Source organism: Lepisma saccharinum, chromosome 26 (assembly GCF_977018435.1).
Source record: "Lepisma saccharinum chromosome 26, izLepSacc3.1, whole genome shotgun sequence".
NCBI lineage: Eukaryota > Metazoa > Arthropoda > Insecta > Zygentoma > Lepismatidae > Lepisma > Lepisma saccharinum.
In genome coordinates, this window is record NC_139254.1 from 44,954,591 (window position 1) to 45,026,679 (window position 72,089).

A 72,089-nucleotide genomic window follows, 5' to 3' on the forward strand; every position below is an offset into this window, starting at 1 on the left:
TGTATTGAAAAACCCTGTCACTGGCAAGCACCCACTGCATCTCAGTCTTATTCTGCACTGCAAACAGGTCATACTCGGACAGGCCAAAAAAACCTAAGCTTGAAATTATTCACAAGTAACTCGGATTTTATGTATCTTGAAATGGATCTTCTCTCAAAAAAAATCCATACAGGCAGATATTTAACAACTTATCTGTAAAAACATATTACACAGTCAATAATTGCTTCCCACAACTGCACATAATATTAGCCTCATGCAGTGATTCAATAATACACCTATAATTGCAATCCCTGAATTTTTGTCTCAAAAAATACAAAACAATCTCACTAATATGTATGTGCTCGTGGCATTCAACAAGATCCATATTGAAATCCTCACCACTGTACAAATTCCCATCATCTGTTGTGACAAATTTAACACTGTCACCTAGAAATATTTTATTCATCCTATTGAAATATTTGTAATGTGTCCAGTTCAAACTCTGATCTAAAATCATATACATACTGTACTCTCTGTTAAATTTATTGCAGCTGCTAAAACAATAATTTGCATATAATCTCAACATGCTAAGATTGTGATAAGACTTGTTTTTGTAAAAACTAACAAACATCCCTTCAATCCTCATGTACCTGTTGTAGACAATTCTTTCAAACTTGCTGATCATCTTCAGGAACAAATATTGGAAAATTCTATCACTGGCAAGTACCCACTGCATCTCAGTTTCATTTTGTACTGCAAACAGGTCATACTCAGACAGGCCAAAAAACCTGAGCTTGAATTCCTCAACAAGTGACTCGGATTTTATGTATCTTGAAATGCATCTCCTCTCAAAAAATCCTGAATCCATATAAAATTGTATCTAGTAAATATTTTGAAATCTCAATTATCTTGATTGATGTCTCCTGTACTGCTTATATTGAGATCTGCTGCAGGCTGTTGCTCATTGCTTATTTCCAGATTCTTGTATCTGAAATACATATTGTATGTATTTTCATACAGGCAGACTGTATAATTGTTTCCCACAATTGCATATACAATTATTATTATCTAATAATTCAACAATACACTTGTAATTACAATCCCTGAATCTCTGTCTCAGAAAATACAGAACAATCTCACTTATATGTATATGCTCTGGGCACCCGACAAGATCCGGATTAAAATCCTCACCACTGTACAAGTTCCCATCATCTGTTGTTACAAATTCTATATTCTTGTCTATCAATTTTCTGTTAATCTTATTTAAATATTTGTAGTGCTTCCAATTTGAACTCTGATCTGCAATCATGTACAGTGGGATCCATGAGTATTATCGTGCAAATTGTCCATGACTATTTTCATTAATTTTTCTCTTACATCCTATGTTGTTTTAAGCTATGGATTTTTATGTATGCTGGTGCAGAAGTTGTCAACAGCTTGTTTTGAGTTTTCTTTTAATTCTTAAAGCTCTTATTGGGTCAAATAAAGTGCACGAACATGGTGGTGGACAATTTGCACGGTAATACTCATGGATCCCACTGTACATCCTATACTCTGCAGGCAATTCCTAGCAATTGTTGAACCAATAATTATCTTACAATCTCAACATGCAATAATATTGATAATACTTGTTTTTGTAAAAATTAACAAAAAATCCAACAATCCTCCTGTATCTGTTGTATATAATTTTTTCAAACTTGCTAAGCATCTTAAGGCACAAATATTTAAAAATCCTATCACTTACAAGCACCCACTGCATTTCAGTTTCATTCTGTACAGCAAACAGGTCATACTCAGACAGGTTAGAGAATTTGAACTTGAAATCATCAACAAGGGACTTGGATTTTATGTATTTTGAAATATATCTTCTCTGAAAAAATCTTATATCATGTAATTCCATACAACATAAACACCCCTGCTTGTGTTTCTTAGGGCTGTTACAGCACTAAATTAATATTCACTGTCTACTGCCAGATTCTTGTATTTGAAATATATGTTATGTTAAAAATCAATGTATGTATTATCACACAGGCAGAGTGGATAATTGTTTCCCACAGTTGCATGTATAGTTGTTATCCTCTAGGGATTCAACAAGACACTTATGATTACAATCCCTAAATTTTTGTCTCAGAAAATACATAACAATCTCACTTATGTGTGGATGTTTGTAGTACCTAACAAGATCCCCCAGGGTTGCTCTCAGGTACCCATTGATATGAGCTTGGGTGCAGAGACAAGGCTAGATAATTCCAACCAATTCCAGGAATCGAACCTGGATCTTCCACGAGGTTGTCAGACAAGAATGAGTTTCATATTTTGATTATTTCAATAAAATTAATATATTTGCTTGTTTTTATGGATTTTCTTCACACTTAAAATGTCTCACCTATTATATACAAATAACGTTGAACAAAGAAACAAAAGAAATGTAATTTTGTTCTATTGCTTTCATAAATATATTTATGTAGATCTCTACTACTTAATAATAATAGTGATGTAAGTAGTAACAGCAGCTGCATTCGTAGTAGTATTATTAGTAATTAAAGTAATTTATTAGTTTATTATTAATTAATTAATTATGATTATTAATTCATTAAAGTATAATAAAACAATGGTAATGTGAATTTGTTGAAAGTTTTCGAAATATCCACCCCCTTGACGATATCCTGCGTACGCTACTGTAAGGAATGCAGTGTTGCCCAGGAGACGAGATGAGACAACAATTTGTGGTCTGTCTCGTCTCGTTGAAATACTGTCTAGTCTAGGAAAAAATAGTTTGTCCCTTCTCGTGTCTCGTCCCAACTCGTCTCGTCCCGTGGAAGTAATGCAGGATGTGGGAGACATCACAAACTATTACTCCCTAAAATGGGTTAAACCTTCCAACACTTTGCTCACTGTGTAGCGAGAATAAATAACATTCGTTATTCATAATGACATTAAAGTTAAAAATGCAGTTTGTTGATTGCCGATGGCTAGGTAGTTTCATGGAATCTGCCTGTGGTTTTCATCCACTCTTTATCAATCGTACAGTAAGGGCTTTCAGACCGAAGCGACAAGCGATACACGACAGGCAGGCGATAAGCGACACGTGTCTCTTGCGAACCGCCCCTCAGTTTTCAATGAAGCCTTTCGAACCGAAGTCACACGCCAAGTTGCACGTGTCGCTCAGACTGAGCCGTTTTCCCAGTCTGTCTGTTGTTCGCCTATTTGTTGTGAATGCTTGCTTGTAGATTGAAGGGACCTGTGTCGCTTGTGGCTTCCGTCTGAAATCTGATTTGAGGGATCATTCATACCGAAGCGGCACGCGACAAGCAGTAAGCCACATACATTGCTTCGGGTGCGTGGAATTCCCGTCTGGTCGAAAGCAGAGTGGGCTGGTGATTCCAATAGAGCTGCTGGGCAGTATGAGGGCGGAAACTTACGCGACAATGTAAATGTAAACTAAAGAATGTTAACTAACATTAAATACTTTAAAATATATGAAAAGTGTAAGCAGTGCTTGCATTTGTCTTGCAAAGGTCATCCCGAAATTAATGCCTCCACCTTAATAATTTCTGACATTGTTATCGGATTGCAATGAAACTTCACGCGCATATAAAGCGATATGTTAATAATGCACACATTTTTTTTCATTTGCATGTAATTCAATAAACAACATGAATAGCAGAGAAAAACAATGAGCTGCGATCGAGTTCTTGCAAGGAGAGGGTTGTCGGGCACCGGAGATTCATAGCAGGCTGCAGGCGGCATATGGAGAGGACGCAATTGACATTAGGAACGTTAGAAGAAGGATGAAGACGTTCCAAGAGGGGAAATCTCCTTGGCGGATAAAATCGAAGTGGCAGACCTGCAACCGCAGTGACGGATGAAAAACTAGAAAGAGTGACGATGTTCTGGGATACAGAGTGTGTCATCTGTACAGACTTCTTGCAAAGTGGTGCAACAATGAACAGTGCTCGGTTTGTGCAGGTCTTTAAAAAGTTGAGGGACGCTATCTGACGAAAACGAAAGCACATTCCAATGGACAGTGTTGTTTTGCACCAGGATAATGCCCGACCCCACGTTTCAATGGAAACGTCACAGGTCATTGCCAAAATGGAGTGGTCAGTATTGCTCCAACTCCCTTACAGTCCTGATATAGCCCCATCGGACTTCGATTTGTTTGCCCCTCTCAAAAACAACCTTTGCGTGGACAGCATTGCCAGGACATGAAATACATTAAAATCGCTGTGAATGTATGGGTCATAAAACAACCTCAGACTCTTTTCCATAGCGGATTTCGGCATTGGGTTGAACGGATCCATGGCAGATGTGTATCGAAAGCAAAGGACAGTATTTTGAATAGCCTTAATAGATCCCCACCTTTGTGTATCTATTTTCACACAAACTTTCCAATTGCTCCTCCTTCACAGAAAATTTTTACAGCAGAGGAGGCCCCGATGGCGCAGTGGTAGCGTCGTTACCTTGTAATCAAGGGGTCTCGGGTGGGAGCCACATGGTGGTTCGGATCCCACTTAAAACTGTAGGTCCAGTCCCGATTAGCCTTACTGTGCACAAAGTGGACTTCAAGCACCTAATCAACCAACCATCAGAGGAGGCATTCATTACAGGATGACCTTTATATTATATATTTACCTTTACCCTAGTGCTTTGCAAAGTCTTAAAATGTGTGATAACATTTTCTCCATCACCCTCCTAAAATGTCCTCAACACTGCCCTAAATTTTTTTACAATGGCCCGATTTGTGGTCATTTGGTTCTAAGCAGAGCCTTAAGTGGAAATTATATTGAAGATGATTGATCGAATCTTGGGGTCTTGGCGAAAATTTCGCTAGCTGCCCTCACTTCGAGCACTGACTCTACCAAGGATCATGGACGTCGGCAGGGTATATGTCCAGGGAGAGGCAAGGGAGGTATTTTTTACAGGGGGTGAAAGCTTTTTTTCCCCAATAATAGTGTTGTTCCCTCAAAAAACACTGCTTCAATTTGAATCTTTCATATTCATTAACTAACGCATATTATTGTGGCTGAAATGAACTTGCCCCCCCTCCGACTCATAGTCGGTATTGCGTGTGACTGCCACGAGGGAGATCCGTTCGATTCCCGGGGTGTGTAATCCAAGGTCGGCCTGGGGCCTGGGGCTCATTCAGCCTCAAATCAATGAGTATTTTGGTGCAACCATTGGGGGTAAAGACGGCCGGAGCGTGGTGCTGATTAAATCACCTCCAAAATGGCCGAGATCGGGAATGTGCGAGATCCTACCCCCACATCCCCTAAACGTGCCTTTATGGCACGGGGAACTTTTACCTTACCTTAAAACTTTATAACAATTCAAATCAACCAGTGATTAGATCAATATTTTCAGTGATATTATGTAAAAATGGCAATATAAACGACAAGGGAAGTTTTTATACCTTATCTTTGGTGCTATTTTCAGAGGTGCTTTGAACCTCCAAACCCACCCTCAGGGGTGCAAAAGGAAATTTAGAGCCAAAATGATCCCAAATTGGGCCGTTGTGAAAAATTTAAAAGGTGTAGATTAAATTTTGGAGGGGTGTTAGGGAGGTGTGGATCGTGCGCTGTGGCTGTGGCGCTGATGCTACTTACTGACATTATTCTTTGCTTTTCAATATTCTGAATAAAATTCAAATAATCTTAGTATAGTCGGTACATAATAGCAGTAGCGGATCCAGAAATTACTGTTGGGAGGGGCGCTCTGGCATCCCAAACAATCTTCCTCCACCTCGTTCTGTCTTGATCTACCGGGTGTCCCAGTAGTCTTTCCCTGATTACAAACTTTATTCATATCCGCTATATGCAAGGTAGAGATGTGAAAGTTGTGCCAAAATGTTCGAAAACTAACAAAGTCTTTTTCATTGGAGGTTTGAGTAACGTGGCTGTAGCGTAGCAGTGTCAGTGCCCAGAAAACCGGAAATGTTCACAAATCAGGAAAAAGCCCAGCATGTCCTCTGGTATCACGAGACCCGGTCACCAATAACAGTGCAGAGGAACTTTCAAATGTACAGAATTCTTTTTTCTAGAATAGTCTTCCATCAATAAGTTGGTATTTAAAAAAATGGAATTTATCTTCATTCCCAAATCCTGTCAAGTTCAAGAAACATTGTATGGAAAGATGTCACCCGATGTCAAGAGCATTTAATTCCGGATTCCTTAGCACTGACACTGCTACACTACGGCCACATTAATCAAACCTGCAACAAATAAACTTGGTTAGTTTTCCAACATTTTGGCACCACTTCCACCTATCTACATTGCATATAGCGGATATGAATAATGTTTGTAATCAGGGAAAGAATTCTGGGACACTCGGTACATTCTTCCAGTTACGTACAATCATCCTTTTCAAATCATTTTCAACCGCATCGATCCATCTTCCTCTCGGTCTTCCTTTCAGCCTTCCTTTCTTCTATTTGAACGGAATCCATATCTTCTGCTATTTTAGATGCTCTCATGTACAGAATATTGGAGAATATTTTGTGTCCAATATTTAGCAGGGTTACCACAATTCATTTTATCTCCTTTTTTATGGAGGGAAATATAAGTCCATATCCAGCTACTGGGCATTTTCTCTATGGTCCCATATCATGCAGACTAACCTGTGGACTTTCCTCCAGAGTGCTTCTCCACCGTTCTTAAACACCTCTGCGGGGAGCAAGTCTTCTCCAGGTGCTTTATCATTATTTATTGCACATTTCACTTCGTCGAACGATGGTCTTTCTAACTCACAATTCTGTGACTTGGAGCTAGTCTTCATCCACAATATCTGTGAAGTTACATTTATAGAGCTCCTGAAAATATTCCAGACATTTACTTTGGTCCGTAAGTAGCTTCCCATCTTTATCTTTACAAGTCGGGTATCTCACCGAACCTACAATTGCTTGATTGATTGATTGATTTGGTGTTTTAAGTCCGCAGTAAGGCTAATCGGGACTGGACCTACAGTTTAAAGTGGGATCCAAACCACTATGTGCCTCTACCGGGTATCGAACCCGGGACCCCTTGATTACAAGGCGATGACGCTACCACTGCGCCATCGGGGAGGCCCAGAACCTACAATTGCATTGTCTTATATGAACAATATATGGTACTTTTAGCCCATTGGAGTAGCAACATACGCGGGGCCCTTGGGGAGATCAGAATGCAAAGTCCGAATCCGATCTTTAAATTTTACATCTCAAAGTGAATAGATACAAAATCTTCAGGCATATATCAGCAACCATATTTCTTCGAATTCCAGGTGCACGTTTTGCTTGGCTCTTTGATCTTGAAAATTTAGGTGAACCGTGGATTCGATTGCGTATTGATCAGAGTATGTGTGCATAAACAGGGGTAGAAAAATACAGAGCGCCGGCCCCCTTGGCGGAGTGCATAGCACATCGCGCTACAACGCCAGGGGTCCCTGGTTCGAATCCCGGCCTGGTCTTGGTTTTGTAAATGTCATCAATTTCATCACATCATCACTCATCCCCATCTTCGCATTTAGCCAAAAGTGGCACAAAAGCGAAGTAAAATAAACTAAATCAATCAAATCAGTCAATCAAAAATACTGATATTTTTCACCTGCTGCCTGAATTTTCAAATTCAGTGCTATTTTTTTTAAATATTTCTAGTTCGCTTATGGAAATTTTCATTGACTTTTTTTTTAATGTTTGTGTGTTTTATGTATCACGTTTTATGTATTACATCATAATAATAAACATGCCATTATATTTTTTCACTGTTACTAGCCGAATTTTAAAATCTGTGGTGATATGGAGTCGGCTATATATTAGAATTATTGCATAGTTTTCATGTTGTTACCAGTTGAGCCATCTTGAGGAAGGCCATTAATAATAAATGTCTTAAGATCATATTTCAAAATGTGTAACTTCGTCTTAGTTGAATTCATGACTTTGTTAGACCATATTTGGAAAAATAAAAAAAAGACAACCTCGTTCCTGATAAAAAAGGAGCTGGTGTCTGAATTCGTTTGTTTTTTCCAACCCTGTGCATAAATATACCATGGTAGAGTAATATGGAATGAAGTATTTTCAAATTTCAATAATCAATTTTTCTCCTCGATGTTTTACCGAAGTACAAGCAAGCATTGGTAAAAAAAAATCACCCTTAACAAAATTTTGTTTCGTTTAAACTTATTGTGTTAGAGCAAGCAACATTTCACAACAAAGAGTCAGTTTATTTTTATTGGTGAACATTGTGGTTTGTTCTTATGCTCTTTGCAGTAACGTGGTTGTCAGTGAGTCAACTTTTGCAAAGTGCACACCAAAAGGACATTAAAAATGGAGAGACAGAAGCGTCACTCATATGATGCAGTATTTAAACATAAAGTTCTTTTGCGTGCTGAGGAATTTGGAGACTGTGAATCAATCATTGCAAGAGACTCAGGAAACAAAATTAGTAAAATTTTGTCTTGAAAAATCAGTCCAGTATATTCTTTATTCTCAAGAGTTCAGTATTCTTACGGTCGACAATTTACCGTAAGTGAAACGTCCGTTCGCCGTTGGAGAGGTGAACGACAGCAATCTGTCATCAGCGTCACTCCCTTATACATGGAAGAAGTGGTACAGTCAACTGCCGTGGAGGCTGTTAGTCCATTCTTCCTCCCACTTCTGGATGATCTGGGAGTTAATTCGGCAATGGTAGGGGCATATCTGCCAATTACTTTGTAAACTCTCTCTTCTTGGCCTTTCTTGCACCACCACATGGCAGCTTTGTGTTTATTTTGTCGATACGCCATAGCCCCATTATCAGTAATGTTGTTCGAAATGCACCTGTCATTCTAATGATCGCCTTCATTTGTGATGATGTTATTTTTGTTACATATGTTTTACGTTCGTTTTGGCTCTGTGAGCAACTTTGAACAACTCTTATAGCACAGGTTTGTACTCGTTATGCAATATAAATATAATTGTCTACATGCTAAAGATATGTGCGTAAGTGGGCGAGACGTTACGAGACAAAAAATTCGGTATCTGCACCATGTCATGCTCTATCTCGACCCAGGGCCAAAACGAAGGCACTGTATATTTTAGGTAGTCTACTCAGATTGGCCCGTCAAAAGAAACAATCGCGTTGTACGTTGTAGATTATGGATATGTGTGGGTTTATAAGGGACATAGAGAGTCTGAATGTATTAGAACCTATTGCTACCAATTTATTACAGACTCAGCTTTTGAAGTTACGTAATCCATGTCATCTTTGCATTTCTTGTAATTTCACACCTAGATATTCAGCTTTCTTCACGCTTCTAAATTTTTCTCTGAGTTTTATCTGTTGGTGTTTATTAGCATTCAGCGTACCCTTTAGGATTATAAAGTGGGTCTCCTGGGATCATCAATTCCTGATTCTACAAGTCCTCGAAAGAGTTTATTGCAATACTGGATATTGTATCAACTCCGTTCTTGAATTATCTTATTTTACAATTATGTCATCTGCATAGTCTATTTTTGCTTTTGATCCCGAAATAGTTCCTATTTTTTCTAAAGATGGTTCCAAGTTTAGAGTCCACAATTCTAAACCTAGAATTCATCTCTGTGAACATCCTTGTGTTGTTGATTTTGAGGCCGTAATTTTAGGACATCTAATATGCTTTCCTGTCGATGCAATAGCTTCCACAATTCTGTCGATGATTCCTGGGCAATCTGAGTCTCCTGAAAAGATGCGGATTGGTTGGTACAGGTAGATGTCAGTTCAAAGCCTCACAACGCCGTCAATGTCTCTACCATCTGTGAGGGCCTCTTTTTTTTCAGTTGGAAGAGGGACGCAAGACCATTTATACCTTACAGCCTTGCGCCGGAGAACCAACTGCAATCGACTTGTTATATCGCTTGCAAATACACTCGATATGAATGTCAATTGCATCTGTGTATAACAAGATCTCGCTTTCATGTTCATAGCGATCTCTTGTAATACACCATTCTTCCTTTTGAGTCTGCAATACTGACATGTTTAAACCTAAGGTAATAAAAATTGCACAAAGCACTTGGAATTCCTATCACTCAAGCTAACCTACAAGCTTAAGGAATTACTTTGCAGACCCACAAGGAAAACCCGTTAGTGATCTTACATTACATACCTACACACACACACACTGGCTATCAAGACTTACTTCATTACATAGCTACATTTTCCTGAAGTGACATGGAAAGATCTCAGGAATTACTGTTATTACTGTAATTGTACCATGGTAAGCTGGCCAATTTCACCCCAGCATAACAACAGTGGATGTTCAACCAGGGTAGGATCTTCCCGACCCAGCAATATTCCAGAGCTGACGAACTCGTACATCTTGGAAAACGTCGTGTACTATCACACCTCCAACAACGTAGAGGCAGGCCCATTGTCCTAGGTGGAACTTCCACGACGTCTCCTACCAAACGGTCGGGGATAAACTTTATCGGGAGAGGTCCTACAATTTTTCTTGCAATCCGAATAACAGGAATCTATGAGATATGGGGTGGAAACTTAAAGTGTAAAGTGCTTATAATTAAAAAGAAAAACTGCCTTGGTCAGCAGCTATAGTGTGTTTAATATGGAAACAAGGCATTACAAATCTATTTGATTTAATAGACAGAATTTTTGACAACCTGTCATAGGTTTATTAAGTATAGAGTTTTGATTTGAACCCCAAGAAATTTTATATAAATACCAAAGCCAAAAATATTAACACACATACACACATACACACACACACAAAATATACAAAGCACACTGCTGAACCCAACTGATATTTTTTATTAAGTATAGAATTTTGATTTGAATCCCAAGAAATATATATAATAAACCAACAACAAAAATGCCAAATCAAAAATATTGTAATCAATGCAATAAGAATATATCCAGCCCCAATTGGGCTAAGCATCAAAAGAATTGTAATCCAGATAAAAGCAGAATACTCACAAAAATATGCCCAAAATGCCATAGAGAATATAGCATGCAATACTTCACATATAAACATATAGATACTTCTTCTGCACAGTCATCAACATTGCCAAACAAAATTGATTGGAAATATTTGTGTGATTGCCCTGTATAGTTTGGATTGCAAGGCTAAGTTTTGCAATTTTCTAGACCAGGAACTAGATATTGCACACCAGAAACAAGCCATAAAATGCCTCTCCACAAATTATGTGAACATCATGGAACACACAACAAGATTTTAATCCCTATCTTGTACAAGTGACCATGATTTGTGGTTACAAATTCAATATAACTATTTATTATTTTCCCAAAAACTTTCTTCAAAAATCTGTAATGTACCCAATTTGCACTCTGATCTGCAATAATATATATCCTGTACTCTGGAGAAAATTCATAGCAATTGCAGAACCAATAATAAGAGCTGTTTTTTTGAAAGCTAACAAACATTCCCACAATTCTCCTAGATCTGTTGTATACATTTTTTTCAAACTTGCTGAGTATTTTCAGGGATATGTATTGAAAAACCCTGTCACTGGCAAGCACCCACTGCATCTCAGTCTTATTCTGCACTGCAAACAGGTCATACTCGGACAGGCCAAAAAAACCTAAGCTTGAAATTATTCACAAGTAACTCGGATTTTATGTATCTTGAAATGGATCTTCTCTCAAAAAAAATCCATACAGGCAGATATTTAACAACTTATCTGTAAAAACATATTACACAGTCAATAATTGCTTCCCACAACTGCACATAATATTAGCCTCATGCAGTGATTCAATAATACACCTATAATTGCAATCCCTGAATTTTTGTCTCAAAAAATACAAAACAATCTCACTAATATGTATGTGCTCGTGGCATTCAACAAGATCCATATTGAAATCCTCACCACTGTACAAATTCCCATCATCTGTTGTGACAAATTTAACACTGTCACCTAGAAATATTTTATTCATCCTATTGAAATATTTGTAATGTGTCCAGTTCAAACTCTGATCTAAAATCATATACATACTGTACTCTCTGTTAAATTTATTGCAGCTGCTAAAACAATAATTTGCATATAATCTCAACATGCTAAGATTGTGATAAGACTTGTTTTTGTAAAAACTAACAAACATCCCTTCAATCCTCATGTACCTGTTGTAGACAATTCTTTCAAACTTGCTGATCATCTTCAGGAACAAATATTGGAAAATTCTATCACTGGCAAGTACCCACTGCATCTCAGTTTCATTTTGTACTGCAAACAGGTCATACTCAGACAGGCCAAAAAACCTGAGCTTGAATTCCTCAACAAGTGACTCGGATTTTATGTATCTTGAAATGCATCTCCTCTCAAAAAATCCTGAATCCATATAAAATTGTATCTAGTAAATATTTTGAAATCTCAATTATCTTGATTGATGTCTCCTGTACTGCTTATATTGAGATCTGCTGCAGGCTGTTGCTCATTGCTTATTTCCAGATTCTTGTATCTGAAATACATATTGTATGTATTTTCATACAGGCAGACTGTATAATTGTTTCCCACAATTGCATATACAATTATTATTATCTAATAATTCAACAATACACTTGTAATTACAATCCCTGAATCTCTGTCTCAGAAAATACAGAACAATCTCACTTATATGTATATGCTCTGGGCACCCGACAAGATCCGGATTAAAATCCTCACCACTGTACAAGTTCCCATCATCTGTTGTTACAAATTCTATATTCTTGTCTATCAATTTTCTGTTAATCTTATTTAAATATTTGTAGTGCTTCCAATTTGAACTCTGATCTGCAATCATGTACATCCTATACTCTGCAGGCAATTCATAGCAATTGTTGAACCAATAATTATCTTACAATCTCAACATGCAATAATATTGATAATACTTGTTTTTGTAAAAATTAACAAAAAATCCAACAATCCTCCTGTATCTGTTGTATATAATTTTTCAAACTTGCTAAGCATCTTAAGGCACAAATATTTAAAAATCCTATCACTTACAAGCACCCACTGCATTTCAGTTTCATTCTGTACAGCAAACAGGTCATACTCAGACAGGTTAGAGAATTTGAACTTGAAATCATCAACAACGGACTTGGATTTTATGTATTTTGAAATATATAGGCAGATTCCATGAAACTACCTAGCCATCGGCAATCAACAAACTGCATTTTTAACTTTAATGTCATTATGAATAACGAATGTTATTTATTCTCGCTACACAGTGAGCAAAGTGTTGGAAGGTTTAACCCATTTTAGGGAGTAATAGTTTGTGATGTCTCCCACATCCTGCATTACTTCCACGGGACGAGACGAGTTGGGACGAGACACGAGAAGGGACAAACTATTTTTTCCTAGACTAGACAGTATTTCAACGAGACGAGACAGACCACAAATTGTTGTCTCATCTCGTCTCCTGGGCAACACTGCATTCCTTACAGTAGCGTACGCAGGATATCGTCAAGGGGGTGGATATTTCGAAAACTTTCAACAAATTCACATTACCATTGTTTTATTATACTTTAATGAATTAATAATCATAATTAATTAATTAATAATAAACTAATAAATTACTTTAATTACTAATAATACTACTACGAATGCAGCTGCTGTTACTACTTACATCACTATTATTATTAAGTAGTAGAGATCTACATAAATATATTTATGAAAGCAATAGAACAAAATTACATTTCTTTTGTTTCTTTGTTCAACGTTATTTGTATATAATAGGTGAGACATTTTAAGTGTGAAGAAAATCCATAAAAACAAGCAAATATATTAATTTTATTGAAATAATCAAAATATGAAACTCATTCTTGTCTGACAACCTCGTGGAAGATCCAGGTTCGATTCCTGGAATTGGTTGGAATTTATCTAGCCTTGTCTCTGCACCCAAGCTCATATCAATGGGTACCTGAGAGCAACCCTGGGGGATAAAGGCTGCCGGAGCATGGTGCTGATCACATCACCTGCAAAATTGCCGAGATCGAGAATGTGTAGGGCCCACCACAGCACTACGTGTGCCTCATGGCACGGTGCTATATGCACGGGGATATTTACATTACCTTTACCTATGGAACTCACCCACGATGATGATGAGGTGCAATGTAGAATACATGTTGCTAAATTCCACTGAGTATGTTTTCGTTCAAAAGTAAGTTTATAGACATTCCAACACATTTATCACTTCTAGGTGATTCACAAAGCATTTCTTCAACATTATTTAATGATGTGGATGTAGACTCAGCATCACTTGATAGTTCACAAGGGGATGTGAAATCAGTACCGGGAAGAACGTTTGCAATAAGGTCGGCATACTGCGACGAAGCAAGGAATTTTCATATTTTCTCGCGAGATTCACTGCGCGACTTTTTGCAAAAAAAATTGCAAAATTGAACTTTGCGGCCGCTTAGATTGTGTTTGGAATGTTGTGTTTTTCTCCATGCTGCATGGGAATAATAATTCAAATTATTATTATTAGTATTATTATTATTATTACTGTCGCAGATCTTTGACTGTGATACATTAGTCATTTTTAATTCTTACTACAGCATTTTCCATAAAAAACTCAAGGAGGGGTTTGAACCCGGTAACCCCCCCCCCCTTGCGTACGCCACTGATTCCTTAACGCATCTCGAAATGCTGAGTCTTCTGGAGCTTTCCAGCTTTTTAAAAAAATAACCGAGGTCGGCCAAAGCAGAGGGAGACACTGCCAAGTGAAACCAATATTTGGCTTTATCAAGGACAGAGAAAAGGGGTGGGCGCAGGTGGGCAACAGCCTTCCGAAACAATGTAAGAAATGCATATTTATGAAAGTGCGAATGCTTCAAGAAAATGTATATTCTGGTCTTGACTCTATCCACACTTTTAACTAACTAAACGCAAGGCCATGAAAATAGGTGGCTGGGCAGAATTGCCCTGGTTCCACATATGGAAGAAAGCAAAGCAAGAACATGACAAAAGTCGCTGGTTCCCGCGCACTGTGTGGCAACGTCAACCGGGCTGCGTTGCCTACTTCGAGCGTGACACAGACCTTTCGCCGGGGCACTTTTGTGTCATCCCTGACCTTTCGAACAAATACTGTCAGTGTGTATCACATGGATTACAAAGACCAACTCTACAACGAGATCTTTCATTCTCTTCAACCTCCGAACACACGGGGTTGTGCTCAGACGTGGCAACAGCGCGAACTTCTGCCACCCGTTTAATTTCATTGCCGTGGGTTTAACTCTCTAGCCTTCTTAAACCCGAAGGTTTATGGCTGCAGCAACACAAGCCTTCCATCTGTCCCTATCGTGATCAAGATCAATCCTTTCTTTTCCATCCTTGCCGATTTCTTTTAGGTCCATCTCAACATTACCCCTTCATCTTCGTCTTGGCCTTCCTACAAGTCTTCATACTTTTACTTATAAATATTGTCGATGCTGAATGGATCACAAATTACCGTAAAATGAGAAGCTTCAAGTATTTTAAAATTAAAATTTACATTTCAAAAATTTATCATCCTTATAATATTCATGATATCTACGGCTTTTAGGCGCCAAGGGTACGTGCCACTTCTGTCCGTTCATAGCCACGGTGCTGCAGGGAAGATTAAAAAAAAGTGCAGAATCAGTTAATGCAAGTGGTTATAATGCATATGATTGTGCAGCGAGCCCTCGATTTTGATTCTTCAACTTCATTTCAACTTTACGTTGCATAATACGCTGTATATTTGTAAATTCTAACAATTATGGAAATTTTTATAAAATATTTTCCTCAAGTAATATAGATCCTGGGAAAATTGAAATATATTATCATATTCACAGTCCACAGTACCTTCATGGAAAAGTTTGTGACTGGCAGGGGACGCCTTTCTACACTGACCTAGGCAGGAGGGACCCCCCATATAGAAATCGTTCATTTTAAATTAGGTAAAATTCAAAATGCTTACAATTTTGATAATCGAAGACAGAACTATTTTATGAATTAGTATTCCAGATAAGTAACCAAAGAAATCATGAGTTATCTCGAACAATTGAGTGCAAAATACAGAAGCAGGTCAGACCTTCATATTTTCAATTTTCACATTATATAATTCATACAAAGACTATACACTTCCACTGGTTTTCAAAAGCGATTTTTATGAACAAGGTCACACAACGGAATCTTCATGACTCCAGTTCCATCCTACCTCCCCCCCCCCGTTCTCTCTCTCTCCATTTGAAAGGTTTTTCTTGAACGAGGTGTGTAAGAGTTACTAGAAACATAGAATAACGTACATATCAATTCATTAATGACATGAAATTTGAAGAAAATAAGGAAAAACAGCTGTTCCGGTAAAGACACTGATAGCAACTACAAGTAACCCACTTCCAATCCTAACTCTCTTTCTGTTAAGAAAACCAAAGTCTACTTAAAATATCTGTTTTGAAAAAGATTTGCAAAGCTCATAAGAGGTTAATTGTGTGCATATGGTTGGGTAATTTTGCACTATGTCAAGACTGGGTTGGTTATCAAAAGCCCGAATGAAAGATTTATTTCTGCAACACGTCACAAACAAAATCAATAAAAAGCGGGAAAAAACAGAACTCATCTGGTGTTTGGAGAAAAGTGTTTTCAAAGATATAATAATAATCATCATCAGTACCTTTTTTTCTGGCGGTACGCAAAGGTACGTCACACCGGCACTATTTATAGGTGATTATTTATGAACATTCCACAATGTTTTGAGTAGTTCTTGTGATGAAAACCAGAATAAGCCAACCTGAAGTGTGCAGGAATCAGTGTGCGAACGGGGATTGGGAGATTCCGGGAATTTCCCTGGCAAAAGATAGGATGTTTTTAATCCCTCCAAGAAATATGGTATTGAAAGCATACAGCAGGGGTTCCCAAACATTTTCGTTTCGCGGCTCTCTCAGTGTTTCAAGTTTTTTTCCCGCGGCGCGCAAGTTAGAATGTAGACCTATCTAACAGTTGCAACCAGTGGGTTCCAAAACTGGGGGAGGGGCAAGGTGCCATAACAGGAGGGGGAAAGGACAGTTTATTTTCCCTTGGTAGATAAGGTTTAGCATTGTGCATGAGCAAAAGTAGCAAAATGTTGGGGGCAACGGTCCCCTAATAGTCGCAACTGCTTGCAACGCTCAATTTGTGTGGTTAAGTTGCTCGCCTTAAGTTAAAAAAAATACAAACCCATATTTTATGTGTAAAAAGTACTAAATAAGCACAAATTTGGAACAATTTTATCATTTCAGTGAAAATATTAGAACACGCGGCGCACATTTTGGGAACCACTGACATACAGTATTATAACATTTCCCAACAATGTAACGAACACAATTTAATAATCATTCGTGCCCATTAATGATCCAGTTTTCGAAGATTTCTCAGCGGAGAAGTGTGTCCAAAAAGACATCATTCTGCAGCCGACCAACCTCATCGAGCCGAGACAACATCAGACTCTGTTTCCCACTTTAGTTTCATTGCATAGCGCTGATATTTTACAGGTATTAAAGTAAGTAGGCTACAAGGCAGGGTACGAAATCCTGAGGGGACGGGAGATTTCACCCCACCAATAATCTTGGCCTCAAAAATCCCGCCACCAAAAATTTCCGGAGGGGGAGATTTTGTTTCAACAAACAAAAGATAAGCAATTACTTTTAATTTCAAATATACTGTACTAAGAATAATACCGGAAACATACACAAATTAGTGTAGTTCCGAGTGTTCAATGCTTTTTCTCTCTCAAGAGATCATGAACAAATCTACATCAATATGAAAATAAAACAATAATGCAAAACAATAATAACTATGAAATCTGATTGATTGATATTAACATAAAGCAAAAACTAAATAAAAACTTGCACATAATAAAACATTCAACTACTTCATAATTTATTAACGTCTTTAACCAGTTAGTAAGGAAGTAGATTTCTACTTTATAATATCGGCTATATAAAAGTGACAATTTTTTTGTGTAATTAATAATAATAATAGTAATATATTTTTAATTGAGTAATTTAATTTAGTAATGTATTTGTACTTTTAATAACATTATAAATATGTATATCGTATATGTGGGTAAGGGGAGGGGGTTTGTAGATTAGTATATTTCTCCCCTCCCCCGGTTTAAAATGATTTCGCACCCTGCTACAAGGGCATTAAGTTTGAACTTGGCAATAGAAATTTCGTCAAGTTTTCGGCGTAACTAGTTCAATAGCTCATTTTGAGTATCAGTTTTTTTTTGTTTTTTTTTTAAAGAAGTGAATAGCTATAATGTTTCTAAATTACGCGTAACTGTTCTATAAGATTTAATGACTTAGGTTAGAACCAATGTTCTAAGGCACTTAAAACCTCAAGGCCAGTGACGTACGCGCAGTTTCCTGGCCCCCTTCAACTAAAACATTGTGGGCCTCTTAGCAAAAAAAGAAAAAAGAATATATAGAAAATACTACACGTACATATCATCGATGACGTCTGAGGGTAATGGACGTACAGCAGTTAGCTGACCCCCTATAATGGGCTCAATCTCTGATAAACAACTAGGAGGAGGAATTGGAATTATTTTATTTTTCTTCAACGGATTGGCACAACCAGAATCCTTTCTTAAAGAGGGGGGTTTTATTTATTTATTTATTTATTTATTTACGACTTTGTTTACATGGCGAAGTTAAGGTATTAATGCCTTCTCTTCCACTTAACCATTAATTACAGGGATCATTCTTTTGCAGTAAATTGTATACAATTAAAAAATTAAAAAAGATAAATGAAAAATAAAATAATAAAAGAAAAATAAAGTAATGAAAGTTTTGATTTGATTTGATTTGATTTAGTTTATTTTACTTCGCGTTTTGTGCCTCTTGGCTAATTTGCGAAGATGGGGATGAGTGATGAAATGATGAAATTGATGAATGGACATTCACAAACAACCAAGCCCGACCGGGATTCGAACCCGGGACCCTTGGCGTCGCAGTGCGATGTGCTAACTACAGTAATGAAAGTAAAATGAAAATAAAAATGAAAGCAATACAGTTTGAATACGAGCAGTCAAGCCCTGGATTAACCATTAATTACGTACATTGATCATTATTTTTACTAACACAATGAAAAAAATGTAGTTTAGAAGAAATTAAAAATAAAAGCAATACAGTTTCTACATGCACACACACACACACACACACATTCGCACACAAGTACCTACATAGAAAGCATATTTCGTGGGCTAAATGTATAACGTATTTCTTTCTGGGAATTTAGTCCAATTGTTTAGCATGTATAATTTTAATTGTCTTTTGAATGTTACAACTGAGGAGGAGGCTTGGATTTCGGGGGGCAGTCTGTTCCAGTGTCCTGCAGAGGTAACGGTAAACGAATTGGCGTAGAAGTTAGATCTGTGGATAGGGATGGATAACAGAGATTTTTCACGTGATCTGGTGTTGCGGGAGTGAAAGTCCGAAAGATATTGAAACCGCCCGGAAAGGTATTTTGGATCTTTTATTTCTAGGGCTTTGTACAGTAGGACAAGGTTGTGGTAAATCCGTTTATCACTTAATTTCAGCCACTCGACCTTCGCATAATACGGTGTCAAATGTTCGGAATATTTTATGTCGAAAACGAAGCGGACACATGCGTTCTGGATTCGCTGAAGGCGTTTAGCTTGCTCGCAATTTACGTCCGAGTAAACAGTGAACATAGGAAAAACAAGAGATTGGACAAGTTTGGTTTTTATACGTTCGGGGAGGAAGTTTTTAAGCCGGTAAAGAGAGTGAAGTGCACCGAAAGCTCTTTTACACACGGAGTTTACGTGTTCTCTCCAGGTAAGATTATTGTTTAGCGTAATTCCCAGATTTTTAACCGTGGTAGAGAGAGGCAAGTGTTTATCGTTGACCGTAAGATTAGGGAGATTTAATTCGTCAATTTTGTTCAGAATCTTTGGGGAGCCTACGAGCATACATTGGGTTTTGGTCGGGTTGACGTGCAAGCCGTGGTCTACAGACCACTTGTTGATTTTTTTCAGGTCGTTTTTTCAACACGTTCGGTTGCATTCAATATTTCTTGAGGAAAAGAAAAGTATAATTGAAAGTCGTCGGCATAGATGTGATACCTACAATGATTAAGCACCGACGGGAGGTCGTTAATATACAGTGTAAACAGGAGGGGGCCCAGTACGGTGCATTGTTTCATGCAGTCAAATATGTGGTGCATATATTTTGTATTTCTTGCTTGATATACATATACCTATAGGCCTACATACACAGATATTCAAAGAAATACTATTTTGGTGAATTGTTTAAAGGATAGTAAATACTCGTATTTTGTACTTTGAGGTGGATGGGGCTTCAGTCCTAATAACAAGTGTTTAACAATTATAAAATAAAACTGAACTAACTTGTCAATCTATAGCTAGAAATCGAAAATAATCTGTAACACATAACAAGTGTGGACTATGTGCGGGAAGTTTGTCACAGCTCTTATTTAAATATGAAAAAGCTTGGGCCCCCTTTTGAAAATATTTGGTGGGAAGTTACATTTTAAATACCACACATAATACTAATATTAGTGGTAAAAGTTCATGAATTATCAAGCTTTATTGTTTATCGCGTGGAAATAGAAATCAGACTGGCCGAGCAACTGAATCTTCCTACTGGATTCATAACTGTAGGCAATTTATACTCTACAAGATTCCGACAAACTGCATATCTTTAAAGGTGTGAGCATAGGCCTATGTAGAACTTTATATTTGGGTGTGCACAAAGAAAAAAAATGAGGTCTTGTACCTTTTTAATAGCATATTTTGCAACACAATCACTTGGCTCTTTAACTGCACTGATATTTGTAAAGGAATATAAATTCACTAAATGACAGTGTTGAAAATTTCTGAATGTATGTAGTAGAAAAAAATCAAATTGCATAGAAATTACACACACAAAAAATGTTCATAAATGTTACAAACAAATACATCAAAATACACGTCATCTATAACAAGAGACGTCTGTCAAAAGGTACAATGTTCTTAAACTCATTAATAACTTCATTTACATCAATAGACTAAGCTTTTTTATGTTCCACAAATAGCAAGAGCAGGGCTTCCAATCTATCCTGCTTTTGAGTTGCTCTTAATTTAGTTTTAACTGGGGTAAGCTTGGAGAAAGCTCTCACACGTGCAGCTTGTGACAGGTATAGAAGGGCGCTGCAGTACAGAGTAGAATTCAGGAAATATCTTCTTTCGCCAATGACATAAAAAAAATCGAAAAACTACAGACACTCTTTTCATCAGTGATAATGCACACTTTTGTATCAAGTAATGACATTTTCAACTTCTTACAAACTGCCGCTTATTTTCTCTCTCATTGAAATATCTGTCTTTAATTCTCTTTGTTAAAGTAGCCCATTAGGGTGTGCCTAGGCACACCCGGCACACCCCGTAGCTACGCCTATGGGTCTGAGAGGAGGCATTTTTTCCTATTTGAGGAAGTAAATTAATACGGCATTTCTGAGGGCACACGGGTTAAGTTGCCATGCGCCCCTTTGATTGAGCCAGCACGCCTCGTCTTATATGTTACTGGGAACCCACTCGACTACCTCTCACATACAAAAGTAATAAAACAGTCGTGAAGAGCCGGCCTCCGTGGCAGAGTGGTTAGCACATCGCGCTACGAGGCCAGGGATCCTGCGTTCGAATCCCGGCCTGGACATCGGTGTTTGCGAGTGTCCATTCATCAATTTCATAATATCATCCCTCATCCCCATCTTCGCGATTAGTCAAAAGAGGCAGAAAAGCGAAGAAAAATAAATCAAATCAATCAGTATTCGTGAAGAAGTTATTTGTGGCGCCCGTTGACTCGTACAGTGGGATCCATGAGTATTATAGCCCTTTCTTTCTTGCTCTAGTTCGGATTTAATATATAACAATTTGTTTTAATTGGGATTAAAGATACCCTTCCGTTTAATCGATGAAAGATAGATATGGACCTGCATACTGGCCCCGGAACGTGGTACACCTTAAATCAAGTATTTTAATTACTAGAATATAAAATTCATTGAATAGGAATGGATAACAGTTTATTTAACAAAATTTAAATTTGGTATTTGAACAATAATATATATATATATATATATATATATATATATATATATATATATATACACACACACACACACACACACATAAACTGTCGTTAACAATTATGACCTCAACAATTACATTAATATATATATAAGAAGATAATTTTCAATAGTTATCCTTAACTAATAATTGTTTCTCTCCTTTTGCTGACTATTTAATTGGTATCATTATTCATCCATGTTGTATCCGATTTCCTAAAATAATATTTCTATGTTAAATTTTCCCCTTTTTCTATTTGTCTGTAATGACGATCACTCGGTAAAGATCAACAAGCAAATTAATAGCTATAATACTACGAACAACTCTACAAAATTAAATAAAAGAATATTAAACTAATTCTCTACGAAAGAAAATAAATTAAACCATCACGAGTACGTGCATCTAAGTCCCCTGTTGACCTCCCCCGTCACGTCAAGTTCCATGTTGGATTATGATTTTGAACGTGTGCCAGCTAGAAGTGGAGTGAGTGAGTGTCTCTGTTCAGGATTCTTACATCCAAACGGCACACTGAATGACGTAACCTCTGATCAGTGCCATCTATTGGATTTTACCTTAACTACAGCGCCTAGAATAACGTAGTGTGGAAAACGGCATGCTTCTGCGCTCTCAGGCTGGTTCCACTCGAAAATGATCCGCTAGAGGCGCTGGTGTTGACCCCGGTGCTTCGTGTTCGACTGCTTATAATGGAAGTACAACCTTAGTGACAATGAAGTTCGACCAGTCACAAATATAGGAGTGCGTTGTGAAGGAAGGAGAACACATGCATATGCTGAACATATTTTATTCAGCAGCCTACATGGAACAAAGAAAAACATAAATTTCCGCTGCAACGCAGCAATGTATGGTGTCCACACAAAATAAAACATTTTCGTCCATCTACACGTGACATTGAAGTTCGACCACTGTTAGAGAGGATCCTGTTTACCATGGTGTGACGCCGCCCCGTCGACGAATAACTGTGGCAATGCGTCGGGGCATGCTGCGGATGAGTTGTTCAAGGTATTCCACAGCGATGCGGTGCCATTCCTCCTGCAGGCAGGCGATAAGAGCAGCCACTGTCGTGGGTCCCCTCTGTTGCACACGTCGCTTAAGAACACGCCACACATTCTCAATGGGCAAGAGGTCGGGACTCGATGGTGACCATGGCAGAGTTCGCACGTGATGGCGAGTCAACCATTCTCTTGTCAGCCGCGCTGTATGAGGCCTGGCATTGTCGTGTTGAAAGATGAGACGCCGCCTGTGGAACAGGTGCCTTCGCACTGTGGGAAGATGCCGCCCCAGTATGCGTGTATAGGCGTGTGCATTCACAATGCCCTCACAGATGTGTAGTGGGCCAACCCCAGATGCCGTCATGCATCCCCATACCATCACTGACGCAGGTTTCTGTACCCGACGTGCATAACATTTTGCTTCATTCTGTTCCTCCTTCCGACAAATGACTGTTTTCCGTATTTTCCCGTACACAACATTGAAAATGGATTCGTCCGTCCACAAAACCCTGTTCCACTGCCGAAATGTCCATCCCCGGTACATTCGTGCCCACCGTAGTCGATTGCCTTTGTTCAACATGGAAAGGAAGGGTTTACGTTTCGCCTTGTACACTCGGTAACCGCATCGCTGTAGGTAACGGCGAATGGTTCTGGTTGACACTTCAATGTGAAAGCGTTCTCGAGTCCACAGTCGTAATTCGGCCACAGAAACATGATTGTTGGTCTGGATATAGCGCCTAAATATCCGTAGGTCACGCACGCTCAGCAGGCGTTTTCGACCGGGGGCCTTACCTGGCTCTGTAGTACCCGTATTTTGGTGGTGTTTGATGATGCAGTGGACGGTTGACTTGGGTAAGTTCAGTTGGCGCTCTATTTCCCGTTCACTGAGTCCATCCCGTTGCAACTCCACCACTCTTCTCCTCACGGTGTTGTCAATAGGTTTGCCCCTGGCCATGGTGATGATGCACTGCGGTTCCTCGGTGCACAGCACGCGCTTATATACGGCGGACTCCCTTATCGTGTCCGTGACGTCATGCTTCCGTCGAATGCGCCACTATGTGGAATTTACCGTATGGGTCTGGTGCCTGGTCGAAGTTCAATGTCACGCGTATAGTTCCCCGTTTTCGTTCTTTAAGTGCCCTTGGGTGCAACATGCTGGGATCACGATTCTTGTCTGCTCACACGCCTCCTCTTACACACATGCGTCACTTCTGTGGGTCACCCATTCCACCGCCTATGCCTCTGTGCATTTAATCACGTATTCCTTTCTGGTCGAACTTCATTGTCACCAAGGTTGTAAATTGAGTTTTCGCTGCAACGTCTGATTCTTTTACATGAAGCATTTCTATGAATGTGATAATTGCTATGATATTTGCTACAGTGGGCGCGAAGATATTAACGAACATTCTAAACAGTCGACCACGTCCTGTTATCGTCATACTTTCGTTAATAATACGGGAGAAAAAATACGCGTGGAATGTTCTTGGCAACTAAATTTTTGTGTATGAATTAGGTTCATTATTATTATCATCATCATCATCATCATTTCTTTTAAAGATATACACACTGAAGCATTTGTATTTTTGATATTTACTGTCTCTTTTCTTCCGCTTTAAACTAATCGCGGCGATGATGATAATGATGATTGCATGAAACAACAAAGGGAACCCCACAAAACTTTCTTAGTGCCATCGTCATGACATGAGTGTAAGCAAACTTTCAAACCAATGGGACAAGCCACACGGGATGTTCACACTGTCACACTAGTGACACACATTTCCAGACTGTAAAATAGCATTCATTGCACATGAGGGTCCAAACAGCAAACGACACGTTCATATGGCGTATTCGCGTGCTACTTGTTACTTCGGTCGGAAAGCTCCTTAAAGGAAGGGTGCTGAGACCGAAGCGACGCGCTACAGGGGGAGTTCCCAACTAAGTGACAAGCGACATGGTGCCTTCAGTCTATTAGCAAGCGTTGCTTGCGAACAACAGATAGGCGACACGATAAACCGCACGTGTCGCTTTGTCGCTTCTCCATCTCTCAAACTGGGCCATTTCCTCAATAGCTTGCAACATGTTGCCGTGGTTTGTTGTTCGCGCATACGCGATGCAATGAGTGTCTTGCTTTAGTGAGATTGCGCACCAAAGCGACAAGCGGCACGCGACACTTATCGCTTGAGGATTTCACCAACCGAACGCTGGCCTGTGCTTCCCGTCATGCCGTCATGAAATGTTGCTCTTGATTGGCTCCTTTCCAAGCGACATGTGTCACTTCGGTATGAAAGTTGCCTTGGACCGAATGACCGGTGTCGCTTTGGTGTGAAATCCTCGTATCGTTTGTCGCGTGTCGCTTTGGTGTAAAATCTCCTTGAGGAAACGGTGCAGTCAGAGCTTTTGTCCCTACGGTTCCAAAGGCTGCATTGATTTCCGACTGCTCGCTTTCAAGCGACATTTGTGGTTTGTCGCCTCGGTATGAAATATCTCTCAGGATACTATTTATATTCTAATAACATTGAAAAATAAACTCTAATACACAGTCCAAGACCTGACGTCCAGAATAACATTGCGATGTTTCTTGTGTTACGCATGCTATTTATTTATTAATTTTATTTTACCTTTCTTTCCAAATTAATGCCATTTCCTGACTGCAAATCACTCCACAAATATAACTGTTTCCATCAATTCACTTACCGCCTTTCTAGAGAAACAAATCTACACAATATATTCCAAAAACTAATTAAGCCCCATTACTTTCATAACAAAATTAGCACCTGGGTCGATCGCACTGCCATCTACTTGTCATCGTCTCGGGAACCAGTTTTTTGGGTCGTTTTCCACACTACGTTATTCAAGGCGCTGTACCTTAACCATACCTTTCTTTCATTCGGAGGGAGAGAAACCAAAATCTTACACAGGCCATAGTATTATCGTGCAAATTGTCCATGACTATTTTCATTATTTTTTTTCTTGCATCTTATGTGTTTTTAAATTTTGGATTTTTATGTATGCTGGCGCAGATGTTGTCAACAGCTTGTTTTTAGTTTTCTTTTAATTCTTGAAGATCTTATTAGGTCAAATAAAGTTTACGAACATGATGATGGACAATTTGCACAGTAATACAGTGTACAGTACAGTGGAATCCATGAGTATTACCGTGCAAATTACCCATGACCACTTTCATTAATTTTTCTCTTACATCCTATGTGTTTTTAAGATTTTTTTTATGTATGCTGGTGCAGAAGTTGTCAACAGCTTGTTTTGAATTTTCTTTTAATTCTTGAAGCTCTTATTGGGTCAAATAAAGTGCACGAACATGGTGATGGACAATTTGCACGGTAATACTCATGGAGCCCACTGTACAATACAGTAACTCTGTTGATACGTATTCTATGTTCACCGACAAGAAAAATAAAAGTTCGGGTGTTTGAATTTAGTGCTCACCTCAGTGAATTTCGAGTTCAATTTTTGTCTTTTTTGACGCACATTTTGTCTATTTCGCAATTCTTTTCCCTTAAACAACGACAGTATCTGTTGAATTTCTGAAATTGTATAAAACTTTAGAGGCGCAGAGAGAACATTGCGCGGGGGCGGCAGCTACGCCACTAACAATAATAAGCAATTTATCATTGTGAATTCATATTTCTGCTAATTTCTTATATTAAATTTGACCCCCCCGCCCACACACACATATTTTTGGTTTTGCCCATGGGCCTAGGAGCAGCAATACTTTACCTCCGGCCCTGCTTAAACTCCGTTGCAAAGAATTGTGGCCGTGAAGAAAGCTGTTGAGATAAGAAAGAAGGAAATGCCCCTCCTTCTTCGATTAGAGGAAAATCCCGCCCAGGCATCTAAAAATAGAAGAGTGCGTTCCCCGTAATGATCAACAGGGAAGCAAATGCAACGCAGGTAAGCTTTCTGTTTATTTTACTTTGTATTTCTGGTTCGGTTGTCTGCTTCGATCGGAGTTCGTCACCCGGAAGCAGGAAAAGTGTTGCAGGAAGAAAACCAGCCAGTGGGGTTCCTGGCTAGTCTATGCGAGTTATATCCTCGTGCATATTAATAAAATAGGATAAGGAAAGTAGCATAGTGAAAAGCAGGAACACACTATGCACACAAAATATTAATATTCGAAGTTAAATTATTATGAATATGGCTGCAGACGTGAATTTTTGTAAGAGGGTTATAAAATTGAATAATATAAATAATAATATAATAATAATAACTTATTATTCTGAAATGACAAAATAATAATAAACTAGGTACTATGTTATTAAGAATTATTATTATTATTATTGTATTCTTGGGAAAACTACCATTATTTTTATTCATTTTATATTTCAAGCCATTAATAAATTGAAGCGGTAGCCCTCCCCGTTGGCGTAGTGGTCGTGTCGTTGCCTTGTAATCCCTGGTTCGTTACCCGGTTAAGGCACATAGTGGTTCGGATCCCACTTTAAACTGTAGGTTTAAAGAACAATCTTTGAAAACTAAGGGCAATTTTTTGATCGTGACGTTTACGTACCTTGAATGGCGCACGGAATCACGCTAATACGAGAACAGACAGGAAGGAACATTGAGAAAGTTGCAGCCGTGTTAGAGAAGAATAAACTGAAATTCGGTGCATACTCTGCTTATTATAGATATTCGCGTGAATATAAAACATTTTTCGGGTGTGCAGGTGTGTGTGTGTGTGTTTGTTTGTGTCTGATGTGTGAGAGAGGAGTACATGTTATAAACACATGTGTGGAACATGTACACGAGATCTTTGATATGCGAGATCTAGTCCAGAAATGTTCTTTTCCTATCAAAAATATGCGTGAAAATATTAGGATAATATTCAGGTTATGTTAAATTCTAGTCCAGAAACTATTATCTTCAACAATCAAACAGAAACATACAGATAAGGTAGCGTTCATGTGAACCAAGTCACACTGATGCCCATAACGTTCAAAAATGATCCATAGAATGTTCAAAACATATCCTTTCTGGATACCCTATGGATGTCCCCTGGAAGGACATATGGATATCCATAGATTGCCAATGGATATCTACTGAGTATTCCTGGATATCCTAAACACGACCTCCGTGACAGAGTGGTTAGCACAGGAGTCCCGGTTCGAATCCCAGCTTGGGCATGAATGTTCTTTGTGAGTCTCCCATCATCATTTTTCATCATATCATCACTCATCCTCATCTTCGCGAAAAATCTTAGCCAAAAGTGGCAGAAAAGCGAGGTAAAATATAAATCAAATCAATCAAAGACTTGTTGCTGAGGGCTTCGAACACACTGCTGCATCTATGATGAAATGAAATACCATCCAGATGAGATCCTAGATACCAATACAGCCGCCATTTCCTCGTAACATGAAGCAAGACGTCGCTTAGATCCTGCTTAAAAGACCAATTAATATAACATACTTTATTTGGTACACAACAATATTAATTTTCGTTGCCTAAATAAGTAAGGTTTAGTGAAGAATAGCAAAGCAAGTGGCACTATTAGCAGTAACTCGTATGTTCTCTGTTCTGTCAGGTGAACCGACCTTGTGAGCGCTTGGCAGCAGCTGAGAGGAAACAGACGGAAGTTCAGATGACCTGGATCAGAATGTCACTGTCGGAATTTCCTATAGACTCTTCCTTGATCGGCAAGTACGTTACTGTAACACACTCGTTGAGGAATTCCACATTCAAGTACCTATGCGCACAACACGTAACTGAAGCTTATTTTACACAAAAAATATACAGACTTCGTACACAATATAATGACCCCCTATCAAGTATTAATATATTTTCCTCGGAGTAGGGAGACAAATTTATGGTAAGTAAAAACTGAGGAGAGCGGTAAATAAAATGTTAGATCGGCGGTATATACCAGCGGTGGAAAAAAAAAACATACAAAAGAGGTATAAATTGATAAACTACTTCATTTTTATATACTGTACACATGCACAAGTACTTAGCTGTTCAACCAAAAAGAAAACATCAACACAAAATCACTTCATTTCTAAATTGCATATCTCAAGTGATTTATTCATTGTATGTATTTAAAGGATATCCTTTCTGTCCAACAAATAAAATAATCACTACTGCACATACACAAACACATGTTGAAAATCACATGGTGATAAACAAAATTCATTCATGACTGAACACAAATGACACCATTGTTTCCCTTGATGTGCGGCAACAGACTAATCTTATCGCTGCTACAGCTAGCAAGTTCAATGAAACTGGAAGTTGAGTAGACATTCGGGGGGAATAAAGGAATGCAGCTTGACAGGGAGCGAAGTTTTCGAACTGAGACTATGTGCATGGAAAATCCCTATTTGCAGCGTCTTGCTGTGTGATCGAAGATAAAACGTTCTACAGCTACAAGCCGTAGGAAACTTTAGGCAAACGTTTCGTTACAAATCGACAGTTTGCGCGCGAAACCTCGATTGCCAGTTTTTGCGTGTTTTCTACTTAATTTGATGATATTTCACGGTTATTCCGCGAAAAAGCGTTCATTTCGTGAAAAAACACAGATTTCGCATTACTTCGCGAATAAAACTCATGCATATTTCATCATTGGGGTGTAGTTACGTGCAGAATGTTCAAAATTGCATCTTTTTTTTTTTTTTTCACATTTCACGATTTCGCGCATCGCGAAAATTCAATGTCCCTACCTCGGAGTTTGCGTTTCGATCTCCCATAAGAACACTTGCGAATAAATATCTTTTACTTATTTTCTGTTAATTTGTTATCCATTTTTGTGTTATTTTGTTATTTTTATTATTTTATTTTTTATTTTTTCACTGTTGACAATTTCAATGTAAAATGACTATCTGTACTGCATCTGGAATTTTCTCAATAAATACATTTTTGGGATGAAAACTTTAGCCTTTTTCTTTCGAAGTGTTTCCAGCAGGACTAGAATGTCTTAAGGGAGAAAGATGTGTCTTCTCCATATGAGTTTCAGTATTCAGTTCACACTTCACGAAAAATTATAAATCATAGTTGCAGAATATATTTGTTTTATATTCAAATATGATAGCGTTGAAAGCAATATGATATATTTATGGTTGATATACATATATATCGACTGATTGTTTTGGTGGACCTAGAAGAGTTGATCCAACATGAACACTTTCTAAGATACATCAAATCACAACGGTTAAGGTGGACAGGACAACTGATGAGAATGGAGGACAGGTTACCATGCTTGGTACTAAACCAGAAACTATGGGGAACAAGGCCGAAAGGAAGACTAAGGGAAAAATGGATAGATGCGTTGAGGATGATTTGAAAAGGATGAATGTACGTAATTGGAAGAATGTAGCTGAAGACAGAACGAGGTGGAGAAAGATTGTTTTGGATGGGTACATATAGTGCAAGAGTAGAAGAAGAAAAAGAATATTTTGGTTATTTTCCGTCGCCCTTTTACACTTTTTGGCTAATCGCGACGATCAGAATGTATGGTGGTAAGGTGAAATTGATCAAAAGGCAATCACAAACACACATGAACAGGATATAACACAAGCTTTCAATGTAGATCAGTGTTCCTCAACCGGTGGTCCGCGGCCCAATACCGGTCCCTCACATCAATTACACCTGGTCGGAAGTGGTTCTCCTGAATTCTGTCATTATTTATGCAGCAACTTTCATTAAGAAATGTGCCACTTTTGGCTAATTGCGAAGATGGGGTTGAGTGATGAAATTGATGAATGGACACTCACAAACACCAATGCCCAGGCCGAAATTCGAACACGGGACCCCTGGCGTCATAGCACAATGTGCTAACCACTCCAGCACGGGGGCGGCCTACTCTTTATGATTATGCCATATTTTGTTAATATTTGATTTAATGGGTACATATTAATTATTGTGTAAAGTTGTAAAAAATAGAAACATAGTTAGTAGTAATATTGTTGGAATCGGGGCAAGGACTTTTAACAAAGATCTTACTGGACCGCCGTCTCATGAAAAGTACAGAACCATTGTCCTATACCTAGAGGATTATATTGGCTATGAGTCCTTGCTCTAGAGCCTCGAACTAGTATATAGGTTTAGACAGTTGGTATTTATGCGCGATATAAAAGAAGGGATGGCGGAAACTAGGAGAAAGCATGTACAGTGCGATCCATGAATATTATCGTGTAAATTATCCAACAACATGTTCGTACACTTTATTTGACTCAATAAGAGCTTCAAGAATTAAAAGAAAACTCAAAACAAGCTGTTGACAACTTCTGACCAGCATACATAAAAATCCATCGCTTAAAAACACGTAGGATGTGAGAGAAAAGTTAATGAAAGTAGTCATGGACAATTTGCACGTTAATACTCATGGATCTTACTGTATCAAAGAAAAACGCAGAATTCTATTCTCGCCTCGGCAACAGAAATTTCTATGCTCTGTACTGGTTATCTCGGGAGCGAGCGAAGGAAAACAGGTCTCTGCACAAGTAGTGAAGCGAGACGGTTTCACCAATGAACACGTGAGAGGGAACGGGATTGCGTGGAGGGGGAAGCGACTGCAGTTGCCAGCCATCGCAGAAGCGTGTGCTGTTTCGCTCTGCCCACTCGATTTCCTCCCCTCTCTGCCGCTATGCGCGGCCTTGCTCAAGAGATAGCCGGGGCAGAATAGATAGAGCTCTGGGAAAGGTGTACGATATTGGATGCTGTTTTAAGATTTAGCTGCGTGTAAAATTAAAGCTCAGATGTGTTTATTTGCTGAAACGTTTCTACATGTTTATGGCAATGTGAACTAATGTGGTAACGCATATTAATTTAACCTTTATTGCTATCATTTCATCTGGAGACATGTTTAGTAATAAAAAAATTCCCACGTCATATTTAATGGCATCAGTGTCTAAACCATTGTTTCCAAAATAATATATAGAGGCCTTAGGTTAATATTTGAGGCAAGTTCAATTTTCGTACTAATATTTCGAATATTTCACCACCAATATCCCCGTAGACACATCTTATACTTGAAAATATATATACTAGGAAATATATGGTACCAGTTCGTTATATCCGACACACATTAAAAGTGGATATTTTGTGTTTTGCATGGTTCGTACTTACCAATTGTGTATTGCGGAACATAGTTCAAGGTGGCATTATGCTTTTTACACGAAAACCAACACAATTTTTCACATAGGGAGTAGGTTTTGTTATTCCTTTTTTCGATTCCGTAACATACAATATGGCGGGCAGAGGTTGACTAGGGTTGTAGGTATGCATTGTTTCCAACCTTCTTCACCGAAAAATATCTACTATTGTGTTCGTCACGTGTGCAAATTGTACATTATGCACGGGTTGCTGACGGATAGCCCCACGAACCATTCACGGATAGCCCCACGAGCCATTTCCGATAAGGTTTGGTTAGGTTAGGCAAGCATAGTTAAAAAAAAGGGGTTGGAAACACTGACAGGGGCTTACGTCATCAAATGTATACAGCATCTGGTTTACGTAGCGAAAGCAATGGCACTTGTGCGTCGGTGAGATATTTCTCTTGAAAAATACATGATTTTCCGGTCAAATACTATATTCCACGATTAAAGAAAATACCTCGACGAACGTTGGAAACCTTAGAGAAACTCATTTCCGTAAGTAGTTTCTTCTGTAAAAATGAAGAAATGTGTCTCCGATATAACGAACTGTTACCAATATATAATTGAAAACTTTGTTCTCCATTTTGGATCTCACAATTTAAATTACTCGTTGGTAACAACAAGAAGCGACCTGAACATCAAACATTTTTTTTGTGAATAGAGCGCGAACAAACATTGTCAAAAAATCCCCTATCTGGAGAATCAGTGTCCTTAGAAAAGCGTAACAAAATTATTGATATATTCTGTATGTCTTTTATGCAATTTAAAAACGCTGTTATGAAAACACTATCAATTAATGCTCACTCAAGCATGTATGACATGTATCTCTCTTCCCTTATGAAACATGAACTCTCTAACTGGTCGTCAGCCTGTTGGGTTCATTAATGTAAATAAATAAATAAATGAATACTTAAGAGTCGAGAGGTTGTTGCGTGCTTCAGCTGTGTAAATATAAGCACCTAAATTGCATAAGATATAAAGAAATACTTTGCAAATTTTAACGTTCTTTTTTTAGTTCAGATATCTTCTGTCGATGAACATTTTTAAAATCCTCGCTTTACATTCAATTATCGTGTTAAGCGGTAGCAGTGATTGGGTTCAAAAACTGATAATGGAGTGGGGGGGGGGGAAGGACAGTTTACTATCTCTTGGTAGACAAAAATTAGCATTAAGACGCCATAGTGCGGGTGAAAAGTGGGAAGCACTTGTCCTCCCCCAAGTCTCACCCCTAATCGCCGCCACTGATGTTAAGGCATAATTTATCATGTTGAAATCAAATTGAACGTGCAATATAATATAATAACAGCACTTTCAGAATTGAATCCCTCTTCTATGTACAGTCACGGACACTGCCGGCTTGTAACGATTCCATTGAAAGCCAATGTATTCATTACAAGCCGGCAGTGTCCGTGACTGTACATGGGAGAACAGCGCAAGGTCTGTCATCTACAATAGGTTTGCCTGACCAGCCCCTATTTGACATCAACGGCCTGCCTCTCATTCCCCCCGCTCCCCTACAAAAATTTGTGGCTACGCCCGTGACCGCGACCTATTCCTTTTAGAGGTAGAGAAGCCTACATTGCTTTCGGGGAAAACGGGGCGAGTGTTTGTTCCAAGAAACGGCAAGTTGCATGTATGTTGTTTCCTGTACATACAATCAATGAAAAAATAACGATCCATAGGAAGAGTGCTTTCCCTCTCACACAATTGCCTAGTTCTTCGTATCTAACGTCCAGAGCACAGATTAAATATATCCAGAGTACAAAAATATAACTTTCACGCGCTAGATCTGGTAGTTTCAGGGAAGATGTTGAAACTTAAGTTTTTATCACCAGCTGAAATCAAGAAATACCTGTGTGCATTGGCTCGTGAACCTGTGGAGGGCAATTTACTGGGAAAAATTTGCAAGAACTATTCTCAACAAAGAATGACATCTTACGGTTAGTCCGCTTTCAGGCACGTAGCCAGGGGGAGGGCTCGGCGGGCTGAAGCCTCCACCCCCTAAATCCTACAAATATCTAATTTAAATAGTGCATACTGGTAATTCTTACTTCATTAGCAGGATTAAACATCTGGTTTAATAAGTTTTAATATACTTAGAAATGCATCTTCAGGGCTTCTCCCAGCCCATTTTTTTTCGCCTATAGATGGCGGCTGCTGATAAGGGATGAGCACCCCCGAAATAAAACTCTGGCACTACGGGCCTGCCCGTTATTCTAAATTGTCACATTCTCTAGGAAAAGTAGAAAGTGTGTCCGTCTCGTCTCGAGTTGTGTCTCGTTCTCGTTCTCGTTCTCATGTAGAGTTTTCAAACGTGTAGTATATCCAATATATACAGTTTATTTGATGTCTCGTTTCGACGGTATGAGCAGTCGAAAAACTGGATTGTATCCTGAATGTGTATGCAACCACGCAGTACAGGTTCACAAATGCCATCAATGGCATTTGGTCTTTGTAATCCATGTGATACAAACTGACAGTATTTGCTCGAAAGGTCAGGAATTACACAAAAGTGTATCAGAGAAAGGTCTGTCTGACGCTCGAACTAGGCAACGCAGCCCGGTTGACGTTGCCACACAGTGCGCGGGAACCAGCGACTTTTGTCCCGCTCTCGCTTTGCTTTTCCCATATTTGGCAACAGGGCAATTATGCCCAGCCGCCTAATTTCACGGCATTGCATTTAGTAGTCATGTCTGAAAAAGCTACATAGTGTTGAAACTATTGTTTCGGTGAAAGTTTCAAATATACCCTAATCAGTCATTTCGCCGTTTCTGCGCGGCTCTGAGGCACACCCAGCCTCGTATCAATGGGTACCTAGGGGCACATCATCCCAACTATGGCCAAATCAAGAATATGAGGAGCCATTACCTCCACATCACCCCGTATGCCTTCATGTCATGTGTGCACATGCACAGAGGTACCTTTAACTGTACCTTACCTCAGTGTTCGAATTGAAGAAAATGCAGAGGGGAGGGGGACTTCAGAACTACTGGTCAGTGGCGGCGACTAGGTGGGTGTGGTGGGGCAGTTACTCCTCTTAATGCCAAGTCTTGTTTACAAAGAAAATCAAACTGTCCTTGCGCCCCCCCCCCAATATTTTGCCACCCAATCGCCGCTACTGATGTCAATGTCTAAATGATGTGTTGCAGTATGGTAGCCTCCTGTAGCCTCATTTCAGAAAATTTTGTGTAAAATCGTCCCTGTAGGTAGAGTTGAAAATTATCCAAAAAAAGGCTCTTTAAGAGGTGGGGAGGAAACAATTTTTTCCGCGGCTTTTTTGTTGGACTTCTTTCTACGAGCTTTGCAATATTTGGCATTACGTAGGGTCCTTCTTCTCTGTAGAAGCAATGAAAACTGTTTTTAGGAAATCTAATACAACAGGGGAAAGACCAAGTTCTACTACAAATAACTAAGTTGGTAACTTCTTCAGCATTCCTTTGCAGTTTCTCTTTCTTTTCAACTGATAGCTGCACCCAGCTCACGGCTCGAAAAGAAAATGTACAAGGGCCGGATCAGTGACGGCGCCAGGGAAAAATGACTGGGGAGCGGAAGGGAGGCGACAAAATATTGTTGGGGGGCAGTTACATTAAAACGCCAAAAACATTATATATAAATATAATATATAAATAAATATATAATAATGCTTATAATAATAATAATAATAATTATTATTATTATTATTATTACCATCATTATATTCATGTATGGTGTTTTGTGCTTGTCTTTTATTCCGAGTGGACGTTTACTGCCTGAATTTACTTCTTGATTATGAGTTTATCTTCATATGATTCGCTTTAATAAAAGCATTAATTCTTCTTTTTATTCGTGGGAACTGCCGCAAGTTGCGTTGTTTCTAGTGGCCTATTTCAGTATTGGAAGACATTTATAATTTTATAATTCATGGTCTTTCTTAAGATGAAACTATTGATATAAATATTCAAGTTATAAGATAATAATATAAATGCCGAAAAAAATGTTTATAAGAGTTTAATTTTCTTGCGAAATAAATATGACGTTGGAAAAAATTAACCTTTTTAAGTATTAGAAACAACGAAAGCCACTGTAGGAGAATTCTGCTGTATGTGCTTTGGAGAACACATTGACCACCTTCGACACGTCCAAGACTTGACATTCCTTCTTCTCAATAGCAAGGACAGCCAAATGAGGCAGTTGGCATCCAGCATCCTGTTTCGAGCAAGGCTTTTCCGAAGAGATTCTTTCACACGCTGCATTGGGATTGGGAACTGGAATTCTTACTGAGAATACAACTAGAGTGTGAACCTTGTGAAATGTCAATTTATACTTCCCTAGGATTTCGAAGAAATCCATTTAGTGGAGTTATTTTGTTCTATCTTCGTAACGCTGAAGAGTTTTTGGGCAAAATCTGCGTTACACCTTTCAGGGAAATGTTATCACAGGAATAAAAATCTGAAAGAGGTTACAGTTATCTCATAATTCAAGAAATAGTATTCTGACCCTGGTGCACCTCTCACTCTACCACTCCAACGTATGTTTCTTCGATTTTGATATGTACGAGAAAGAGCGAACCTGCTTCTAATGATTGAAGAGTGACAAATCCTAAAAAGCTTTCTTTTACATGCCCGCGATACAAATATTTTTCCTGTTCTTTTCTCGCAATGTCTTTTGTTTCATCTGACATCAGTGCGAATACTTTCGCCTCTTCCACTTCCTGGCTTATTTTGCTGTAAAAGTGTGGACATTACGCAGATTAATTTGTTTTGAATCGAATTTTGAGTGTAATTTCCATTTTAAGGTTCAAGAAATCCTCATTTTGAAATTAACTTCAAGAGTATCGAAGAAATTCCCTTTGTTAAGGTTTGCATCAGACTCATCATCTCGAAAATCAAGTCCGTGAATAGTAAGAAACCACGATGCATCCACAACTGACGTGTACTGTCGGTTTTCTTGGATCAAATTTGGTTCCGGGTTCGATACCCTGTGGAGGCACTTTAAACTGTAGGTCCAGTCCCGATTAGCCTTTCTTTGCATAAAGTGGACTTAAAGCACCAACTCAACCAATCGTTGATTATCACATCGCACTACGACACCAGCAGTTCCGGGTTCGAACCTCGACCTGGGCATGAGTGTGTTCTTTGTGTTTGTCCCTTCGTTAATTTTATCGTATCGTCTTCGCGATTAATCAAATATGACAAAAAGCGATTTTCGCTCAAGGTTGGGGAGGGGCAATGCCCACCCCTTCCCCCGTAGTTGCTATGAACTTTAATCGGCTTCAAAATACTTACCTAATTTTCTTTAAGAGTATAATATCGTTTAATAACGGCAATAAGATTCCTCTACACTAAATTTCTAGATTAAAGTATATTAATGTAGTAAACTGGACGCCTAGAGGGGGGGGGGCAAGGATGGCCACAACTCCCCCTTAGAAATCGAATGTTAACCTAAAAAGTGTATATTTGACACGTATAATTGGATTTCATTAATTTACATTAATGCGATAGTTTCAAATTCAAGTGGTAATATACCCCATGGAAAAATACCTTGCGTGTCCCTCCGTGGTAAAAAAATCTGCAAACGTCCATGATTATTTGCCCCCCCCCCCCTTACCCACCCGTGCGCACGACTATGCCCATGGCCAAGTCGGGATTCGAGCTCGGGATCTCTGGCTTAGTGGTCAAATCAAATTGCTTTTGATTTTCGAAAGGGGGTGGAAGTTTCATGTACTTTTTTTAGTAGTCATTCCTCATTTTGCAATCTTTCCTGTCTTTGACCTTCTTTTTTAGGAATACTGGGCCTTAAGAGGGGTGTGCACGCCACTGATTGCTACCCCAAGTGTCGACATCACCGCACGCCACTGGATTACAATCAATATCATGGTTATTGTCTCAATGTCGTACGAGAATGGGACATTTCAAAAGCTTGAATTCCGCCCTTCTTCCATAGAAAATGGACGAAAATCAACAAACGTATTTTGGAATGCTCTGAAATTTATATAATATTTCCCATGGGGAAGGCTACATTCAAGCTTACTCTACAATAATGAAGAATGTTTATTTTAACAAAAATATTTTTTCCCTAGACTGCTATCAGAAAAATGAAATTAAGTAATCCCATGTAATTTCACGTTCTTATTTTAACTTGAAGCATTCCGAACATATAAACACAATCCCAGTGCCATTGTGAAACATGGCTACAACAGAAGTATGGTAACATTCATTCGTCACTCTCTTCTAAACAATCAGTGACTGGCATGTGATAATGCTCTGTTCCTGAATATTCTTCAGAGATCAACATGTCTCATCATCGCTGACAAATTTCACAAGTTCCTTCTTTGAATTTTTCTCGTTTCAAACCAACCTTTACCTCTTGGAGTACATAGTTCTCCAGGTCTGTCAACGCCATAGACTTCCACGAAGTAAAATCATAAGCAGGTATTGTGAAGTTTCGAATGTTCCACCGATGGCCTTGTCCACCTGATGTCCATTCTCCACTGATAGAAGTAAACAACAATTCAGTATTTCACTCACCTTTATCCATAAGTACTTGTGTAAGCTTTGTCAAAATTTCGTGCCGTTTGAGACACCCTTTGTCAATAGTTTGTTTAAATATTTTCGTTTTCTATATTTATTGTTGTTTTCCTTATGTAATTTATTTGCACTGTTATTTTCATAATCAGAAGGTTGAATTTGTCTGCATCAGTTGTTTGACATTTCCATTGCACTAATATTTATTGTTATTAATCTTAATCTCTGTATTTTGTGATTCTTGTGTTATGTAATATTTATACCCAGAGGGGGCCACTCCGCGACTTGCACGTTATTGGCTAGAGCTTGTGACGTCACCAAGCGGACACGAGCGGAAGAAAGCTATGCGTAGTATGTAGCAGATGGCCCATGAAACGCTGTGTTTTCATGCATCTTTTGATATTATACACCAAAGCTCTTAATTTAATTTGACAACAAGAGATCAAATACGCGATAGAAGAATACACTTATTCCGAAACAATGCATAGTTTATTTTTCATACATTATATCCGTGATATCTTGTCCCTGTAGGCTGTAGTCCACTGCCGGCTTTTCTTTCCAGCTAACCTATTGCAATTATTTTAAATGTCTAATTCTAAGGAAAGTTCTTGTCCGGGCATATTCTGATATGATTTTTTACTGAATGTCCTGGAATTTCCCTTTAATAATTTTACGCTACTTTGAAGATTCTCCAGTTGATCGCCACGATGAGGATAAATTTGTTTTTGTTATTTAGCGTCTTCTTCCACTTTTGGCTAATAGCGACGAAGAGGATGAGTGATGTTTAGCTTAAATTGATGAAGGGACACTAGCAACAGGCACATATCCAAGGAGGGGGCTAAGGGGGCTCGAGCCCCCCCAAAAGTTTTCTGTTTACAATAGATAAAATGAGGCATTTGGTTTCTTGTGGTGGGAAATAAAATAATGTGACGATAATTTAAGGAGAGAAATAATTATCGAGTCAAGCACGTATCCAAGGTGGGAATGAGGGGGCTCCAGCAGCCCCTTCAGGAAATTACGCTACATAAAATTAGGTACATGGCTTCTTGAATAATGTGATGATAATTTGAGAGAAATAATTATCGAGGTAAGACACAGAATGTTCTATAACCCTGTTATTGTTAATAGCGCGTATCCAAGGTGGGATCAGGGGGCTGGAGTCCTCCTTAATTTTTTTCAGTTTACACTACATAAAATTAGATTTTTGTTTTCTTGAATAGTGTGCCGATAATATAAGGAGATAAATACTTACCAAGGCAATCCGGAGAATGTTCTATAACCCTGTTGTTGATAATATTGCATTAAAACTTTTTTTGAGCTTTCGGTGTTGTCGCAGCACTATGTAAAGACTTGTCAGCATTTGGAAGCTGCAAACGTAGCGCCACACGTAGGACGATTCATTGTAATTTTTTTAATCTCTGGAAAGCGCGATAGGGAACGTTCTTGAATAGGAGAAGAAGTCGAACTACTGGCAACATTAACGAATCGTTTTATCTGCGGAACGTTCTAGAATATAATGAGGTTAAAATACGCGGCTTCAATTTCCAAGTTGATCTGTACAACAGAATCGGTTAATGAGAATTCAAAGGTAAGTGTGACAGTTCATACGTCGATTAGTGATCAGTCAGTGTCCATTGGTGGTTTATAAGATCTAGTGATTCGAAGATGAAAAGGACTAAAGACCGTAAAGTAACGAAGTCTACTACTAGTTTCAGTTGGGGTCCAAAGCTGAAGACATTAACGACAGCGGAATTTCCGGAGCCTCAGTGTAGTGCTAGTTCGGGTCGAGGGCCGAAGGGATCAACAACAATCCAACAATCAACAACCTATAATCTGTGTATTACTCTGTACTGTTTGTGATCCACATGGATTTGTGATCATCCCTTCATCCATTTCATCTACTCACCATTCATTTTCATCTTTGCGATTAGCCAAGGTGTAAATTATACTTGAAATAAAACAAAAGCAAAACAAATACAAAACAAAAATAATGGAACGATTATGCTGTTACGTTTTCCTGTATTTTAGACACGTCACATTTATCAGCCAACAGTCAGAGATTGCTTTTCGGTCGAATGATACTTCTAATAATCGGAGGTAAATACAAGCTGAGAATTATAATTTGGTCTCTTATCCACCTGAGCTGAGGATCTAAATTTTTGGATTTTATTTGTAACAATATTTACTACTGCGAGGAATTAAAAAAAACTTACGGCTAATTTCGTCACTGGCTTCCTATTCTGTAATAGTTACATTTGTTGTAAGAACATAATACATTAATTTACGTACTTTGTATAAATATTACGTTATCCATCGCTTTTCCTAATTAAATCTCATACCATATCCAACACACACATAAAATGTGTTTTACTAATAATACAGATAGGTTTGGTTTGAGTTGATTTTTTAAGTCTACTTTATGCACAGTAAGGCTAATTGGGACTGGACCCACAGTTTAAAGTGGGATCCGAACCACTTTGTGCCTCCACTGGGTATCGAACCCGGGACCACTTGATTTCAAGGCGATGACGCTACCACTGCGCCATCGGGGAGGACGTGTTCCTTGCATTTTTCTTCCAGACGGCCAAGGGTACTTGCAAGGGGCACAGAGGGGCAATTGCACCCTTCGATTTAAAATTTTATACAAATAAAAATACATTTCGTAAAATTATCTTGCTCGCTTCGCTCACAATTTCTCCTATTCTTATAGTCCAAGTTCAGAGCCATAGATAGCTATATGGGGCGGCGGGAGTCGGCCCTGGGAGCCCCCGTAAAATTATTTGCGCCCTATTAAAACAATTTCTTTCTATGAAACTTAATATCAAATATTAATGATGACACTGTAATCCAAGAAGTCATTTGTCAATCAAGGGATTCCTATTTTTTGTCAGGTGTCGAAACATGTATTTCAACTATAATATAATACAATTCACACAATATTTTGCAAAATGGTTAACGTAACCAGTAGGCAAACATTGTCTGTAGTGATGCAGGAGTCTCCCCTTTCAAGGAAATAGAGTCCGTGGTGGACTAAGGGACCCATGTTTTAATGTTTTAGCAAGGTCAAATAAAGTATTACAATTTTTTCCACAATTCATCAAAGTGCAGATCCTAATCATTGTTATGTAATTCATCAGATTTTGCTTGCACAACACAACGCAATATTGTTGTTGGATTCTCGATAGATTCCTTTGTGCGTAAAAAATCTTGCGTACTGGAAACTAGAGGGAATCATTAGGAAGCATGATTTATAAAGGGCTCCCTTAATCAGTTCTGCAGAGAGGCCCAAAGCTGTTGTTAGTCATCAATTAACATTATCAACCTGTACATATAAAGTAAGGTGAAGGCACATAATGGTTCGGATCCCACTTTAAACTGTAGGTCCAGTCCCAATTAGCCTTAGTGTGCATAAAGTGGACTTAAAACACCAAATCAATCAATTACAATATCAAGCAGGTACAGTCCCTATTAGCCTATTTATGTTAAACTTTATATTCTTTGGCAACCTGGAAAGGTCATTATCGAAATATTGCTATTTGATGTTGCTCGAAGTTTTTTTTTTTTTTTTTTTTGTTCGTTGCAGTTTGAAGATACCATCCCTTTTCTGTTACTTATAGCTTTTGGGGGAGGGGGGCAAGTGCCTCTGTGTACCCTACCATAATATGTGCCAATGCGACACAATATATTAAAAATTTGCCCCCTCTAGGATTGACTTCGCAGCCCCCCCCCCGACAAAGAATTCCTGGCTACGGGCCTGATTGAATAGCTTCTTTGGTCATTATTTACATGACAGCTCTTCTCATTGATTGACGAGAAGATTGAAAGGATGTGCAGGGGAGAAACGCCTGTCCTGTAAGTCGTACATTATATTTTCAGCACAATTTCTCAACAAACGCACATAAAGTAAAGTAACAGTGCAATTGTTAATTAGTGTTCGCTACCTACGAGATGTTCAAAGTATTATTTTCGCGGACGATGTTTCAACTTCAAAGCTAATAAATCTTATCTTGCACTCAATATTCAATGAAGCAATACTTAGAAACTGAGTTCCGATTGTGTAAAGGTTTTTGAAAGTTGCATACTTGATGATACGGAAGGCGAGTGTGGAAGATAAGGCCAGAGGCGCAACCACGAATTTTTATCTGGAGGGAGAAAGTACCAGGATAAACGTACCAATAATAATAATAGTAATAATAATAACATTAATAATGGCATTATTATTACTAGTGGTAGTACTGGTAGTATCAAAGACGTTATTATCCTCATAAATTACACAAAACGTAGGTAGATGTCTGTGCTAAAGCATTTATTTGGAACAAACGATTTGAAATATTTTTTCAACACCAGAAATTTTACATTAGCTAATAATTGAAAACAAGCACGCAAACTGTATTTTTGAATGGCAGAAAATGAATGATAAATGCATGCCGAAGATATTTTTTTTGTACATATAACATGTATAACTTTCATATGTTTTACACATATGCAACATGGAGCGACATAAAATATGAAAATACATATGCAAGATGCTAACACTAAATTATGTACGTATTCAAAGTTTTTTTCATTACATATATACAAAACATATTATTTAAATACATCACATTACAAAAAACAATTATATTGCGAGCGAAGGGAGAAAGAAAATGTTTTGATCCAATTTTTGCAATTTAAATCAATATTGATTTAATAAGGAACAAATAATATCACATGGCGCCAAGGCATTCTCTCTTTCACATTTTTTTAAAAATTAGATTATTTGGCGCCCATGGCCGACTACCGACGCCCCCTAGCTACGTCTCTGAACTTGACGAGACTGAGAAAAGCTGGCACTGCAAGCAAAACGAGCAAGAAAATTTTACGAAATGTATTATTATTTGTATAAAATTTGAAATAGAAGGGGGCAATTTCTCCTCTGTACCCCCTGCAGGTGCCTTTGGCCATCAATGTTTGCCCCCCTCCTAGAATTGACTTCGAAGGTTGGGGGACAATGCCCCTGCCCTCCCCTGTGGTTGCACCACTGAGAAAGTCCGAAATTTGGAGGAACAAATTGAATCAATCCTGCTACAGCAACTTTTTGGGAAGCGCTTTATTCCAGGCGATTTTCTTCTATTATTATTGCACGTGGCAAGAGCACAAACAGGTTGATTTGTTCTCATTCTACCGGCATTCAAGAAAAAGTGTGTATAAGTAAATAATCGACCCATTTATCTCAAGCTTCCGTATACGATAACGAAGTAAGTTCCATTCTGTCCTCTTAATGACGTCATAGCGCGCACAGAATCATGGGAGAAAATCTCGGAACCTCGGGAATGGCCTACCTTATAAAGGTACCTTGATTTATACCTATCACTGATAATGTCAGGATCAAGGTAACTTAATATACTATAAGGTAGCGACATCCGAAAATTGCCGATCATGCACGAGCGCATGACGTCATGTGGGAGGATCGGTTATGCTCGGTGCCCCTTCGGTTATGTTCGTTCGGGGCTTGGCCGAAGCAAACGGCCGCTATCATTTCTATGCGAGTTTCAGAGAGGGAAAGTGTTTCATTACTTTGAGGGGTAAATATTAATTATCATACTTCGGGGTGGTATTGAGGTATTCCTTTAATGATTAGTAACATAATTAAAACATGCTACTTTTAAAAGAGGGAAAATTGCACATGCAAACGTATTGTAAAAATTCATGTTTCTGAAACCTGATCGATATATTACAAAGAAGGTTGTCCGTGTTCTCATTAGAATTTCAGATTTCATCATTTTATAAATCGCATTATGATTTTAATAAGAAACGTTGCATGCTAAAGAAGAATTGCATAGTGAAAGAGTTACAAAGAAAGAATTGATTGACAGATTTGGTTTATTTTTGCTTTTCTGTCTTTTTTTAAATATGAAAGTAAAACCCATAAGAGGATCTCTTTCTTTGTTTCCACAAGCCGGCCTCCTTGGCGTAGTGGTTAGCACATCAAACTTCAACGCCAGAGGTTTGGGTTCGAATCCTGGCTTGAGCATGAATGTTTGTGAGTGTTCATTCATCATTTCATCACTCATCCCTATCTTCGCAAATTAGCCAAAAGTGGCACAAGAAGCGAAGTAAATTAAGCAAATCAATCAATAAATATTTGTTTTCACATATACTATCACATTTACTAAATTCTCAATTTTCTCATTAAGGACAAACCAATGTCTGACCCGATTGGATTCGAATCGGGGACCCTTGGCGTCGAAGCGCGATGTGCTAACCACTACGCCAAGGAGATCGACAGAGGCCTCCGAGGTACTACGGGCCTCACAGAACGTCACAGGAGTACTATCGGATTATGAATTATGGATATTAGAGTTTGGATAATAAATAAATAAACTATATAATATATAATCTATATATAAAAAAACACCCGTTCTTTATTTATAGAATCTCAAAGAGAGCGATAGTTTGCCAAACTAAAAAATAATCCTATTTTGTTCTCACGATGATAAAAATAGAAGGCATAATCAAAAATAAACTTGTAACTATAGATTAACACAGAATTGAATAAGCTGAATTTTGATGTAACTCGTTTTTATGTGGTTCTACTGATTAACTTTTATTTGAGTCCAAACTTGAATATCCCTAATTTTTAATCCGATAGTAGTCCGGTATAATCTATTTACAACATTTAACACAACGCACTACAAAAGCCTAATATTTAGTTTTCTGACTGATTAGTTCCTTCTTATTCATTCAGAACGTTGCAATCATTTCCAGGAACATTTCAAATTTTACATAACATCAGAAAGTATTAAAATTATAGTGATATACTTAAAATCCAATCTTTACCATTCTCCATAATGTAACTTTATATTTGAAATCATCAAGTGAAAGAAGCAATATACAATCTAGATAAAATTTTACTCTGCATTTGAAACTTACTCTAAATTCGAAAGAATTCCCAACCTTCTTCATATATTTATTTACTGTACAATAATTTACGTACGGATCAAAGTTCCACATGCAAAATTTTTTTGGAAAGTTTTATGTAGAGGAAGAATGATGAAATAGTTTGTAAGATAGTAGTTTCAGACTTTGAAAACGCAATTCCAGTTTGTAATTTGCAGATATTTTAAATTTCTCTGGTTCAAATTTGGCTGCAAGTTATCGTTGTCATAGTTCTGAAAAGTATTTTTTCGTATTAAGAACTTTACATACAAACGCGTGCAGAAGACGAGACAAAGTGTACAAGTACTAATTTAACTAAGTTAACCTACTCGAAATACTTGATGAGTACTAGGAACATCAAACTTAAATGTCTTAACCTACTAATTCAAGCCTATAGAAATAGATTCATGATCACACGGTAAATGAAACTCTTTGAGAATATCGATGAACATATCTTAGTTCTTTGTTTAATTAAACAATAAAGGAGAAAAGTTACATGAACTCACAATGATTGACCGTGCAAGTGTGCAAAGATTAATCGTTAAAGAACTTTGTCCGCAGATTTTCCGTTTACATTTACATTTGTGTCTGAGTTGTATAACCGGAAATATACTCCAAGGCTGATATGCGACACACATTTGTACAATAACGAAGTAACTTGCATTACATTAATCATAGATCTTGCTCTTTTTTACAGAAATGTACTACAAAGAAATAATGTAACATCCATTGGTTTATATTGAGTACAATGCTACAAAATTATCCACAATGTATTTGTAAATTACCAATATTGAACAAAGTTGCAAAAATTTCAATAATGGGTGTAATATTCACTCATGCAATATTTACCATCGTGCATACAACGCTATGTAACTCGAATTGAAGATGTAAGTAAATTTCATTTCCAATAGCGTGAAAGTTAATACGCGATCTTCGAAATGCACATTTCCGACAACGTTTTTCACAATAATTTGAACATTCAAATCACAATCAACATCGGTTTGTGTTAAATAAATGAATTTGTTAGTAATTATAAATCCGACTTACATATACCAAATCAGTTAGGTTCACTACATACTTCACACTAGTTGAACACATTTTCAAGATATTGATGGCTTTTCTTGTAGTACTATCGGTTAGGTTACGTTGTAGATTTTGAACTTCTTTATTTAGTTAAAACAGGTTGAAAGAGGTTGTTTGTAATCTTTAATTTATTTGCTTCTGAATGCAGACGTGTGTTTCTCCTTTGTAAACGATCGAATATGTTTTCCAACAACGAAACATTGCTTGCAGTTTGTCTATATATTTTTCTCTTTTTGGGCAGCATAGTCTTTAGCCTGTTTAGGGCACGTCTCCTTATTACATGTCTTTCGTAGCGTACATCTCTGCAAACCTTATCAACACGTCCTACAAGCGAATCATATTGTGAAGGTAAGTGCTTAGGAGAACTACACCATTTCCTCGATTATTTGGTTCTAAAGTAATTGGGTGTAATTTTAGCGATGGCACTGCAGTTGGCTTCAGCACGTTCTTTGGTGGAAAATACAGAAATTCTGCTTTCAGATCTCGCACATAGTCTTCTTCACAATAATTGGCACTTCACACTTGCATTTTTTACATTTCGTCTACAAGCATGAATCCACAGTAGTGGTACTTGTACTACGGACAGGACGAGAAAGTACGAACCCCTCTCCAGCAGCTTTGCTACACTTAAACCTTGCTCAACATGCTCATATGAGTTTTTTGAGCAAGTGTGGAGCTCTTATAATTCAAGATTTTTGTAAAAAATGCCCTCGGGAATTTTTCAGAAAGTACGAACCTCTCTCCAGCAGATTTGCTATACTTAAAACTTGCTTAACATGCCTATTTGTTTAAGTGTGGCACCTGCCTAACCCTAATTTGGAAAATATTAAACCCCCTCTCAAGCAGATTTACAAAATTGCATCAGTTTGTCTATAAACTTGTATCCATACCTACCTATACATATTTACTTCAGGTTTAAGTTTAATTGGTTGCTTATCTAATATTAAAACAATGCAATATGCAGAGCCTACCTCTAGAATTGCCTCGTGTTTGCATGTTTCTCCTCCGCGTCAATGTGCGCAATTCCCGAGACGGTAGTATTGATTTTTTTCCTCAGTGCTAGTATTTACAGAAATTCCCGAATATTGCATCAGCCAGTCTCACAATACTGACTGAGGGGAACAGACGTGTTGATACAGTGCTTCTCATACTTACTGGTTTAAATTCATATTAAACAATATTTGTTGTAATCTATTCATATTTAGAGTCAAGCTTATATTTGTCCTAGCCTGTTATACATAACAGGGTTATTGCTATTCAAGATATGCATGTCCGTGCAGGCATTTGCGCCGAGTCAGTGTGAGTGATTTTCCACTTGTGGGCTATTGGCTTTACAACCTGTCATATTATTAATATTAATCTATAGAGATTAGATTTGAATCCCAGGAAATTTTATATAAATACCAAAGCCAAAAATATTAAGTGTATACACACATATATACATATACACATACAAATCACAGTGCTGAACCCAACTGATATTTTTTATTCAGTATAAAGTTTTGAATTGAAACCCAAGAAATTGTATATAATAAACAACAGCAAAAATGCCGAATCAAAAATATTGCAATCAGTGCAATAAAAATATATCCAGCTCTAATTGGGCCAAGCATCAAAAAATTTGTAATCCAGACAAATACAAAACTCCCACAAAAATTTGCCCCAAATGCAATAGAAAATATAACATGGAATATTTCACATATAAACATAAAGATACTTGCTCTGCTCAACCATCCACATCTGGTCTGAAAAGAAGGCACGAAGCACCTCTTAATGCCAGAGCAGCAAAACAGCCACGCTATGAACCTATCCGTAGCAGTTTTAACGGCCAATTAAGGGATTACCGGTTTGTATCAGAGCCAAGATGTGGCATTGAGAATTTCTTGAACAGTATAAATTCTGATCTGCAGGCAATTCTAAATGCACAAAATGGCTCTTATAAGCTCTCCCTTAAATTGTTTGTACAATATAAGAAGCCAAACGGCACAAAATTTACACAGCCCCACATAACAGAAACTGTACCGGTATATTCAAATGCAAATTTAGACACAATAATAAGCAGCTTGATAAATCAACTGAACATTAAACACTCTGAATTTGCGGCAAAAGAGTCCGGATGGAGCCTATGCGGCTCATCACACAAGTTATATGTTAATATTTCTGAATTCAGCCCATTACAAGGATCTACATATCTGCCACTACCTGCCAATATCAAAAACAAAAGAGCTGTGGTCAATATAAAAAATGCCGACCAGAAATGTTTTCTGTGGTGTATATTAGCTGCTTTGTATCCAGTTTCAGGCCATCCTGAGAGAATAAGTTATTACAAACAACATGAACATCTTTTTGAGGATGTAATGGAGGGTTTGGAATATCCAATGTCAGTTCAGAATATTGATAAATTTGAAAAAAGGGCCAGGCACATCGATGGCAAACAATTATCTATTAATGTATTTATTTGTTCCACTGGCAATTGCCCGATAGATCCTCTTAGAATTAGTACAATTGATGATGAATCTGCTATTCCGATTGATCTGCTCTTAATTGAAGGAGATGGCACTTATCATTACACTCTGATACATAATCTTGAAGCTTTAGTGAGAACACAACTAGACAAAACTTATACAATATTCAAGTTGTGCAGAAGATGCTTAACTGTATTTGATGGTAGAAAAATGGTGAATGGTGTTTGTGAAAAAAATGCAGAAATTGCCAAAAACAAGTTAATTGAGCATCTGAAATACTGTGGCAACCATAAACCTGTTCATATGGTGATGCCCAATCCAAGTGAAAATTGCAAATTCAAAAAGTATGAAGCCTTGTTGGAACACCCAGCATATATTGTCTGTGATTTCGAATCGAACCTCAAACCTCTTGCATTCTGTAGCCCAGATCCAGAAGAATCCTCAACTACACCATATCAGTTACATGAACCTTCCAGCTTTTGTTGTGTGGTTATACGGGATGGTGTTGTTATTAAAGAATATTCATACAAGGGACCAAATGCCGTCAAAGAATTTGCACATAGAATAGAACATGTGTGCCGTGACATAGCATCTAACATCTTATTAATATCAAAGCCTATGTTGCCTTTAACAGAGGAACAGAATGAAGATTTCAACAATGCAGAAAAATGCCCGGTATGCGATTGTGAATTTTCAGATACGATTATCAAGGTGAAACACCATTCTCATACAGATGGTCGATATAAACAGGCCCTGTGTAATAGCTGTAATATTAAGATCAAGAGACCAAGATTTATCCCCATATTTTGTCATGGAGCATCCAATTATGATTTCCATCATCTGATTAGGTACGAGGGGTTTGAGAAGCAGAATTTAAATATTTTAGCTGAAAATGATGAAAAATATATATCTATTAGCAAGATAATTAAAGTTGATGGTGTTCCTATTCACATAAGATTTCTTGATTCTTACAGATTTTTACCTGCTAGCCTGGCTACACTGGCCTCTCAATTATCTGATGATGACTTGAAAATCACACGTGTATTGTTTCCAAATCTGGACCTGAAATTAATTAGGCGGAAGGGTGTATATCCATATGACTATGTCACAGATTTTTCTAAATTTGATGAGTGTTCCCTGCCACCACAAGAAGCATTTTACAGCAAAATCAGAGGATCTGGAATCAGTGATGAAGATTATCAACATGCCAAGTTGATGTGGATCAGTTTAAAATGCAAGACATTTGGTGATTATCACATGGCATATTTAAAACTTGACGTGACTCTCTCAGCTGATATATTGCAGGCATTCAGAAAATCTTCAATGCAAAATTATGGATTGGACCCAGTATATTTTTACAGTGCCCCGGGCCTAGCATGGGCCGCAATGTTTTTCAACACCAAAATGCCATTGGATCTTATCCAAGATCAAGATATGTATCTGTTTATGGAGCAGTGTATAAGAGGAGGCATGGTGCAATGTTCCCAGAGATATGCCAGAGCAAATAACAAATATATTCCTGATTATGATCCAGCACGGCCATCAAATTATATACAGTATGTAGATGCAAATAGCCTCTATGGTCATGCCATGATGCAAAAACTGCCATATGCAGGGCTTGAATGGGTTGAAGATTTCAATATTGGTGATCTTCAGGACTTTGATGACAGTGACTATGGCCTCTTCTTAGAGGTTGATCTGATAATTCCTGATGATTTACACAACAAATTTTCTGATCTGCCCCCAATTCCCGAGGTTCAGTGTTTACCTGGTTCTAAACAGAAGAAGCTCATGATGACCCTGGAGCCGAAACAGGGTTATGTCACATATTACAAAAACCTCCAGTTCCTGATGAAACATGGTGTCCAAGTAACCAAAGTTGGCAAAGTTTTGAGGTTCAGGCACTCAGAATGGTTGAAACCATACATTGATACAAATACAGAGCTTCGAACATCTGCAGTAAGCCAATTTGATAAGGCCTTGTTTAAATTGATGATCAATTCTGTATTTGGCAAAACAATTGAAAATGTCAGAAAACATAACAATGTTAAAATAAATACTGACCCCAGCCGGAGCAAAAAATTGGTTGCAAAGCCCAACTTCAATTACAGAAGAATTTATGATGAGCACATGGCACTTTTCAACATGAAAAAAACAAAGATCAAATTTGATAAACCTATTTATGTAGGGGCTGTGATATTGGAATTATCCAAATTACATATGTTAACATTGTATTATGACGTGCTGAAACCTTTTTATGGTGATCGTGTAAAATTATTGTACATGGACACGGATAGTTTTATTCTTGATATTCAAACAGAAGATGTTTATCAAGATATGTCACAGCCTGAATTGTTTCAATACTTTGATACCAGTGAACATACAAGAATTCAACAACACCACAACAAAAAGGTGCCTGGCAAGTTAAAAGATGAGACACTTGGTGATGTTATTGTGGAATTTGCTGGGTTAAGTGCCAAGATGTACAGTTTTAAAACATGTAGTGCTGTTGTCAAAAAAGCCAAGGGCATTGGCAGAGTAACTGTTGAAAAAGAGCTTGTATTTGAAGATTATAAAGATTGCATCAAATCACAGAGTTCAATCAGAACATCAGAAAATAGAATTCAGAGTGAGAATCACTTGCTGACTTCAAATATTGTAACAAAAGTGGCTCTGGACCCACATGATGATAAGAGATGCATTTTGTCATGTAACATACATACTTTACCTTGGGGGCATTGTGACCTGAGAAGTAATAAACAATGCCCAAACACAGAGCATGATTTGAAATAAATAAACATGCCTATGAACTTATTTGGGTTCAAAAAACAAGCTATTATGGACCTGCCGACACCACAACCCTCTTCTGATTTACAATCTGTAATGTCTAAACTGAGTGGCTTGTTAATTATTCATCTGAACAGCATATTTACAGATAATGATGAAGAAACAGGCAAAACATTGTACATATTTAACAATAATTTAAATCATTACCAATTACCTGTAGGTGGGCAATTGCAATTTATTACAACCCCTGAGGGTGATGTTAAAATTTCAGTAGGGAGAAATATTTATAGAATTAAGCACTCAAACATGATTTCTGGCACTGTATATACTGTTTCTGCTGGTGACTGCTTATATATTGAGGTCCCTGGATCTTATGACAGGCTTATACCCTTTTTTATAGAATTAAGAATCAGATTCTCTATAATAAATAACCATTAAAAACAAAATGCCTAATGATATATTTGGCCATACAAGACATGAAGATCACAGTGATGAGATTCTGATGCTTGATGTCAGAGTCAAGAAATTAAGAAGTGATTTACAAGCTTTACAAACCACACTCAATGCCAGTCTTCAATTAGAAATTACAAATTTACAATCACAATGCATGGACCCTCTTCTTAAAATTGATTCCGAACTCAAAGTGCTGCTTCAAAAATATACTGATCTGGCAACATTAGATAATTTTCAAAGTTTAGAAGAAGCTGTAGCAGCTCTTCAAGCCAAATTTAAGACCCAGGCTAACAACTCTGAGCAATTGAAACAGCAATTGGAAGAGCAGATAAATAATGTCCAGGCACAGCTTCAAACAATTGTCAAAAGCATAAAATCACAGGAAGATTTTGATCTAGTCATTTCTACTCTAAAAGAACAGATTCAGTCACTCCAAATACCTAATCTGGATCCTCTGCACAATGCCATAGCCGAGGTTAAAGAAAAAATTGAGACACTTGAAAATTTTATGAACAACTTGCCATCTTCCGATGCTTTGAATGCAATAACTCGGAGTGTAGCAAATATTAAGCTGCAACTTGAAACATATGAAGATTTTGGAAAAATTCAAAGTACCATAACCCATCTTGAAGGTACAATAGCAGCAGTGCAAAGTGATTTGGCAAATGTACAAGAAACTCGCCTGCCCGGTATTGTAGACACACTTGTCAGTGTCCAGCAACAAATCACAAAGCTTGAAAACCTCAACACTGAATCTGAACTGTCACATTTTCATCACTTGATAGATGATATCCAAACAAAACTTGAAATTTTACAACAATCCACACCCACCCAGGCAGATATAGTCCTGCTCCAAAATGCTATGCAAAATGTGGCCGATGCTTCTGAATTAAACAATGTAAAATTGGCACTTGAATCTTTGCAAAATACAGTATCAAATCTTCCTACATCACAGGAACTTAAAAGTATCAAGAGGGCAGTGAATAGGATATTGAAATCAGAAGATATCAAGAATATCCAAGCAGAGATCAAACATCTCACTCAGACAGTGGCCACTCTACCAACCAATCAACATATTAATGAACTGCATGCCCTGTTTGAGGATATCAGAAGACAGGTCCATGATCTTACTGCTCAAAATTCAAAATTGGCAGTTGTTGAAAATTTGCAACAAATTGTAGCTAATATCAAGCAACAGCTAGGGACCATGGAATCCAATCAAGCAAATGCTCTGTCTGTTTTTGCCACCCAGCTTCAAGAGATTGTGCAACAATACAAGAAACTTATTGTGGACATAAAAATCAAGCCAGGCCACGATGATGTTGTTAGGACCATCAATGAGCACCTTGAATCTGTAACAAGCAGATTGCTTACAGCAGAAAAGGAAATAACAGGCATAATCGAGAATCCAAAACATACAGTAATTCTTGAATTGTACAGCATCCCCAACAAAGAATATGATTCTCCATTTACACCAGGTGGCAAAATATATATGCTGTCCCCTGCACAATTTTATTACCAATTTTTTGTTGGGGGCACATTGAGACCAATCAAGATCAAATATTGGCATCAGCCACAGGCACACCACTACCCTACCTTATCAATAACAAATGCTGACAACAAACCGAAAATCACCAGTGTAGAGTTAGAGGATTTTACAGACCCCAATACATTAGAAACAGCCTATACTGAAGATGATGGCTCTCTGGAATTTAAAATACAAATAGGGGACAAATTATATTTAGAAAATCCTGCAGTCTCAGCTGCTGAACACCCTATAGTTGCAATATTCTTGTTTACATATCATGTCTAGACAAATTATTGTTGATGAATTACACAGACAGGCCAGACATAATTATAAGAGGCTCCCAGTAGTCACAAAGGGCATAGATGATTTATGGCAGAGCGACTTAATTGAAATGGCAACTGGACAGTTGAAAAACTTAGACAAAATCAACAAGGGCTACAAGTATCTACTTACTGTAATAGATACATTTTCAAAATTTGCCTGGGCTGTGCCACTCAAATCTAAGACAGGAAAATGTGTTACAGAAGCCCTCAGGACAATCATCAATCAGAGTGGAAGATCCCCGCGCTATTTGCAAACAGATAATGGCAAAGAATTTTATAATTCAGTGTTTCAACAATTTATTAAAAGCCAGGCAATAAAACATTATTCGAGTTACAGTGATCTCAAGGCCTCAATTGTAGAGAGATTCAACAGAACCTTAAAAAATCTTATGTATAAACAATTTACCCTCCAAGGTAATTATAAATGGATTAATATTCTTCCAGAACTTCTACATAAATATAACAACTCGGTCCATTCCACAATCAACATGAAACCCTCTGAAGTAACTTCATCTGATGAGCAAAAATTGATCAGGACTGTTTATTATCCTAGATACCAGCCAACAACAAGAAGGGCCAAATACAGGGTGGGTGATCAAGTAAGAATCAGTAAATATAAGCACTTATTCAAAAGAGGCTTTACAAGAAACTGGAGCACAGAATTATTTACAGTTGTTCAAGTTAAACCCGGGACCCTTAACACATATATAATAAAAGATCACCGAGGAGAAATTCTCAAAGGCAGGTTCTATGAACAAGAACTCAGCAAAACTAAACAGCCTGACACATATCTCATAGAAAAAATTATCCGCAGAAAAGGCAACAAGTTACTTGTCAAATGGCTGGGTCATCCGGAAAACAGCTGGATCGATGCAAACAAAGTGATAATATGAGCACCTGGGATGTTATAAAAAGGCTGCCAGAACCTGAACAACAGAATAAAAGAAATGGCAACTTGCTGCCTGATAATATTAGGTGTCTTATTGTTGGGCCATCTGCTTGTGGTAAAACTACACTAATAGTTGATAATTTTTTATTGGCACCCAACTGGTTAGACTGGAAAAACAGGCACTTGTATGTCTTCTCTAAGAGCTTGGAACAATTAAAATATCAGCAGCTGATGAAGCTATATGATGGATTGGATATTGCCACTTTTGAACCAGATGTTAAGCCACTTCACGAATGTCTCGATAATTCTGTTGTTGTGTTTGATGACATTATACTGGATAATCAAAACAAGGTTAGAAATTTCTTTACACAGGGCCGACACAAAAACATTGATTGCTTCTACCTGGCACAGACTTTTTCTAAAATACCGAAGCAACTGATCCGAGACAACAGCAATTTTATATGTGTGTTTCATCAAGATCATACCAACCTCAAACGCATACATGATGAATATGTAGGTGGGGACTTGAGCTACAATGATTTTTCCAAGTTTTGCAGTAGGTGCTGGAACCAGGACAGTTATGGGTTTGTCACAATTGATATGACAAGAAAACCCAGTAGTGGCAAATACAGAAATAAAATCAACGATTTTCTAGACGTAGAGACGTATATAAATAACCATGAAACGACCAGTCATTGATGATCTTAAGTTAAGAGATTATCTTGTAAAAAGATTTAAGGGATGGAAATCAGAGAACCGGGGAATTTATGAAAAACACAAACAAACAGAACAGCCTGTAATTGATGCTATTAATAATTTAGGTAAGAATATCAAAACTGTTACAGAGCAAAATCAAGATTTGATCACGGAGCTTGTACCTGTAGCTGCTAGGAACATATTAGATTATCCATTCACCCCACTTTCCAGTATTCATACACCTAGTCCTGTTGCTCCTAGAAGAATTGAAGCTACTCAGGATCCTATTGAATTGGGTCTTCTTGCTCAAAAATATTTATCCACACCTAAAGACAACAAAGATGAGGTGTTTGGCTTATATGCTGACACAGAGCTTGATGGGAGCATCATTCATAGAATTGGCAATTTCAGAGTAACATTTATGGGAGATGATATAATTGTTTATTCAGAATCTCGTCTCGGAGAAAAAGGTGCTTTTGTTAAGTACACCGGCACACCTGGGTTGTGGGAACTGATGACTAGGAAAAGGCCTGGCAGCTATACAGAGCAAGATTATGAGGATTACAAAGAAATATTAATAAAATCAGATGCTCTATACCAGAACAATGATCCCACACAAAAAAGAGTCAAGTCTAGCAGTGGGGCAAAATATAACAACTTAATCAAGCCCATATGGTCACAGATCAAAACAGGTAGTGGAATCAAACAATACAACACCCTGCCCAAAGAATTTGTGTGGGTTGATGATGTCAGGAAACTTGTGGATAGGTTGCTGGTGATAGCTGGGGAGGAAAATGCTGGGAACCACAATTTTTACAATGAAAAAGTTGGAATTATGGACATGATAAGCACAAAATTGTCTAATTTTATAGTGAATGACCCTAAGGGGATTGGATATCTCATAAAAATTATTAATACTCTACCACCTAAATTTTGGAATGTTTCTGAGGGTCGGGGCCTGGTTAATGACATTATAAACAAGCTGCCATTTGAACTACACATTCCAGGCTATCAGTATTGTGGTCCAGGCACAAAATTAGATCATAGATTAAACAGAGGGGATCCTGGTGTTAATCCCCTAGATGCTGCTTGTAGAGACCATGACATAGCATACAACACACATTCTGATCTTGACAAGAGACATGTTGCAGACAAGAAATTAGAAGAGGCTGCATTTGGTAGATTTGTAAGCAAAGATGCATCTTTGAGTGAGAGAATATCAGCATTGGGAACCACCATAGCTATGAGCACCAAACAAAAACTGGGGTGGGGGCTGTGAATATGTATATAATAAACCTACAATGAAGGCCAAGGGTGTTATGTATCAAATACCTTATGCAGGTCTCAAATCTCTTAAAACTATTGACAGTCTTTTAACCAAAAAGCAGCGCAAGAAAAAAAGCTCTTGTCTTGCAAAGGGCCATGGTATGAAATTGTTGCTTAGTACCCCCCAATTAAAAAAATTACAGCAATCCAGGAAAAAATCACATGTAGGGGGATTTATATTTACCATCCCTGCCATCTTAGCTGCACTCGGGGCTGTTGGGAGCTTGGCCGGGGGATCAGCCGCCATAGCAAAAACAGTAATAGATGCCAAGAAGAATAGGGCAGAATTAGATGAGCAGAGGCGCCATAACCTGGCCATGGAGAAAAAAGGCAAAGGTGTTAAGAGAGCCATGAGTAAGTTTAAAAAAAACAAGAGCCGCTTACAAACCAAGATATTGAAGCTTTGATCAAGCCACTGGGCATCAAACATTTTAGAGGTGTGTACATGTCTGATTCTTTACCGGAACAACCACTCAACAAAGAGTGTGGCATTGTTAATTTGGATGAGTACAAAAATCAGGGCACTCACTGGATTTGTTATCTTAAATATTTAAACAACGAGGCATTTGTGTTTGATTCATTTGGAGGTGTTCCACCTGAAAATTTAGTAAAATATCTAAAATCAGCTAATCTTTATTACAATAATACCCGTGTTCAAAACTTCAAAGATGTTAATTGTGGACATTTGTGTTTATCTGTTCTCAGATATATGTCTCAAATAAATAAACCATCAATTGAAAATTTTCAAAAGGCCTTGTGGTATCTGAAACATCATGGGGGTATTCCATCTCACCAGCCAAAATTCAATATTGAAACTCAAATTACATGATGACATAGTGTATCCCAAAACAATAGCTCTCAGAGCATTTTATGGCATGTACCTGATCCCCAATATTACACACCACAACAACAAAATTGCAGTAGGGGATCAAAAAATTGTCATCACTCCAGGGCAATATAATCTATCCACTCTAAATGCTCAATTACCCAGGGGTGTAGTGTTAAGTCAAAATTCTGTCACTCACAGAGTAGAGATTGTATCTGCTACAGAGACAGTGGATCTGGATACTATAGGAGAGCTGTTAGGCTTTGAGAACAACACAAAACTTGAAGCGGCCATCAAACACACTGCTATGAATATACCTAAATTCTTAGCCATAGAGACTCTGAATATTCACTGTAATGTGGCCGAGGGTATGATCACCAAATCAAATGGCATAGGCACTCACAAACAAACCGGCATCATTGCAACATTCAAACCTAATTCCGAATTCATGGAGCCAATCATCTACAATCCATCCCCAACATTATATTTTCCTGTGTGCCACAACAGAATAGATTACATTGAATTGATGGTCACTAATGAAAAAGAAGAATTAGTTGATTTTGCTGGAGCCACAACAACTGCTATCATAGAGATTAACATTTAAATAAAAATACATACAATGGAAAATATTGAGAGTTATGAGCTACAATCATTCCCCCCAAACAGGAGGACATTTGCAAATCTAAATCAACCCAACACAGAGATAGAGGTGGATCTTGATGTAGGGGACGGCTTTATACACCCCCACAGAGCAGATCTATACATCAAATTTGATGTTGTAAAGCTCGATGGTACAGATTACCCTGCAAATTCTAATATAAGACTTGTAGATAATTTTGTACCGCATCTGTTCTCTGAAATTGAGATCAGAAAGCATGGTGTTGTTATAAACAGAGTGGATTATCCCGGCATTACCTCCACAGCTTTGGCCACATTAAAATTATCCAAAACCGAGGCTTCTTACTACAAAATAGGGGGATTTGAGGCTGGTGATAAAATATTATCCAAGAATCACACAGTGCTGTTCCCCATGCGCCTGTTGCCAGGATTCTTCTCAGATTACAAAGATATTATGTGGAAGGGTGGTTTAAGAATTACATTTAGAAGAGCTGCCAATGATAATAATGCTTTGATGAGGTACAACACATTAAACCCTACAGGAGAAGCTCTGCCTAATACCCTACCAGATGAGGGCAAATGCATTATTCAGACTATGGAGTTAAGAATCCCGGTTGTTGAATATGAGGCCAGTTACGCTCTTAAATACAAAGCTGATATAATAAAAAATCCACAGGTTCCTCTTCAATTTTACACATATCAATGCGTACAGAAGCCTGCATTTGGTACTTATTATGAATTTGATGCTACAAATTCATTCTCTAGTATTCAATTTGACATGCCTGATTTTGTGGTGGTACTGTTTCAGACTGGAAGACACAACAATCAGGAAAAAAATTCAAGTAGATTTGATAATTGCAACATCAAAAACATATATCTTAAAAATGGCAGAAATGAGGTATTCCCTAGAGAAAATTACAATTTAGACATGTCCAAGGATGATTTTCTTAAATTATATGAAGCTTTTTCGGCTTTCAAGAGGGTCACTACTGGCAGTACTGACATGTACTACACACCAGATGAATTCAAAACACGAAGACCCATGTTCGTAATTAACACTTCAAAAAGAAAACAAGTTGTGGTTAATGATAGAACAAACATTAAAATTATCTGTGAATTCCATGAGGCATTACCTGATGACACCATATGTAGTGTTATTCTCATAGGAGAAAAATCATATGTTTATGATGTAAGAAATGAGAGAGTCACGGAGCAATTCTAGAGTCTCTGCATATTGCATTGTCTTAGTACTAGATATGCAAGATGGGCCTGGTGTCCAATTGAACTTAGACCGGAAGTGGACCGGAAGTGGACCGGAAGTAGACCGGAAGTGGACCGGAAGTGGACCGGAAGTGGACCGGAAGTAAACCGGAAGTAGACCGGAAGTGGACCGGAAGTAAATATGTGTGGGTGGGTGTGGGTGGGTGTAGGTGTATATGGGTGTGGGTGGCCTAGTTTTAAGTATGGCCAAGAGGGGCATATTTTTAACAAATTTATGGACAACAATCTCACAGAAGTGCCTTTTATAAGTATAGCAAATCTGCTGGAGAGAGGTTCGTACTTTCTGAAAAATTCCCGAGGGCATTTTTTACAAAAATCTTGAATTATAAGAGCTCCACACTTGCTCAAAAAACTCATATGAGCATGTTGAGCAAGGTTTAAGTGTAGCAAAGCTGCTGGAGAGGGGTTCGTACTTTCTCGTCCTGTCCGTAGTACAAGTACCACTACTATCCACTGTTTACTTACGCAATTATCGACTGGAAATCTATGATATTTTATGTCATTTCCTTTAGTTTTCTGGTTATAGTTTTCATAGCTTGCTACAGCACAATTAGACATGATGATTGCAGTCTACAAGTACAAAAATACAATAAAAATAAATCGAACGCTACAAAATCAACAACCTGCTTGTTCCGATTTTTGCGACGTGTTAGTAGCTAAATGTACCCAGCACCAAACTTACTGCACATAGCAACGAGCACCGTCAAACCCGATCCTCCCAGATGACGTAATGCATACGTACTTCACATAGCAACGAGCACCCTATACCTATCTTGCAAGAGCTGTTGCCATGGGAATTACGATTGTGTTTTGTCTTGACTTTTAGTTCTGACTTTGAGTCAAGGTTATTAGAAGTATAAGGTTGGGTCAATCCGTTGTTTACTCGGATGACGAAACGACGGTAAGAGGTGAATTTATCCATGAAACGAATTCCAAATCTATGCGCTAGTGTTGCACTATGCAGATAGGAAACCATGCCAGAAACTGAACACACGAAATGGAGTACAGAATGATCATTTCCTGATGTAAGATGTTTTCTTCGTTAAAAGCAATAAACGGGCCTTCGAAATACGACAGACCTGAATCTGCGATGCTAAAAAGGCTGGTGAAAAAGAGTGATCCTATGTTTTGGGGAAATACATATATTTGAATGAGCAAGTAATTCCAAAAACAGGTCGTGTAAATTTATTTATTTCATAGTAAGATTAATAATTATAATCTCAAATTAAAAATTATTAGTATATCCTGATCAATTACAAGTAAATTTGTGCGTTGTTTGTAATACAAATCTCAGTTACATGTTAGTGCAAAAATGTTTAAGTTCAACCAGTGCTAAGTACGAATCTAGCTGATTGAACATGTTGATTACATGCATGGATGTCGACCATATTACTATTAATATTCCTTTATTTAACACGAGAGAAAAATATTGGGATTTTTATGCCCATATTTTTGTGCAAACGTTGTCGGAAATTGTGTAGTTAGATGTGTGTAGGGCACGTATTTGTTTTCTAGCCATACAGGATATTCAGTTCCTTCTTCAATAACATAGGCCTATTATGTTCCAGCTGTATAGCATTTTGGTAAACATTACGTCAAATAAATATAATGTCCAACAAATAAGTTTTACGACTTCATTAAATTTGAATAGCCTATTTCACAAATATTTACAATATTTATCGAAAATTAAAAATTTCTTCACATTACACACGAGAATTGAGTTTTCAAAGTTTGCAAGCTTATTTAAAACGAATTCCAATCTTTCTCTTTCCCAATCCTCCTGTACGTTATATTTTCAAATTATCTTAAATACGGAACTCGAACACGTAAATTTTTATAACATAGCAATTAAGCTGAGAATTTTTAAAAGGATTCAGAGAAAGATTCAAAGGTTTCATACAGTTTTAAGTAATTTGAAAAATAAAGGTAGATTATGCAGAACTGTAAAGTTTGGATTTAACGTTTATCAATGTCATTTAAGTATTTTCAAATGTTCTTGGAGGTGAAGTCAACATTCTGAATTAATAAGATAAAGGACGATTAGGTCAGAAAACTAAATACATACGCTTTTACAATGCGCTGTGTTAAATGTTGATTATACTGGACTATTCCTGTGACGTCACAGAAGCTGATGTGAAGCTCGTAATATTTCGGAAACTCATTTACAGTTTTTGGCTTCAGATAAATTGAATACACCGACGGGTAGATATTATACATAACATGAAATAAAAACTAATTTCCCGATGTTAAAAACGAGCAATAAGATTTTTTTGGTTCAATATTTTATAATATAAACACAAAATTTAATACTCTACATTTGATTTTGTAATAATCACTATAAGTTTCATGTTTGTCGCGAACTAATCGCCTGTTACTTGTTCATAGTCTTGTAACTTACAGTTCCAGTCCAACTGTTTCATGACTCTAGTGACTTACACATGAGCTTTTCCACAGCCTACAGTACGCATTCTAATATAGACATTGTTCTTGTTCTGGTGTTTAATATCTGCATATTGCAACACGTCGTTCTGCACTTCAAGTGACTTTATATTGAAGTGATACATTCATTTGACCGGTTTGACGTCATCGCACACAAAAACTTCAACCGTTACCATGGATATGGACCCGGGTTGACTTTGAGTTTTAAAGCGTGGTCGAGTTGAATTGTCGGAAGCTGTTATTTCTTTGAGTGAAATGAATTTTATGCACCACATAAGTATTTCTTTTGCTAAGAAGTAAAATATACTTATTTTCTGTTAGTGAAAACTAGATTTTTATTTTTATTTGACCAACGAACGAACAGAGATTATTACCCAATACCCTGAGGTGAGAGGCATCACGTGAATGCTACGAGTCTTCATGAGATCATTTTTATCATGTTTTAGTTAAATAATATGTTCCTTTGACTGAAAGAACGTGTCATGTTAGATCGTAACATGCGTCTGGTAACACGGCCGTATTAACTGGCTATGCGCGTTCTGCTTTTACGTTAATTATAACAATTGAAGTACATAATAGGAGCTTTCTAATTCAATTTAGATTTCTGATCTTTCATTTTGGTTATCTTCACTCATTTTGTACAATTACACTTTTTTGAGATGTTATTACTTTTAATTTTCAAGGTTAATTTTTGAACCTACAGGTCAGGGAGTGGATTCATCACATGTTTTTACTATAGAGGCAGTTGGTTTCATATCTCTTGCAATTAGTTCTCCTGACGACATTATTTTTAGTTGACTATATGGTGTTTTACTGAATGTAGCATAGGTATATTAGTCAGATTATTTTATTCCTGTTCCCAAAGCCATCCCAAAATGAAACTTCACCAGAGATTACATTTAAGTGTAAAATATATCTTATTTCCACCAAAATTGAAGATACACTTTTTAGGAATTCAAGGTCAAAGGTCACACCATGTGATCTTGAAATGAAAAAATGAAAATAAAAGTATTTTGTGTGAAAACTATGCTCCCTTAGCTTCAAAACAAGCCCAAGATGAAAATTTAGCCTTAATCAGAAGAAAATTTATGCAATTTTTTGTGTTGACCTTGTCAGCATAAATTTGACCTTTTTTTATGTATTTGGCAACCCTGTTGTACGAACACCGTGTATCACTTTGGGCAAAAATATTACACATGTAAGTTAATTCATGTCCTCTACCATCCTACCAAAATTCATGAAAATCTGAGATCGTTGGGTTGGGAGCTGTGAAGATTTGGCACGGAATGGCGCTCGTGCTGATTTGAAAATGTCCTGTCTCGTTCTCGTATTGGTGTAGCCGGTTCCCGTGGCGGAGTGTCGCGCTACGACGCCAGGGGTCCGGGTTCGAATCCCGGCCTGTGCATGGACGTTTGTGAGCCTCCATTCATCAATTTCATCATGTCATCACTCATCCCCATCTTCGCAAATTAGCCAAAAGTAACCTTGTCACCACTACCCCATACGGGAGGCCTATTACCTCTTTTCGAGGTATGTAATACGTATATACATTGTAGTATAAGCAATATATACGCAAACTTTCACAGCGTATAGAAGACATTATGGCCAACAGCCTTTCAAAACTTTTTCCTATTTGACTAGGGTGATCATAATGTTTTGACCCAAAAACGGGACTCCCAAGGAGACCAGTTCACCCCCCCCCCCACTTTCCTTAAAATCGGTTAGGCCTAATTGTAAAATTATTGTTATCATAAACGGATTGTTATTAAATACTAAACGATGGATCACATAAATGATACATCATAAACAATAAATGAAATACGATCTCCCATTGTCGAAAGGTATTAATTTTTGTAATTTCGGTGTTTCTGGTCCGTTCCAGTTAGCAATTGATGTTATTTCTACGCTGAGGTTGAGTAATGCCAGAAGTATTTAGCAGAACAAACAAGCTTCTTGATACCATATTTATTCTTCAACGTTCGTTCATTAATATCCTCGAAAACCTTATCCCACATATCAGACACACAACTCTAGATTTTTCTTTTGAGGTTGTGTCAAGACGCAGGAACTTTAAATTCTTGTTGCAATTACATAAAGAAACTGCATTCTTATTCACTGTTCTACAAACAACGCAACACATATTGTTTTGTATATACAAAACAATACAACATCTTTTTCTTTAGCATGAAATGTCTCTCAAACTTAGACTTGGTTTTCAAGGTAACTCCTAGACTTTCATAAAACGGGACAAATAGTGGCTTCGGATAATACAGTACATTTGTTGTAGGTAAATTCTCCGAATGCCATATCATGCTCGTACGAGACAGAGTACCTTGGAAACGAAGTCTCGTCTAGTTTTGATTTTACAGAGATGAGATTCGATCTCATCTCGAAATCTTTGGTCTCCTTCTCCTCTAGAGTTTTAAAAAAACATCATGGAAATATCTGCAAGACATGCGATAAAATTCTCGATATACAGAGTGTCCCAAAACTATTAACAGAGAAACTATTAAAAATAACTTGTCTGGACTTTTTTACTTGAAACTGCAATCTACATTCAGTGCGTCTGTGAGCGCGTGTAGGCATTCTGTTGTTTTTAGTTCCATCACAGCCTACCAGGTGGTAGGGTGGTGTACCCGAAGCAGCGGCGGAGCCAGGATTAATCATTAAGGGGTGCTAGGGGGTGCGGAAAGAAATGTAGGGGTGCGATGCTGAAAATAAGGAAAACCATGAAACATGCAACCTTTCAAAACTGGGCAGCAAGGTGCCAAAACGAAGGGGAGGAGGCGGGGGCGCAAGGACAGTTTAGCATAGTGCGGTGGCAACTGCACCCCTAATCGCCGCCACTGATTAACAAAAATTACTGACTGAAATTAAATTGTATGTGTGAAATATAATAACTTTAGATTTACATTCATTTTCTAGGCAGGCTGCGCTGCCTTCTCCCTTGACTTACATGATGATATCTATTAAGTCTTATACTCGAAGAAAGTGGTCGTACAGTGTAAATATTCAGATACACGTTGCAGTCTTATTGAACTAAGTACTGAAAAAACAGAAATTATCCTTGTCTTTAAAAACACAGTTTTTTAATCTTTCAATGTAACCAATGGAGATACCAAATATATAGTACATTATACATTCCGTCTGCTACTTCAGGACAAAACGCGAAGTGTACAGCAACTGGTCTGAATCCTGGTCTGAGCATGGATGTTTGTGAGTGTCCATTCATCAATTTCATCCTATCATCACTCATCCCCATCTTCGCAAATTAGCCAAAAGTGGCACACAAAGCGAAGTAAAATACAGCAAATAAATTTTGTCAGCCTAGCCTTTGTCTGCATTAGCCGCTTAAAACGAACAAAGAATTTTCTTTAGTTAATTCTCATTATTCACAGAAAAAAATACATGTTTATTAAACATTGTTGGAACTGAGATACAAAACAAGTTTTTCTCTTCTAAATCATATATAAATCCCTCATATTTTATTTTCAATAATTCGTGTTTATTTTCAAGGCATTCATTATTAAAGACTCGTGTGTTTGGAATGCTGTGTTTTTCTGCGTGCTGCATGGGAATAATAAATCAAATTATTATTATTAGTAGTAGTAGCTTGTAATAGTAATATTGTCGCAGATCTTTGTGATAAATTAGCAGTTTTTAAATTTTCTTTCACAGCATTTTTCATAATATTTCACAAGCTCAAGGGCGGGGGTTAAACCCGGTAACCCCCCCTTGCGTACGCCACTGCAACTCGTGTATTTGCACATTCGCACGTGCACACCCAAATAAATCTGTAATGCAAATCATTATTATTATACTTATTTATTGAACTCTATCTCCTTCGAAACATCAATTGTTCCCACGCCGCTCCACCAAGAGATATGGTGGAGAAGTCTGCAATCCGTGATATCAACCCGCGTAGAACAGGCTGCTATCGGGGCTGGAACACAATGGTAGTTTCGCTCGCTATGACGGTGTTGCAGCAGTCGCGTAGAGGACGCTAATTGGGTGTTTTGGCTTGAGCTCCGTGTGAGGGGAGGTTGCATCATTTAGGAAGGCTGTGAACACAGCGATCTGTGTGCGAAGAAATGTAGTGTTGCAAACCCATTCCATTGGAGATGTGAAGGAGTCGATGCAACCCATATATCATCGCAAATTGAGGGAATTTTTTTTATGAAATGGAAATTTCGATGGTATATTGTCCCGAGCATAACAGGGGAAGAAAAGTGAGGAGGGCAACTTACACCAAAACGGGTGTTTTAAGCATGCCTTTGCTTCGTGCATCTTGGTCAAAATAAACGGCCTCTGTGGCGCAGTAGCCGAATTATCAACCCGCGGGGAGGGAGCTGTTTTGCATTGTGTGGCTGTTACTGCGTTACAAAATTATTTAACGCTGTCAAAAGGTCGTTCCTGTTTCAGTGCAAAGTGTTTGATTTCATGATGAATAGGAAAACTGTACATAGAGAAAGCAGATTTGACGTTATTTAATTCTTGGAGGGAAGTTAGCTACAAAGCCTGTAGCAACTGCAGTAATATATGGATACGGAGGAAGAGAAGGAAAATTCTGAACTACGATTACGAAGCAGAGCAGTGTGAACTTAGTGAGTACTGTTATTTGCTTTAACATTTATTATTCTCTTGATTTGCTTGGTTTGATCAGTCTGTCAATAGAAATAAACAACTGCTAGATAGATTACAACTGATTTCCTCCATGTGGTAGTTGGATCGGCTTCTTTGGTGTACGCCAATATTATTATTATTCTCCTTGTTCATTAATATCAGCAGAGCCGGGGAGAAAGTTTTTACGAAATATTTTGCAAATCGACAATAGTATTGATATTGTAGACCGATATTTCTTTGTTTTGAGTGATTTTGTCAGGTTATCGAATGCTGAATTACATACTGCACAATAACATCGCTCTTCTCGTGATTAGCTGGATAATTTCCGAAATAATCGAAATTTGTAAAAAAATTCGTGTTAAAAAAATCATGAAATACGTATAACTCAGTCATAGCCCCATTTTCAGTGAAAGGTGATCAAAACTTGGGTTGCCAATATATTAAGCTTCATTATGTACGCAAAAACGGATAACACTTCTGGACGATAGACTGAAGTGCACACCCATAGAGCCACACCACGAGCCGCCACTGCTCGGGTGTATAACACGGTAAGTGACATTTTGTTGATTTCTGAGTTCATTAAGAAAAAAGGTTATTAGAAACTATACTGTAGATAAATTGTTTTCGTGTTGTGTTTACCGATTTCACAAGGCTTCACTGAGTCCAATGCAAATTCTATGACATGGCAATTTCACTCGAAAATTGAAGTTTTACTATGTAACTAAAAAATAACCAAAATGTCACTTACCATGTTATACCCCCAAGCCCTTCAAATAATTTCCCGAGCACGACTTGGTCAGTGACTTGGCGATACCTTGAAAGCAGATGAAATTTTCCCTCCAGTATGAGGAAGATCAAATAGGCGGAAAATAAACCGTTTATCAACAATGCAAAGAAAAATAAAGAAGACCATAACTCATATTAATCTGTAGGCAATTATCGAAAACCACAAACAGACCACTGCTGACTAAAGAGAAAAAAACGGCCACTGATCTTTATAGAGGCTGCCGCCAGTACAGGAAAGTATGTACATCGGCACCTCTTTCAGTGCTTGCCTGATGCATACAATAATAACGGTCTTACTTCAGTACCTAACATTCGACGCTCGATATGACGACATGACATAATATGACACTATAAGAGTTAGTGTTTTCAGTTGAACGTAGGTGTACTGAAGGGGCGCGGAAGAACATTAAGAGATGCGCAAGCACCCCTTCGCGTCCCCCTGATGCTGCCCCTGATCCGAAGTGACAGAGGCGAGGATCGTAAGAAGTGTCAAATAACCATCCAGACCTCCCAATTTAACACCGTTAGATTTCTACCTCTGGGAAATTGAAGAACGATGTGCACCTCACAAAGCCATGGTCACTGGATGACGTAAAACATGCGATTAACACTACCTGTGCTTTCCTTCCTGCGGAAACCATATCTGCTGTTTGTTGATTTGTCGATCAGTTCTACAACATCGCAGACAAAGTATTGCTGGCAATGAACATCTATACCTTTAAGGTATTTGACACGCAAGAAAGTACATACTTGCTGTTATTAGTGTTCCCATTAGTAACGATGAAAGAGTGTAAACACTATTTTGGGACAGTCTGCATTTAATTATGCACAAAACGACGTATATACTGATTTCTGCATATATGCTAATGATTTATATAAAAAGTTATAATTTATCTTAGATTCATGGTAAAAATCTTAAAACTATATGTGGTGTGACAATTGAAACAATCAGTTACTCGATGGCGGATTACCATGATCGATCTACAAAGCAAACTTTTGCTATGAATAGATTGTTATTTATCGTGAATTTATGGAAGTGAGACTATACAAATTCATGGTCTGCTATTGGTGAATAGTCTCCGAATTGCAAATAAAAGTCGCATTTGATAGCACGGCCTTTTCTCCATAGGTGCTGGAAATAAGCAAACCATAACGACTTACCGACGTCGGTGAATCACATTAAAACTGCAGGAACCGTCAAATATTTTTCCAACATTTCACTATAATTGTGTAGAAGAATGTTGGAACTACCATAGCTATTCCAAAATGTACCAAAAATTAGGAAGTGGTTTGTTTGCAGTGCCGGATCGATAAAACGTGCAGGGGAAAGCAAGCCTTTAGGGGGGCCCATGCCATTTATCCATTACCGCAGAGCTAAGGAGAAGGGACCGCCGAAATACCGTAAGGTGAGAGGATTTGCTGTTTATTTTTAGTTGGATAAGATTCTGTAGTTTTCGGTTGATAACTTGTGTTTGAGGTTCCATACCACTAACTGAGCATTCATTTCTTTCTAACCGCAAGTGTTTCTTGCCATCTGCGGTGTGGAAGCAGGAGTGGAGATTCTACTGTACGTAGTAATGAGTTAAGAGGTGAGACAGGTATTACTATACCTACATAAGAACCCAACACAGCGGTGCAAGGATTGAACATCCCATGGATAGAACGAAATTACTACTTACTTTGGGGGCCCTCAAACCTGATTTTCTTACCTAAACACTACTTCATATCCAACCTAACGCATGACGAACTCATAGCAAATGCAGAGCAATTACAGATATAATACGAAGCAGGTATTGGTCCATCATTACCAGCTAAATTGTTATCTTTTTAAAACAGCTCTCGAAAGTGATTTATCAAAAAGTTCCATCTGCACACGATTTTATAAAACTTCTCTATGGAAAGTACAATATAATTTTACCTAGCTCTCCAGAGGGATGGCGACATCCGTGGCGTAGTTGTTAGCTACGACTGGGGAAGCGGGTTCGAATCCTGGCCTGGACATGGGTGTTCAATGTGAAAGTTCCTTCCTCAATTTCATTCTATCATCATCCTCGTCGTCGAGATTAGCCACGAATGGCAGAAAAGCGAAGTTAACAAAAATTAAATTTTCCAATAAGTATAGCACACTTACATTGAAGAAACTGAATAACAGCAAATTCTTTGACATATCCTTTCACAAGTGCGTGTATTTTGTATAATATTTTATTAATATTTTAGCGGGAGGGCCCAAAATTTATAGATCCGGTCCGGCACTGTATGTTTTCTTGTTCCATTTTGAACGTTGAACACTTGGACAACTTGATAAATGAGTTCTCAAAATTTTAAAATTTCTCCAGGTTTCCTACTGTTTTCATCTCTTAAGACTGACATCACAGCTGGAACGTTTTATATGAAAATCTCATTTCTTCAAATTTTCTGCATGGTTTGCATATAATAACTAATACTTTATATTTTTACTATATATTTTCTGAAAATCCTTTTTAAAGTTTCTAGATTGATGGCCAGTCGTATCTTATAAGGCCTATATCTTAGCTTTCAAAGTGTATCCTCCCCTTACACAGGCCTGTAGCTTCATTTCCTGAAAGGGGTGTAAATGGTGACACTTCCATGTAGTACACCCAAACGTCAACCTCACTTCCACGTAGTACACCCTTACTGTATTTTGCAGACGAACGAAGCTCTGGCATCTGGACCCATGGCCAGTATAATACTGTATGGGACTTGTCTGTTGTACATATGTGTTTGTCATTGTCTCTTCATCCATTTCATCTTCATCATTCATCCTCATCTTTGCAATTAAACCAAACTGGTAGAAACACGTAGGAAAATAAACTAAACCGCTCAAGCGTTCATTCATTTCCTGAAACTAAACTTTATCTTAATCCATCGTTTTAAAATTATTTTAAGTTGCCTTGCCCTTCCTACTTTCAATTTCAATTTTTATCTGAAGTCCACTTCATGCACTGATAGGCTAATCGGGACTGCACCTACAGCTTAAAGTGGGATTTGAACGACTATGTGCCTGCACCGGGTATCGAACTAGGGAACCCTTAATTATCACTTCGCCATCGGGAGACCTTTTACTTCCTGAGAAAGGTCCCAGAATAAGAAAACTATTTGATTTGAAATCAAACTCTCGTGTTTAACTATTAGAAGTGAGATTTATTGATAACAGAATCACGAACCGACAAATCATCTGAGGGTGTACAACAGGTACAACTTGGATCTGTGAATTTAGAGGTTGCTGCACACACCAACAAGAATTTTGGGCAGTGCAACATATCTCTATATCCCAATTCCTGCCCCACTGTTCAGTCGGATTCCGTAGATCAGGTTCTGATGAGCCTGTGTTAGAGGATGCTGTAATACAAATTTTGATCAGGTACAGTATAGTAAACTTATTTTATCTGCATGATATTTTAAACAATCAGATTGAGTATTTTTGACACATAATAAAAATATATGAGAATCCATGGAGTCCAATGGACCCGTAGATAACCTCGTTAGACCTACAACCACCGTGATGGCTTAACGGAGGCGTCAAAGTCTTGTAAGGAGAAGTTCCAGATGCGATACAAGGAGAGGGCATATGTTACGTATGAGTCATTCCATATGAAATCAACACAGCCCACAACCTGTCCATCTCCGATTCATGAAATTTGAGGAGTTGAAACTATGAATGAAACTTAGTAACTATGAAATTTTTTAGTTTCGTGCGTCTTGTAATTGTTAAATTATTCAAGGACAAAGTTAGCATAAATTGCACTTTTTGAGCCCGCTTATCTATACTAAATATGCTGTAACTCCGCTCCTGTTTCGTCTAGAAGGCTCAAATAAAGCTTATTGTACAGGGAATTGAACAAGCTTTCCAGTGATATATAACAAGCCTGCCTACCTTTGGATAAAAATATAATTTTGTCACGTGACCTTGACTTTGACCTTGAATATCTCAAAACATGTCATCACCAAAAATCGTGAAAAAATGTATTTGGTCCCTCATACCATACTCTAAAACATATCAAAAAATCATTCTGGGACTGCAATGGGATCAGAAGATACAAAATAATATGTGTAACTATGTGACCGATAAAAGCTCCATTATATGAACTATGACGACTCAAATATCCCTTAACACCCCCTACAAAATGTAAAGGAGTTATCCTGGGTAAAATTGGCCATGAAAGAAATAGGTTAGGCACAGGGAGATCCCTAGCCGTGTGTGTGTCAAGCGCAGGTCCGGCATATTGTTGACCGCCATATTGAATTCAACGCAAAAATTTCAAAGGAAAGAGGGTGATGTGATATATCAAATCAGGCTAGAATTTCACGAGAAATGAAGTGACGAAAGTTTTTCCAACGTATCTTTAGCCAGCAAAACGTTATAACCATATCTTTCATTTACGAGATATGCACATTATAATGTTGTC